The 72,089-nt window shown below is 34.3% G+C and overlaps 1 protein-coding gene across 1 annotated transcript; it reads right to left on the bottom strand.

Annotated features, from left to right (window-relative positions):
• Positions 1–8,590: 8,590 nt before the first annotated feature.
• LOC308439937 (vomeronasal type-2 receptor 116-like) lies at positions 8,591–49,530 on the bottom strand (the record flags this gene model as incomplete). The annotated part of the gene is made up of 6 exons (XM_080941883.1): positions 8,591–9,519; positions 15,971–16,094; positions 24,743–24,958; positions 25,660–26,451; positions 28,385–28,679; positions 49,313–49,530. 6 exons carry the CDS (start codon positions 49,528–49,530, stop codon positions 8,591–8,593), a joined length of 2,574 nt encoding a protein of 857 aa, XP_080798009.1.
• Between the last annotated feature and the right edge of the window lie 22,559 nt (positions 49,531–72,089).

Here is a 72,089-nt window from a genome sequence, read left to right on the forward strand (position 1 = left end):
TCTTATAAGTTTTTATTTTTTTCTCTATTGCTTTTAGTTTATTTTGTTAATAATGGCTGTATCTTATTGATTCTCACAAAGAACTGAACTATTGTTTTGTTGGTTCTTCATATTGTTCTTTTTGTATACATTTTATTTACTTTGTCCCAGATTTTAATTATTTCCTGCAATCTATTTCTCTGAAGATTATTTGCTTTTTTTTTATACTAGAGTGTTTAAGGATACTGTTGAATTGCTGTTATTGAACTGTCAATGTTTTTCTATGAAGTCCATTAATGCTTTGAAGTTTGATTTTATCACTGCTTTCATTATATGCCATGGGATTGGGTACATAGTGCATTCATTTTCATTGTATTTTAAAATATCTATTATTTCTTTCAGCATTTCCCTCTTGATGAAAGCATTGTCCAGTTACAATGTGTAGTTTGAGTTTCTGTTGTTGTTGAAGTACAGCTTTAATCCATGGTTCTCTAGTAAAATACAAGGATTATGCCAAACCTTGTTCTGATTAGAGTTTTGTTGTGGCAGAACACATGGACAGATTTGGAGAAAGTTATTTGAGGTGTTGAGAAGAAAGTATGTGATTTGTGTTTGGGAAAATCTGATAGTGTCAATATGGTCCATTTGATGCAAAAGTTTTGCTTAATAGTCCCATTATTTCATGTGTTGGTTTCTTTCTGTATGAGTTGCCCATTTGTTAATACGAAGAGATTAAGTACTATATTATTAATGTAAAGATGTCGTTGTGTGCTTTAACATTTAATACTGTTTCTTTTTATGATTTTGAATTCTCTTGCATTTGGAACATAGATATTCAGAATGAAGAAATCATCTTGCTGAATAATACATTTGATGAGGTGAAGTGTCTTTTCCCTAACGCTAACCCTAACCCTAACCTTTCTTTCTCCTTTGATTAATTCTGGTGTATGACTATTTTGATAGGAATTAGAATTGCTACACAAACTAGTTTCTTGGGTTCTTTTGCTTGAAAAATCTATTTCAAATATATATTCAGAGGTAATATATTTAATTAATGTAGTGTTTTATCTTGTGTGAAGCAGAAGGATGGATCCTGTTTTCATGTTAATATTTTTAGCCTGTGTAAATAAGTTGAGAATTGAAACTCAGTTGAGATGAATAAGTGAAAAATGGTTAATTCTTGTTATATTGATGGTGGGGGTTGTGGTTGTTCTGTAGATGTTTTTGTTGCTGTTGGTGGTGGTAGTAGTGTTGGTGTTGGTGGTTGTGGTAGTAGTATGTATGTCTATGTGTGTGTGTGTGTGTGTGTGTGTGTGTGTGTGTGTGTGTATGTGTGTGTGTCTGTGTGTGATAGGTGTCTGTCCCTTCATTTGGTTTCACTAGTGAACAATTATTTTTTCCTGTGTTTCTTGATTGTAGTTAATCTCCTTGGTTTGCAATTTTCCTCCTAGTAGCTATTGTACTAGTGAGTTTGTAAACATGTGTTGTGTAAATTTTGTATTTGCATTGAATTCATGATTTCTCAACCTAATCTAATGGAGATGGTTCCTGTGTAAATGAATCATGGCTCATATCTTCATCCTTGTCATACTGAAAGATATCTATAAATACAAATGTCAGTTTTTTTATTTTAGATTCTCTCTTGACAAATCAGTAGTAATTTTAAGAGGTCTGCCTTGATATGCAGTTCAGACGTCTCTGTCTTTATTGTTTAGGATACTTTCTTCTGTATATTTTTTGTTTGATTATTTGTTGTGAATAGAATTTTATTCCTGGTGCAATCTAGTTAATATCTTTTTTTGATTGTATCATTTATAGGAAACATCATCTCTTCAATAACTTATCTTTGGCTGATGAGAATTTTGTCTCATGTTTCTGTATACTTATTTAAGTTTGCCACCTCCTGATTATCAAAATTTACATTTTCTTTATAGTTTCTAATTTTATTGTAATGTATTAAGTAGTTTTCTCATTCCATCCACCTGTTTATTGTGTTTATATGAGTGACTTCTCAAAGCTTTATTCATTTCCTTTCAATTGCCACTATTATCTTCATAGCATTAATTTTAAGGTCATTTCTTTTGCTTTAGCTCTATTGAAATACCCAGGGTTGGGGCCATCAATCTTTCCCCAATGCCCATTTAATATTTAGCTTGAGTTTCAGGACCTGTCTCTTAGCTGCTGGGTGGAAACTCTCAGAGGAAAAATATGCTGAGCAAGAACAAGAGAACCTAATTTTTAGTGTCAGGGACTAGTATTTACCCATGGGACAAGTCTATAGTTGGGCTGTTTATTGCATGGCCATTCCCTCGGTCATTGCTCCCACCTCTATTTCAGAATTTCCTGTAGGCAGGATAATTTTTGTGTCAAATTTTCTGAGTAGGTTGGTATCCCTGTTGCTTCACTGGAACCCTGCCTGTTTGAAAAAGATGACTTCTTCATGGTCCATATCCCTTCTGCTGTGAGTCTCAGGTAATGTCACCCAACTAAATCATGGTAGCCTCTATTATCCCACATTTCTGACACATCCTCTACACTTCCTACTCCCACACCCCAGCAAGTTTTACTTATCCATATCTCCTGTCTCTTCCATTACCTCATCTGGAAGGCAGTAACATTGCAGTTTTTTCTCTTCAACTGCTCAGTTACCTCTAACCATCTGCCTCCTATAACTATTTTATTCCCCTTCCTGGGTGAGTTTTCAAGCAAGCATATTTAGACATCCACTCCTGTTTACCTTTTTTTTGTATGTATGGACAGTCACATCATTATCCTGCATTTTATCCACTATTTGTGAGTATGTACCATGCGAGTCTTTTTGATCTGAGTCTCTTCACTAGGATGATATGAATATTTTCCACTGATTTGGTTGGAAATTTATTGATGTCTTTTGTTTTAATAGCTGAATAGTTTTCCATTCTGTGGATAAATTGTACTTTCTTTATTCATTATTTTTTCTTTTTGTTTTTATTAGATATTTTTATCTACTTACATTTCAATTATTATCTCTTTTCCTGTTTTTCCCCTATCCAATTCTTCTTCCCCCTACTTCCATAAGAGTGCTTCCATACTCACCCACCCCTACCATCTCTCCACCCTGGCACATCCCTGTACTGGGGTATTGATCTCCTAGAGGGCCAAGGACCTCTCTTCCTCCTATGTTGGACAAGGCCATTCTCTGCTACACATGTTGCTGGAACCATTGGTTCCTCCATGTGTACTCCCTGGTTGGTGGTCCAGTCCCAGATATCTCCTGGAATCTGGTTGGCTGGCACTCATACTCATCCTATGTGGTGGCACACCCCCTTAACTCCTTCAGTACTTTCTCTGATGCCCATGATTAAGTTGAAGAATATCTAAGTTGCTTTCATTGTTGTGTAGTAATGTCTATCTTTATTGTTATTGCTTTCTGTTTCTTCTCTAGTTCTCTGGCCTTCATAGCACATTGTTTGGGCAATCAGTGATTCTTTAAGACCAGTTTGATGTCTCTGATAGGTTTGTTTTGTTCTGTTTTAGCCTGAATTTCTTTTGGCATTTTAGTTGCCAATGCTCCCTAGGGAATTTGTAAATTGAGTGTGGCCTCCTGGAATGCAGAATCATCTGAAGAATCTATGGGACAGAGTATGGGTCCTATGTTTCGTAGAGTTTTGTCTTATTGGGTGTACTTTAATAAGTATTATGGCATATATCAGAGCCCTTAATTGGATCTGTTGTGCTTTTAGCATGTTCTATAGCAAACATTGTGATAATTAATATGAAATATTGAGTCCTGATAATAGGTAATAAAAATTTGATTTTTAACACTTTAACAACTTTTTCATTGTTTATATATAAAACAGTTTTTTTATGTATTTACTCAGTTATCAGTACAAGCTTGGGCACTGATTCCTAGCTTTGTGATTATATATACTTTACAAATCCAGAGATAAGTGCATATTCTTAAGTTGGAAGAAGAATATATTGGCTGTGCACCCGGAAATGATAATTTTGTAATATTTTTATGAACTTCCACTCTTGTTTCCATAGTAACTTTGTAGCCAGTAAGTCTATCAGAGCTGGATAAGTATCCTGATATTCCAACAGGTTACTCTCAATGGGTTCTCAATAATGTCTTTAAAGTAGACATTTCTACTGTGATAAGATGGAATATTGAGTATTTATTTAATTTTCTCTGATATTTATTGATGTTGAATAAAGCAAAAAAAGATTTATTGGCCTTTATGTTTCTTCATTTTAGAACTGTCAATTTATTTAATTACAGTACTTATTGATGAGCAAGTTTATGTCAGAAGTACTTGGCTTGGACATTTCATTATATATTCCAAATATAAAACACTGTGACATACACTTTTAAATTATTTTCTCTCATTTTGTAGGATTCTTAGTCTTTATTGGAAGAATTTTTTTTGGCTGGGGATAAAGTCATTTTATTAATTTCGTTTGATGATATTTTGAAGATCATTCACTACTTGTTAAAACCTTTTTCAGAGAGTCTGCATCAGAAACTTCAAGTATATTCCCCTCTTTTCTTATGGAAATTTCAGTGTTTCTGACATGGAGTGAGTGCCTCTGCACTTATTTAAACATATTCATGTACTAAGTGAAAGATACACAGGTATATCATTCTGTAGGCAGGAGAATATTTTTGTCACTAATTATTGAGCAGAGAGTATTATCATGAAGTTATGCTTTTTATTTTTTCAAAACAATTGGAAATTGTAGCTTTTCATGTGAGTTTTGAGAAAGAATCTGTTACTGAACTTTTGTCAAATTAGAATTCTCTGGTGTGTACAAATAGAACTCCAAGAAGTGTGAAATTTTGGCTTTGAAGTGGAGTAACAATTTCCCAGAAGTATAGGAAGCCATATCTCATAAGAATACATCAGACCTGTCTTAGAGCAGAAGCAAATGTTTGTACTAAGCTAGTAATTACTTGGGGGGGACTTGGCTTGAAAGGGACATTTAAAGAGAAGCCATAAATTTCTATTTGGTGCTATAAGGCACATGGAACCTTTAGAAGATGTATTCCAGAAAATAGAAATATTACTGAAGAAGTACTTAAGATATGAGGGACCACATCATTCACAGCAAAATTTATAATTTTTTGAACACTTGATATTTTTAACAAAATCAAAGCTAGAAAATCACTGGAAAATGAGCCGGAGAAAATGAAGATTTTAAGTGAGGCTTAGAGTAGAGTGTGGGAAATCACTAGAAAACAATGGTGTTGGCTTGGCACATAAAGCTTATGTCCAGGTAAAACTTATGCACAGCTACTAAGAAGCAGTTGTCAGATTTGTATGAATTACGAGTAGGAAATATACACTAATTCTCTGGCTGGTTGTAGGCAGACTTTAGGATTTTTTTTTTTAGGCAAAGTAATTTAAGTGATGTCTCCAGCTGCATCACACTTAATATTAGTTACATGTGAGTGTCCACAATAAACTGTGTGGGAGTATGCAAAAGCCACAAACAGAGACCAGTGAACAAATATATATCCAGCATTTGCTCTTTACCTGTTTATATGGATTCTTAGTGTGGAACAAAATTTTCCACGTTTTCAGAGTCAAGACACTTAAAATTTACAGAAGAGACACCTTAGTAACATATTGTTTAATTCTCACTTTTATGAATCAAGAATACAGAGAAGCAAATACAACTAAGTTGTAGGAACAAAGAAAATCCATGAGAAAAGAGATAAGAAATTGGAGAGCTGCAAACAATGTTTCTCCCAAATCATTTATAAATGTGACCTAAATTAATAACATTTAAAAGAAAATTAGTCCGCATTGCTTTTATTTGGATGGATATCTCCTCACCAGAAAGAAAAAGATGTGGCTAATCACACTGCAACTTGATATGCAAAGGTTACTTGGTTTGCATGGAATGCCTCCCCATTCTGAGGACAAGGGCATGTATATTAAATGGTAGAGAGCAGGTAAGAGGGAAGGACTGAGAATAGAGAAGAAAAAGGAAGCTGTAATCAGGATGTAAATGTTATATAATTTAGCCAATATAATATAATAACAAACAAACAAAAAACAGTTCTATATTAAACAATAATATTGATTCACATACAGTTTTCCAAATAAGTATTTTAATAACTTATCTGAAAAGGCATCTCTAATAAAACAAAGTGTACAAACTAAGCAGGAGAGCTATTTCCAGGCTCATGAGAATGTCAGAGTATTGCTTATGGCTCACTGGCTGCAACACTCTGGAGAGAAGAACCTGTATGTCACATGACTAGCACGGTAGAGATGATGCTGTTGGTGTGGAGAAAGTTGTATTCTGTGATGGTGTGATTGTACAATCTCTGGCCATGTAATTTGTTTACTATGCACTGGTGCAGACCATAGAGTGATGCTAATAAGCCCATTCCTTCCCAACACTATGTTATGCAAGAGGACAGGTCTGAGGTAATGAAAGCAAGTAAACTTTCTCAGTCTCTCCCTGGGAACAACACTTGGAAGATCATGCCCAGCATCTCTCCTTGCAAGCACAGTAGAGTTGGTCATGGCTTTACATACTGTGGATCAAATATCCATTAGGACATGAGAATGGGAGTGTTGGCTCTGCCTCTTGATGGTTGCAGCCTTGGGTAATGTAGTCAGGATACAGATGGGGAGCTTTCCTCTGTGTTGTGGGTAAATCTCAGCAACTACCCAGTCATTGGGAGATCCTAAATTTTGATGTGACCTTTCCACACATTTACTTTATGATCTGTTGCAGTACATGAAAGCCCCAGAACTGCAGATCTAAACCTCCAGGATGTCAATTACAAAGCAGGGCAAAAGCACAGAATTGCTGAGCAGTCTTAGTAAATATTCCATAAGAAAAGCATAGTATAAGAACTCAGACAAAATACATCAATCAATTCAATATACATGTACAAATAAAATATATGGGCAATATGGCATGCACTAGATCATACTGACAGACTATTCCTTCCACAATGAGATGATTTTTGGTTGTTTTTTTTTTTTTTTTTTCCATCAAGAGATGATGGTACAAATGGACAAAAGATGAGTGGAGCTTAGGTCCCTAATTTTAAATTTAAAATAAATCAATAAAAAGTTTTTTTAAAAGAGAAGGCAACAGAAGAGAAAACAGGAAGAAACATATCCTCTTTATGTAGCTATCTGACGGTATCTGTAAAATTTACAAATGGTGATTGAAACAAGTAATTAAAAACATTTTGTATATCTGTAAATATTTCAACAACAGAATTCTATACCATCTTAAATTCTATGTTTAAGAGCTGCACATTGTTTTTACAGCTCCTCATTCACGCAGTAGAGTATTAATTCTTTGTAGTTTCAAAAATGTAAGTAATATTTACCAAACACAGAGGACTCTGGATATAGTCTAGGCATAGCCTCTGAAAATAAAACATTTTCATCTTGCAGGGATGTTCTTCATGAATCATAAAGTTCACCTTGAAACATTCTATTACACATAGGTACTTCTTTAGATCTTTATACAGTGCTTTTATATATAAAAAATTACAAGTGTGAATGTAGTTTACACACATGGAAAATAAATGGATTTCATGCTATATCACTATAATAAATTTGGGTAATGAATTGAAACCTGATATTCTTTCATTTATACAGTAATTGTATAACATTTTAGAATGATATATGAATGATCTATTTTAAGAAGTTGTTAACATAAAACCTAAATTTTTCGGCCCCCAAGATTCTCTCTTCCATCTCTTGTAGTCATATTACCTGAAGATCCAGCTATTCCACTTCTGGGCATATAACCCAAAACACTCCAATATAAACAAAGACACATGCACCACAATGTTCATAGCAGCTCTATTTATAATAGCCAGAAGCTGGAAAGAACCCAGATGTCCTTCAGTAGATGACTGGATACAAAAATTGTGGTGCATTTACACAATTGAGTACTACTCAGCTATCAGAAACAATGACTTAACAAAATTCTTAAGAAAATGGCTGCATCTAGAGAATATCATCCTGAGAGTGAGATAACCAAGTCACAAAAAAAAAAAAAAAAAAAAAAAAACAGACATAATATGCAGTCACTGATAATGGGATACTAACCCCAGAAACCTCTGAATACCCCAGAAACAACTCACAGATTGAGTGAAGTTCAAGAAAAAGAAAACATTATGCTCAATCTTTACATACAAAGAAAAGTTTGACTAATTCTGCGTTACAATCTGTTTTACATGTACTTTTGCTCATTGTAACTAGTAAGACCTTAATGCACACTATCAAACCTTTGAAAAAAAGCCAAACATTCATATACATTTATGCAAAAATGCTTAAAATTTGTTCTTTTATTTTTGTTTTTTAAAATAAAGTTGTTAAAAAAATAAAGTGTACATTATCCCTAAATCTTGGATTACCCAAGATACAATCCACAGAGCACAAGAAGCTCAAGAAGTTGGAAGACCATAGAGGAGATGCTTCAGTCCTTAAGAGGGAAAACAAAATATCCATAGAAGGAAATACAGAGACAAAGTTTGGTGCAGAGACTAAAGAAAGGACATTTTTTATCTTCTAAAAGACCCAGGTGCTTGGGGGATTCCAGAATAAAGTTCATTACACTAAAGAAAAAAAAAAACTATTTTTTTACATTATACTTTAAGAAATTTCTTCTGAGTAGAATGTGTCTTTTTCCTGATTTGATTAAGTGAATTCTTGTCTGGTCTCAACAAGATAATGTAACACTTGGGACCAAATATGAAGGCAAGGAGTGCTGTGCTGGAAGCCAAGATAGAGAATACTTCCATAGCCACCATGGTCTTTCCTTTAGTGCTGTGGTAGACAGGGAGAAAAGTCACCCAGACGCAGAAGAATACCAGCATACTGAATGACAAAAATTTGGATTCATTGAAAGTATCAGGCAAATTTCTCGACAAAAAGGCCATGGTGTAACTTCCAAGGGCTAAGAAACAGAGATATCCCAGGACAGAGTGGAAGGCAACAGCTGAGCCCTTGTTACACAAAATAATGATGTGTCCATGTTCAGTCTGGGCATCTTGGTCAATGAATGGTGGGGATGTTGCCATCCAAATTCCACAAAGAATAAGTTGGATCAGAGTGCAGATAGGAATGATGTAGTTTGGACCCCTTGATATCATTAGCCACCTTACCATTCTCCCTGGGAAACTGACCTTAAAGGCAAGCACCACAGTAATACCTTTGGCTAACACAGTGGATAGAGCCATAGTGAAAGCAACCCCAAAGGTGGTCTGCTGAAGGATGCAGGTGGCTGTGTTCGGCTGACCAATGAAGTTCAAAGAACATAGAAAACAGAATTTTAGTGTGATGAGCAAAATGTAAGTGAGAGCTCGATTATTGGCCTTGACAATAGGAGTGTCTCTGTGCTTCACAAAGATGCCAATTATGAAGGCTGTAAGTGCAGATAAGGTAAAAGATATGCTGGCTAATGCCATCCCCAAGGGTTCTTCATAGGCCAGAAAGGTCACAGATTTTTGGTAGCAGTTGGTTTTCTCCTTATTTGAATAATGACTCTCTGAACACTTCACACACTGCTCTGCATCTTATCAGAAAAGTAGGTTATCATGAGATCAGAAATCCAAACTAAGTCAATTCATTTTATTGTGAGACAATTCTAACTATAGACAGTCACAAAAAAAATCACTGTACTGTATTTTCTCAGGAAAAAAGTAATTAGTATTGTTCATACAATTCGATATTTATAGTGTACACCTTGCTCCTTACATAATTATTTATGTATTTATATTCACATATTATAGGATTTGATTCACTTTTTCCTTAATTACCACACTCCTTCATGTCCCACAGTTTTTATTCAGAACTCAATGTGCTCTCTTCTCTACATTTCTCATTTTAATAACCACCCAGTCTATTCAGTAGCAGCAGTATATATACAACTGGGAAAGGCCTCAGTTTGATAATGTGTAGACTTTCAAGCTGGACCTATGTAAAATAGTATTGTATCTTTTCAGGTACCCTTCAACATTCAGTAAATCCTTAACAATATTAATTGTAACTTAACTTGGCTAGCTAAATATCTTCTCTTTTTCTACAGTATTTTTCTGCCTTTAATGACAATGTTATATCTCTTTTGAAAGTAACTGGAATACTAAATTACATTGCAGAAACCTATGATGTCACTGATAATAATAATAATTTACATATTTTTGATTTAAACATGGGATATCTAGTCAGAGGAAGAAATTTTGAAAAATATATAATGTTTTTTATATGTGAATAATAAATTAACTTTTTCCTTAAAATCTCTTTTTTTCAAAATCTATTCATTCTCTCCTGAAGTTTATTGAGTAGACTCTATTACATTATATAGTGCTCAAAAATCACCCAATAATACATTTTTATAACATTTATCCTAGCATCAATAAAATATTCTTAGAAGATGTAAGGCATTTTCAAAAGTTATAATATTCTGCTCAAAAACTTTATTAATTCTTTTTCAGTATTATGACAAACTTAAAATAGATGCTCCAAAATTTTTTAGTTAGGTTACTTGGGTATGGTAGTTAGAATACACATAGCCCAGAGAGGGACACTATTTCAAAGTGTGCATTTGTTGAAGGAATTATGTCACTGTGGTTGTGTGCTTTATGAGCCCCCTTCTAGAAGCCTGAAAGTGAATCTTGTTCTTGAAGGTTTCACCTAAAAATGCAGAAATCTCACCAACTATTGTGCCATCCCTGCTTGGATGCTGTCATATTACATGTTTGAGAATATTTTATAGAACCTCTGAAGATGTAACCCAATCCAGATGAAAAGTTTATCTTATAAAAGTTGACTTGTTAAAGTATTTGTTCACAGCAGTAAAACCATAACTAAGACATGAGTTAGTACCAAAAGTCCAGTTCTACTATGACAGGGTTGGTCAATTCCCTGCTTGGATAATATGGATTTGAGGTTTTTAATTTTTAAAGCACCAGAATGCTGTAAGTGGGACTAAATGCATCATTCTTGTAGGAATATGAAGCTTTTGTTGCTGAGCATGATTTGAAATGTGAAAGCCTGGTTCTACAAGTTTCACAGGAAAAGAAATTTTATTTGGAGATATTCTTGTAGTATTTGGGTGAATTATGTGAATGGCTATTTACCTTGTCTATAAAGCCTAAATAAGACTAAGATAATAAGACTTATGTTAACTGAATTGACAAAGAATGTCTCAAAAAGTTAAACAGAGAATTTCTTCTCTGTTTAAGTATCATAAAGAACGTTTTCATGCAGGCATAGCAAGCTCAGAAAGAAAAAAATATAATACATATTTTTCAAGTAATGTAAAGGGGAATCAGTTAAGGGAAGGAAGTTTAATTCTATGTTCAAGGAGGGAAATAATTAAGAGAGTTGGTGGTAAAATCCCACCCAAATGAATGTTTTGTTTGTATATTCAGTCTAAAAAGGATTACTTTGGAGTTTTAATCTAGAATGAACTACAGTCTAGAAATAGAGAGCACACTAGTGATCCATATTTTGAGGACAAAAAACACAGACTTATACCTGTATCATGAGGAACAGTGGTCATAAACAGCTTAGGGCCAGTTATGGTGGTAAAATCTTTTAATCACAGGAGACAAAAACAAACAGATCTCTGAGTTGAAGGCAAGCATTTGATAGAGCAGGTTTCATGTAGGGAAAAGCATAAACCCAGGTGTAATTGTACATGCATTACATTTCAGCATTCAGGAAACAGAGCCATGCAGATTTTGCATCCATGGTCAATGTACAAAACAAATCCTCTGACAGCCAAGCTTAGGCCAATACAGAGTTGCAAAACCAAAGCCAGAAACAGAATAACAAAAGCCATATTCCAGCCACAGAAAGCCCTGACTCTGGAGTATGAGTCAATAAGAAGAGATGAAGGGAATAATTGATGCTGGTTAGTTGGAGCTAGGAAATTACCAATAATTAAAAATAAACCAGTACCACTGAAATCATTTGGAAAATGTTTTCTGAGAATACAGAGAAACAGTGTTCTAAAGATAGACAAGGTTGTACCTAGTGCTACTGAAGGACTTGGTGTTAGAATCACACAGGTGTTGCTGATTTCGAATGTATGAAGGGTCAGGGAGAATACCTTAGGCTTAGGACTTTAAGAGGCCAGGAAATGTCATTGATGAAGGTAAAGCCTCAGTTGCAGTTGATGTTCCAAGCCTGGAGTGGTCATGTAAAGAAGTAGAGGCATTCATATCACTATGAAGAGAGCCTATGAGGTTATTGGTGAAGCCCAGCTGCAGTTGAAGACTGAAGTGTATTGGAGATCACCAGTACCATGGGATGATCACCAAGGACACCAGAAAAAATAGAGTGGAGTCAACAAGATCCGAGAGTGGTTCATAGGGCAGCTCGAGATGTGATACAAGCCATTCAGAGGAGCCTAGAAGATCATGTGTGGATAGTAGACAATGGGCCAAGAAGATATAATGCTGAAGTTGCCTTGAAAACCCCCAAATTTTTAATATTTTAGAGCCTTGTGTAATCTGCTGAAAAAAGCTGCTATCAAGAATTACAACTGGCCAAGGAGAAACAAGCTTGTTGCTGTCAACAAAGATTAAAAATGAGTAGAGGCCTGAAGACTTCCTTAACAACAGACATACTTATCCAGAGTTTGAAGTTTGACCATATGGTTTGTGTCTTGCTATGGGGATTGCAGTTAAGAGTTTGAATGAATCTCATTAGAAACTTTGATCTTGCATTTTAAACATTGTTTAAATATTTGTAGACTATGTGGATCTTGAAAGTTAGAGAAAAATATATGTTTTTTATACTATAACTTGATTTTACCTCTATAGAATCAAGTGTATAAACAAGCCTATAGCTCACAGGGAGTGAAAAGCTCAAGTTTGATTATGCTTGGCCCAGATAGTGGCATTATTTGTAAGTGTAGAGTCACTGGAGAAAATGTGTCATTGTGGGCATGGGCTTTAAGACTCTTATCCTAACTGCCTAGATGCCAGTCTTTTCCTAGCAGCCTTCAGAAGAAAATGTTGAATTCTTAGCTCTTGCTGTATAATTGCTGACTAGATGATGCTGTGCTTTCAACTTGACGATAATCAACTGGACCTCTGAACTGGTAAAAGGACCCAGGTAAATGTTAGCCCCAAATAAATGTTGTCCTAACAGGAGTATCCTTTGTCATGGTATTTGCTCACATCAGTAAAACCCCAACTAAGACAGTTGAATACATAATATTTCTACATGTCATAAAATTTAATTAATTTTCAGTATCAATATTATTTCACTAATAATATTCAATTGATATTTTGATATATAATAAATATAGAACTACCTAATTGTTCAACTTTCTATAAGCAATATTTGAAATTTACAGTATTTACCATTTTTTAGCTTTATACTGTTGTATAACATAAATAGTAACAGATACTGTCCAGATTTGTTCTTAGTTTATGAACCAGTTATTATGCGTACAGAAGATATATCCAAAAATTCACTTTATATGTCTGTGTGTGAGTATTTGTGTGTGTTTGTGTGTAAGGATTTCTTTTTATTAAAATTTAAAAGTATAATTTATTATATAAAGCTAATATTAAAATAACAGAGTATAGACACTTTATAAGAAATGAACACCTTTCTATGAAGTAGAGAACTGTTTCAAAATCAATAAATAAATTGTGTTAGAATTTGAATAGGGATTACTTTGAATATGGACATTGCTTTTGTTCAGACAGCTACTTCCACTATGTTAATCTACTGATGCACAATCAAGGGAGATCTTTCCATCTTCTGATATTTTCCTCAATTTCTCTCTTCATTGAACTAAAATTAGTTTCATACAGATCTTTCACTTACTTTGTTAGGGCAACATGAGGATGATATCATTTGTGTTTCTTCTAAATGGTATTGTTTCCCTAACTTCCTTCTCAGACATTTTATTGCTTATGTATATGAGATTACTGATTTTTTAGCTAATTTTTATGCAGAAATATTCTTGGATGATTATATCAGCTGAAATAAGTTGTTTATGGAATTTGAGGACACAGAGATGGTTCAATATGCAAAAAACATTAATGTAATCAACCATATAAACAAAATCAATGAAAAAATATGATTATCTCATTCAAAGCCTGAAAAAATTTAAAAACTATAACATTCCTTCATGGTAAAAGTGTTGGAGAGATCAGGAATTTAAGGACTTACACAGCAGAAGTAATATACAGCAAACCATCAGAAAACATCAAATTACATGGAGAGATACTTGAAGTAATTCCACTAAATTAATAATCAAAACAAGTTTGTCTACTCTCTGATTATCTCTTAAATATAGTCCACAAAGTTCTAGATATAACAATAAAGCAACAATAGTAGATAAAGGATACACAAATTTGACAAGAAATAATAAATGTATCAACATTTGTTAATGATATCATATGAAGTTTACATAAGTGACCTCACACAATCTACCAGAGTTCTTCTATAGCTAATAAGTACCTTAATTGGCTGGATATTAAGTCAACTCAATTGAATTAGAAGCCCTCTAACACAGACTTATTGCTGTATAGAAGAACTGCTGAAACAAAAGTGGGGAAAACACCACAGAAAAGCATCCCAGTGGAATACCCAACTGAGTATTCAGCTCATGGGGAGACACCAAGACACCAATAGTTTCTTGAATCTGTGATGTTCTTACATACAGGACACTAGTATATAAGAATGTCCTCTGAGAGGCTCATTCAATAGGTGACTGAGACAGATGCAGCTACTTAAATCCAAACACTGTAATTTAGTTAAGAAACCCTACAAGTGAATAGAGAAAGGAAGGAAGAAGAAGAAAATAAAGGTGACCCCATTTGAAAAGCACAAGTTTCAACTAACAAAGACCTCTGAGAGCTCTCAGACACTGAGTCACCAGCTATACATCACACTGTATAATTTGATTTAGGCACCCAGACTCATATATAGCAGAGGACTGCCTTGTCTGTTCCTAATTCTTTTTATCTAGATACTTGATAGGTCACACTGGAACAGAAGAAGTTGAATGTTTTAATCCTGATTTGATAAAGTAGCAGAAAAAAAATAGAGACTAGATGTCACATGGAATTTTATAACTGAACATCAGCTCCAAGAAGTTCACCTCCTCCTAAAAGATCACAGCACCTAAACTTTTGTAATGTTTCCAGTAACAAAATGCAGAGTTCTGTAACAGAATTTGAGGAAGCCTTCAATGTATAGAAGACTACAAAAAAATTGATTTCTAAACACACAAAAAAATTGCCATGAATTCAAAACACATGAGAAAGTTTATTATATTTATGGAAGCTTAACTCAGTCCAAATTTCAGCATGGATATTGAAGGTAGCAATGAAGATACCCATCCTGCCAATAAAATAAGGTATTTGGGGTTGTTAGCTACTGAATGAAAAACCAGTATTATTTTTCAGGGTGTAGCACAAGGTCCATTAACAATCTTTAAGTGACATGTATACTATGAATTATAAATGACTATCCATAAATGTATTAAATGGTTAAAATACAAATTTTGGCAATTAGGGAAGGGAAAATGAATCTGGGAGGAGTCTGTGTATGTTGAATGCAATGAAAACACATTTTGTGAAATCATTAAACAACTAAAAACGAAAAATGAACTGTTAATAATCCCTGTGAAGAATCAACAAGTCTGAACCTTACATGGTTCTTTAAAAATATTAAAATATATTATTTTAAAAAAATGAAAATTTATCAATATATTCTAAATGGCAGATTAAAATGAAAAACATTGAGAAGTACAGGGGAAATATTAGTGTCTTCCAATATCAATATTGGCATAGGATTAAAGATGTATATGAAGTGTGATTTGTAATGGCTGTGGTGAACTATTTTAGAGGATGATGATGAATCATGACATTTAAATTTTTTAAGGAAAGAAATAGTAAGATTTATATCTGACTTGTAATGGGATCTTTTTCATTTGCAAGCATATTGTGATATCCCATGTAAAAATAGTAAATTAGCGATAAAACAGCATTTACCTGTTTCATTAGAAATCTCATTATCTGCACAAGGAGTGCATTTGTAGCAGCAGATGGCCTGACCCTCCAAGGTTACTTTCCTGAATCCAGGCCCACAACTCTCACTGCACACAGACTGAGGGATCTGTGAAGAATGAAAAGAATGTTATCTAATGGTTAGGTTTTTATGAAAAACCATAAAAACAGATCTTCAGTTTTATGATAGTAAAGGGTGACACATTGTTATTAACACCTAAATTCATTTAAAAATTATAGTTAGTAATGGTGGGGAGACCTGGATATTTTCAACAGAAAGTACCAAATACCAGAACAGCAAAAGAATTCCAGGACCCAACATGGTTACTATTAGCTGAAATACCCAAAACAAGTGATCAAGAATCTGATGAGACCTGCCCGCAAAGCACTTGTGTATCAACCAAATGCTCGGGCCATTTGCTAACAGTAGAGATTTAGAGACACAGGCCTGGTGAGACTGCACCGTGAGTAGCCAAAACACAGAGAGGGCTAGGCAGAGCTTGTGGTAAATGTCGCCCTCAGTTCAGTGGAGTCCAAACCCTGGCATAGGGACTCAGGATCTGCCTGAAAAGCCCTGGCTCTAAGTCTTGACACACAGGCACACAGTAAGGCATAAGCCCTTATCAGTGGGAGCAGGAGGAGTCTGACACAGAGGCCCAGGGAGAGCAAATCAGGAGTCCTCAAAGAGCAGAAAGTACTGTGCTATTGGGAAAATTACTGTGCTATTGCATCCGTTGTGGCCTAGAGAAAAAACGAGGTCTCTGCAAGGTAGGACTCATGACCTTTTGATATAGGGCTGAGCTACCAGAAAATCCTCACAAGAGTTCCCACATCTGAGCCCACAAAAACAGAGTTGAGTCACTGCTACCAGAACTCACTGCTTGCCCACCCAAAGCCAAACACTCAAAATTGGTTTTGTTCTTGAAACCACAGGCCCTCAGGTCAACAAGAGAGACAGGTGCCAATCACTGACAACAAGATAGCAAGAGGAAAATAAAAGAACTTAAGCAATGGAAACTAAAAAAAACTGGAAACATCAGAACCCAGCTCTCCAACCACAACAAGCATGGAATGCCAAACACTTCAGAATAAAAAGAACTCAGACCTGATATCATAGCTCAAAATTATAATGGAGATCTTTGAGAAGAGCATAAATAACTCCCTTAAACAAGTACAGGAGGAAATTCATAAACAAATAGAAGCTTTTAAAGAGGAAACACAAAAAAATCACTCAAAGAAATCAAAGACCTGCTTGAAAACAGAATCAAACAGAGGAAGGAAATGATAATGGAAATAGAAACAATACGGAAAACAAGAAAAGAGATAACCCTGGAGATGGAAAACCTAAAAAAGAATTCGGGAGTCACAGATGCAGGCATCTCCAACAGACTAAAAAAGACGGAAGAGAGAATCTCAGGGCCCAAAGACAGCATTGAAAACATAGACAAAACAGTCAGAGAAGACACAAAAACCAAAAAGCTCCTAACCTAAAATGTCCAGGAGATACAGGACACAGTGAGAAGACTGAACCTAAGGATAATAAGATTAGAAGAGGGCAAAGAATATTAACTAAGAGGCACAGAAAATATATTCAACAGAATCATAGAAGAAAACTTTCCTACCCTTAAGAATGAGATGACCATGAGGACAAAAGAAGCCTACAGAACTCAAAACAGAGTGGACCAGAAACAAAACTCTTCCAGACACATAATAATGAAAATGCCAAGTGTTCAAACAAAGAAAAAATACTAAAAGCAGTAAGGGGAAAGAGGTCATGTAACATATAAAGACAGACCAATCAGAATTACACCCAATTTCTCAAAAGAGACTATGAAAGCTAGAAGATCCTGGACAGACAACATTCACAGCCCCAGAGAACACAAATACCAGCCCAGGCTGCTAAGTACAGCAAAACTCTCAATCACCATAGATGGAGAGACCAAGATATTCTAGGAAAAACCTAAATTTATACAATATCTGAACACAAATCCAGCCTTACAAAAAATAATAGATGTAAAACCCAACACAAGGAGGGAAAGTACATCCTAAAAAAAAAAAAAAAAAAAAAAAAAACCAAGAAAATAACTAAGGAAGAAAATCAAAAGAAGAAAGACACACAGACAAAATTTTACATCTAAAAAAAAATAACAGGAAACAGCAACCACCATTTCTTAATATCTGTTAACATAAATGGATACAATTCCCCAATAAAAAGACATAGGCTTTCAGACTGGATACTTATACAGAATTCAGCATTATGCTGCATATAGTAAAATCATTTCAGGGACAAAGACAGACAACATCTCAGAGTAAAAGGCAGGGGAAGAATATTGTATGCAAACAGCCCCAATAAAAAAGCAATAGTTGAATTTCTAATATTCAATAAAGTAGATTTTCAATGAAAATTTATCAAAAAAGATAAGGAAGGACACTTTTTACTCATTACAGTGAATATATATCAGGAGGAACTCTCAAACCTTAACATATATGTACCAAGTACAAGAACACCCATATTCATAAAAGAAACCCTACTAAAGCTCATAAAATACATTGCACCCCACACAATAATAGTGGCTGAGTTCAACATACCACTCTCATCAAGACAGATCATGTAAGAAGAAACTAATCAAGGACTCAGTGAAACTAACAGAGGTTATGAACCAGTTGGCATTAATAGACATCTACAGAACATTTCATACTAAAACAGAAGAATACATCTTCTTCTTAGCACCTCAGGGTACTTTATCCAAAACTGGTTATATAATCGGTCATAAAACAAGTCTCAATAGATATAAGAAGACTGAAATACTCCCATTCATCCTAACAGATAACATGGACTAAGGTGGATCAGAAAAATCAACAAAGAAACCAAAAAGCCCATATATACATGGAAGGTGAACAATGCTTTACTAAACAATAGTATGGCCAAAGAAGAAATAAAGACAGAAATTGAGGGTATTCTAGAATTTAATGAAAACTAAAATACAACATTCCCAACCCTATGGGATGCAATGAAAGTAGTACTAAGCAGAAAACTCATAGCACTGAGTGCTTCCAGAAATAAACCAGAGAGAGCATACACTAGCAACTTGAATGCACAGTTAAAAGTTCTAGACAGAAGGAATCAGATATACCCAAGAAGAGTAGATGGCAAGAAATAATCAAAGTCAGAGCAGAAATTGACCAAATAGAAACAAAAAGAACAATTCAAGGAATTAACAAAACCAAGAGCTGGTTCTTAGAGAAAATTAACAAGATTGATAAACCTTTAGGCAGACTTACTAGAGGTCAAAGAGAGAGAGTATCCAAATATGCAAAATAAGAAAGGAAAATGGAGACATAACAATTGAAACTGAGGAAATTCAAGAAATCATTGGATCCTATTAAAAAACCTATACTGAACAAAGAGGAAAATCTGGAGGAAAGGAATGAAATCCTAGACAGTTAGCAGATACTAAAGATAAACCAGTACCAGGTAAACTATCTAAATAATCTCATAAAACATACAGAAATAGAAGTCATCAAGTTCCTCCCCACCAAAAAATCCAAGGTCCAGATGGGTTCAGTACAGAATTCTATCAGAAATTTATTGATGACATAATACCAATACTCTGCAAAATATTTCAAAAATAGAGTCAGATAGAACACTACTTAGCTCATATTTTAAGGCCACAGTAACTCTTGTTCCTAAACCACAAAGAGACCCAACAAGAAAATAGAACTTCAGACCAATAACTCTACTGAACATTGATGCAAAAGTACTCACCAAAAACTTTGGAAACCGAATTCAAGAACACATGATAACAATCATTCAACATGATCAATTAGGCTTCATCACTGGGATGCAGGGATAATTTAATATATGAAAATCCACCAACATAATCCACCATATAAACAAACTCAAAGGAAAAAAAAACACAAAGTCATCTCACTAGATGCTGAGAAAGCATTTGACAAAATTCAGCAACCTTTCTTGTTAAATTTCTTGGAAAGAACAGGAATCCAAGACCCAAACTGAAAATAATGAAATCAATATACAATAAACCAACAGCCAACACCAAACTTAACAGTGAGAAACTTAAACAATCCCATTAAATTCAGGGTCTAGACAAGGCTGTCCACTCTCCCCCTACCTATTCAACTTAGTACTGGAAGACCTGGCTGGAGTAATTAGATATAAAAGGAAATCCAAGGGAAACAAAACGGAAAGGAAGAATTAATAATATCATAATTTGCTGATGACATGATAGTATTTGTAAGTGAATCCAAAAATTCCACCAGAGAACTTCTATAGCTGATAAACAAGTTCAGTAAAGTGGCTGGATATAAAATTAACACAAATAAATCAGTAGCCTTCCTCTACTCAAAGGACAAACATGCAGAGAATGAAATTAGGGAAAAAACACCCCTCACAATAGTCATAAACAATATGATATACATTGGTGTGATTATAACTGAGCAAGTAAAAAACCTATATGACAAGAACTTGAAACCTCTAAAGAAGGAAATTGAGGAAGATCTCCAAAGATGGAAAGATCTCTCATACTGATGGATTGGAAGTATCAACATTATAAAAATGGTCATCTTACCAAAAGAAATCCACAGATTCAATGAAATCCTCATCAGAATTCCAACACAATTCTTCATAGTGTTGGAAAGAGCAATATGAAATTTCATCTGGAATGACAAAAAACCTAGAATAGCAAAATCTATCCACAACAACAACAAAAATATCTGTGGGCATCACCATTATTGACTTTAAGCTATGTTACAAGGCAATTGTGTTAAACCCACATGGTACTGGTACAGGGTTAGGCACGTGTATCAATGGAATAGAATAGAAGATCCAGAAATGAACCTTCACACATACAGTCATAGGAGTTGTAAGCATTCAATGGAAAAAAAGACTGCCTTTTCAACAAATGGTTTTGCTTCAATTTATCACTCAGCATGCAGAAGAATGAAAATAGACCCTTTCTTATCTCGTTGTAAAAAGCTCAAGTGCAAGTAGATCAAAGATCTCCACATTAAACCAGGTACACTGAAACTATTAGAAGAGAAATTAGGGAAAACCTTAGAAAACATACACACAGGAGAAAATTTTCTGCACAAAACACCAATGGCTTGTGCTCTAAAGTCAAAGATCAACAAATGGGACTTAATGAGATTGCAACGTTTCTGTAAGGCTAAGGACACTATCAAGAAAATAAAATGGCAGCTAACAGATTGGGAAAATAACATTATCAACTCCACATCTGATTGAGGCCTAATATCCAATGTATACAAGATCTCAAGAAGTTAGACACCAGAGAATAAAACAATCCTATTAAAAAATGAGGTACAGAGCTAAACAAAAAATTCTCAGTTGAGGAATATGGAATGGTGGGGAAGCACCTAAGAAATGCTTGACATCCTTAGTCATCAGGGAAACGTAAATCAAAACAACCCTTACATTCCACTTCAAACCAGTCAGAATGGCTAAGATCAAAAACTTAGATGTAAGCAGATGCTGGAGAGGGTGTGGAGAAAGAGGAACACTACTCCACTATTGCTGGGGTTGTAAACAGATACAACCACTCTGAAAATCAGTCTGGCAGTTCCTCAGAAAATTGGACATTGTCCTACGTGAACACCCAGTTATTTCACTTCTGGGCATATACCCCAGAGAAGCTCCAACATACAACAAAGACAAATGCACCACAATGTTCATAGCAGCCCTATTTATAACAACAAGAAGCTGGAAAGAACCCAGATGTCCTTCTGTAGATGAATGGATACAAAAATTGTGGTATATTTACACAATGTAGTACTACTCAGCTATCAAAAACAATGACCTATAAAATTCCTAAGATTTTCAATCTATCTAGACAATATCATCCTGAGCGATGTAAACCAGTCACAAAAGAACGGACATAATATACAGTCACTGATAAATGGATAGTAACCCCAGAAAGTTCTGAAAACCCCAGAAACAACTCATAGGCTATATGAAACTCAAAACAAACACAGGTCAGAAAATAAAAGCTTCAGTCCTTCTTAGGAAAAAAATAAATGTAAAGCATCCTCTCAGAGTGTGGTACACCTGGACCTTAAATTATTAATAACACAAGAGCTAAGATTATAGCCTTGGGGCAAATTTTGGTATTCAAAGATCATTATGCTTAACCTATACTCACCAAGAAATCTCTTTCCATGTTCTGTTCTGTTCTACATGTACTTTATGCTTATAATAACTATTGGGTTTTCAATGCATGCTATCAAATGTCTAAAAGAATTAAGTACTGGCAAAATTTTAATCTTACAGTGTTAAGCCAAAATGACTTTTTAAAAACCTGTATATGTATCCCTCTTTTTAAAAGTAAAGTTGTAAGAAAAAAAGATTAATAACTCAAAGATCTAGGTCTATCGACCATCAGATTGTCATCATTACAGTTCTGAAATATCAAATTAAAAGAATGCAATATATTGTAAAATAATTTAGGTTGATATTTACTTTAAATAAACACCTCAAATCCATTTGTAAAGATATAATGTGCAATATCAAAAATACTTTTTGAAGAGACCTTATTCAGAGTTTAGGCAGGGTTCCCAGATTAAGGATAGGGTCACCCACCCATTTCAAATGTATCAAGCTAGAATTGCTCCTGTCTATGGGAAATATAGGAATGGAAAATGGAGCAGACACTGAAGGAAAGGGCAACCCATCCCATACTGAAGCAAGCAAATGCAGGCACTATTGCTGTTGCCAGGATGTGCTTGCTGACAGGAGCCTGATATATCTGTCTCCTGAGAGGCAGGGTCTAGGAGCACACTTTCATGCATGCAGGGGGAGGGACATGTCACAGGGAGGTTGCAGAGAATAAATCAGGAAGGGGAATAACATTTAAATGTAAATAAAATAATCAATAAACATTAAAAAATAAATATTAAAAATTAAAGGAAATGCCATGAAAGGGCAAATGTGTTTTAATTTTGGTGTGTGAATTATCATAGACTCACAATTTTGGAATTTTAGTCAGTTAAGAACAAATTTGTGAAGTATTGGTGATCAGGAACATGATAGAGAAGGCCACTCGGTCCATACAGTTGAACACTTTACTTTCTGATATTTGGGTTGAACATCTTAACTTCCACCATTATTGTGAATCTTGACAGTCAGTTCAAGAGGACTTATAATTGTCATGGAAGCAAATAAATACACCCTTAAATTTAAAAATCATGAATTTTCAAATATGATACCCTATAACATCAAACTGTTATTTGAAGTTTTTATTAAACATTGGATGAGATAGGACATATTAAGAATCGAACGACAGTTATTCATGCTAATAAAGTTATTATGTGGTATTTTGAACTAAAATGTTTAATGTAGTCTATTTTTTTGCTTTATTGTGACATATTATGGGATGCTATTGAATTTTTAGGTCTCAGACTTGCTGATAGAATTACTAAACTGTGGTAGAGAAATGAAACATTATAATTTTTCCTCAATTCCAAGTTTCTAATATTATTTATGGTTAGTATGTATATACAGAAACATTTTCTTTCTGTTTCCTATGCTGTCTCTAGTATAACCACTTGCCATGCCTCTGTCTTTGGTAGACTCTGGCACTTCAGGAAGCATAGACCAAAATATAATCTTTCTTCCAAAACTCGATTTTTGTCATAGTATTTGAACATAAAATAAAAAATAAATTTCAATATTGTTTTATGATATTATTCACAAATGACTGATTCCACTCTAGTGCAGTCATACATTAGTCATTTGGAGATGTAAAATTCCTCTGTTAACCTGTTTGATTTTTTTTTACACATCGATTTTTTTATTATTTTTTAACTTTATTTTAAAAGACAAAGATAAAAGAAAAAAATTTGAACATTTTTGAATAAATGTATACAAATACATTTTTGTAAGTGCTTGGCTTTTTTTTTAAGGTTTGATACTCTGCATTAAGGTCTTACTAGTTACAATGAGCAAAAAGTACATGTAAAACAGGATGTAACACGGAATTACATTTTCTTGGTGTGTAAGGATTGAGCATAATGGTTATTTTTTTGTTTTCTAGTTTTTTTGTTTTGTTTTCATTTTTCTTGAACTTCACATAGTCTGTAGGTTGTTTCTGGGGAAGTCCGAGCCTCTGGGGTTAGCATCCCACTATCAGTGACTGCATATTATGTCTGTTCTTTTGTGACTGGGTTATCTCACTCAGGATGATAGTCTCTAGATGCAACCATTTTCTTAAGAATTTGGTTAAGACATTGTTTCTGATAGCTGAGTAGTACTCCATTGTGTAAATGTACCACAATTTTTGTATCCATTCATCTACTGAAGGGCATCTTGTTTCTTTCCAGCTTCTGGCTATTATAAATAGAACAGCCTCTGGAAATCAGTCTGGCGATTCCTCAGAAAATTGGACATAGTACTACCTGAAGATCCAGCTATTCCACTTCTTGGCATATACCCCACAGACACTCCAATATAGAACAAAGATACATGTACCACAGTGTTTGATTTTGAATTAGAGACATATTGGGAAATATAAGCCACATATAAGTTAATACTTGGGGACTTATTGAACACTATATACTTTCATTGACCTGAATCAAGGAAACTGAATAGTAATGATACTATTATCACTTCATGGTATTTTGTACTGTTACTAGAACTGTAATGAAACGTGAGTCAAGCAGCATTATTACAAAAAAATAATTGGGTTCATTATACTAGATCAAAGCATTTAATAATTCATAACCTACCTCTGAAAATGTTTCTGGCCATTGAATCATCTTTTCAGACAAAGACAACTGTTGATCCTGTGGAGCCTTTGCAGAAAAAGATCCTATTTTTACTTTTAGTCCAAGACCCTTTGGTAAATTCCAAAGGTTAATAATATCATATTCTGCATCTACTGTCTGTTTCCAATCTAAATTCTTGTTGTCTCTCACCTCAATGTCCTTCAGGAAAGTGTTAAGCTGAAAACAGGAAAATATTTTTATTAAACTGTACCCAAGGGACAGAACAATATGTGAGTTTAGAAATGTGTCTTATCATTCTTAATTTCTGACGTGAACATCAACATGAGTGAAAAATCCCGTTATAATAAGTGAAAACCTGAGCATTCAGAATATCATTCTGCCACTTAATTATCATTTTTCATTAAATGAAAACTAAGAACCAAGGCTAAGCCAGCAATCAATGACTACTGATCTATAAAAAGATTAACTTTTTTTGAAACCTAGCTAGATCCACTCATTCCAGGATATTTTTAGAGGCTCAGAGACTCAAAGGAGGATGAGATTCTGATGTCTAGAAATTCATTGAAAGGCACCATTTTTATATAAACCAACCATCATTGTTTTATTAAATGTCCCTGTGCTATCTTCTCTTGTAACAAATATATGAAGAATTGATTTTTTAAATTCCTACCATTAAATGAGAAGAATTTTCCAAAACATATTGAAGATATAATCTTGAGGTTGACTAACCATATGTGAAACTGGTATCCTGCACACAATTTTACATCATACATGTGAAAATACCATGACTCAAAGTAAGTTTACAAACACAAAAATTTCATGATTGTGAACAAGATAAGCTGATTTTTACAATACCTAATTTATTATATTCTCATATGTCATAGTACTGACAATAAATACAGTAAAATGCTTATTACCTGCCTTGGAAAGAACACCAGTCCTTCACCACTTTCATAATTCTGCATTTGAAGTTGCTGAACTCTCATCTCATGGAAGCTGTGAGCCACAGCATACACAGCATTGTAAATGCTAATGCTCTCTTCACTCATGGACACATCAAATATATAACTAGGTAATACATCCAAAGAGGCATTGGTTTGACAGTTTTCCAAAACTTGACAATTGAGATCAGAAAAGGAGCACTTGAAGAAAAAATTCCACATCTTAGGAAGATAAATGTCTTCTGGGTATTTATTGGGATTTACTGTTTGAATGAATTTGGTAAACTCAACATTCTCTCTATAATTGTGCTTAAAAATTAGGCTTCCATGGAATGAGTCTAAGAGGAAATAATCAGCCATATCTGTAACATGGTGATCAGTGTTCATGACCCAGACATTCCATGTCAATCGCCTTTGCCCAATATTTCTCATGACACCTTCTAGAGAATCAATGTCACCATAAATAATTATTACATTTGTGTCATCCACATTTTCCCAAAAGTTGGTAAAATATAAAGTCCACGCAGCTGGGATCATTTTAATAAAAGCTATGCAAATACCATTTTTCTCCATCTCCTGTCTAAAATCTGATAGAATTTTAATTCCTTTGTGGTCATCAGGGAGAATGAGACCAACCCATGTCCACCTAAAATGAACCATCAAAGAAACCATGGCAAGTGAAAGAGATGTGTCTTTGGGGGCCATCTGGTATAGAGAAGAATACTGACCACGGTCACTCAGCAGGGGATCATAAGGTCCAAAAGTAATCTGAGGCAAATTGTAAAAAGAAGAATATTAACATCAGACAAAATTACATTGCTAAAGCAATAGATTTTAACAGGAGAATATTTTAAGGGAACATTCAATTCACTACATTCTACAAAAATCTCTGTTAAGCCTATAAGTTTCAAGGACTTACATGGTTTTATTTACTACACCATCCTTCCTCTTACAAGAAAGAAAAATCTGAATGGAACTCCATTTATCATGGCATTGCTGTGATGTTTGGATAATTGCATATTCACTCTTTCAGTTTAAAGACAACTATACCCCAAGTGTTATTTTTATTTTAGATACATTAGTGTTTTGCTTACATTCCTGACTGGTGAGGGTGTGTTAGATCCCCTAGAACTGGAGTTACAGTTACTTGTTAGCTGGCTTGTGTGTGCTGGGAATTGAATCTGGATTCTCTTGAAGAGCAGTCAGTGCTCTTAATCTGAGGCATCTCTCCAGCCCCTCTGAGGGTGATTTTCAAGCTGAAGAGTATTATAATCTTTTAACCAGATTGACTACAATCTGCACTAGTTATTTCTTGACTACTATGATCGAGCATTTGACAAGTATATGAATGAATGGGTTGATTTTTTTTAAGTTGGTAGGTGGTACCTCCTCATGCTGGGGAAGGCATAGCAGCAAGAGTGTGGGACAGTTGGCCACATTTCCTCCAGGATCAGGAAGCAGAGAAATGAGGCTAGATAAGAAACCTGAAGGCCCACACTTAGAAAATTCTTAAGGAGTGCATGATGTCGGTCCAGGCTCTTCTAGCTTTCATAGTCTCTGTTGAGAAATCGGGTGTGAGTCTGATTGGTCTACATTTATATGTTACCTGACCTTTTTCCCTTACTGCTTTTAGTATTCTTTCTTTACTTTGGACACTTGATGTTTTTACTATTATGTGTCGGGAGGTATTTCTTTTCTGGTCCAACCTATTTGGAGTTCTGAAGGCGAGGCTGCGGTGAAAGAAGAACACTTCTCCACTGTTGGTGGGGTTGCAAGCTAATACAACCACTCTGGAAATCTGTCTGGCGATACCTCAGAAAATTGGATATAGTACTACCTGAAGACCCAGCTATTCCACTTCTGGGCATATACCCCAGAGACACGTTAATACACAACAAAGATATATGCACCACAATGTTCATAGCAGCTCTATTTATAATAGCCAGAAGCTGGAAGGAACCCAGATGTCCTTCAGAAGACGAATGGATACAAAAATTGTGGTACATATACACAATGGAATACTACTCAGCCACCAGAAACAATGACTTAACCAAATTCTTAAGAAAATGGCTGCATCTAGAGAAGATCATCCTGAGTGAGATAACCCAGTCACAAAAGAACAGACATAATATGCAGTCACTGATAGTGGGATGCTAACCCCAGAGGCTTGCACTCCCCCAGAAACAACTCACAGACTGTATGAAGTCCAAGAAATAAAGAAAACAAAAAATATACATATATTTACAAAACAAGAAGACTTTGACTATTTCCATGTTGCGTTTTGTTTTGCATGTACTTTACGCTTATTGCAACTAGTAGGTTTTCAATGCATACTGTCAAGCCCTTGAAAAACATCAAGTACTGACTAAAAAATATATTCACATGGTTTTATGTAAAAATTATTTTAATGTCTGAAAAAACAGTACTGACAAAAATGTATAATTTTAAGCAAAAAATGTTTAAAATCTTTACATTTATCTTTGTTTTGTAAAATAAAGTCATTTAAAAAAAAAAAAAAGAAAGAAAACCATTTCTCCCAGTAGGCCAAATTAGCTGGTAATCACTTGTTCAAATGCATAACTTAGGGTTCTTTCCATATTCATATAACAATAAAAGGCTTCTTTCTAAAAAAAAAAAAAAGACAACTATAATATGAAAAAAGAGGATTTCCTTTCAGTTCCCACAAACCAAATTTTCTCACCTGTGGAAATTTAAAGAGTTGAAAGAATGTCCCAAGTTGAGCAGATGTTATCCATGATGTTCCTGTGAGTGCAGCAGTTAAATTTCTCCTTTTACAATTATAATTAGGTAAATCATCTCTCTGCCCATGAGCAGTGAGCCAAATAATAGCATTACTAAGTGTTTGTTTCTCAATGAATCTGACATTGTAGAAATCAAATCCAAGGGATATGTTGGGTAAAAGGTTTGGGTTCTCATTGATCTCCTCAATAGCAAATAGCAGAGCCAGAATATACTGGTAGTTCTTAAAGTTATATCTGGGTTAATGACATAAAAACACAAAAGAGGGTAGTATATATATCGTTCACATCCACATTTTAGTACAGAAAATTTTATAGCTCAATTTTGATTCAATATAATGTGTAATTTAATTTCTTTAATATGAATAGATGAATTAGATTAGAAAATGTATTAGTATTAGGCAAGATCTTTTACCACTACAACTCATTAATTATACTTTTTCAAACCACATACTATTTATATTTTAATGTTTGATTCTTTCCACACTCTTTTTACAAATAAAAAAACATTTACACCAACAGAAGTTCTATTAGAATCCAGATATTCACCTTTTGTGCTTCAATTATCAAAACCCATTATTTTATTATCAACCCAAACACATTTTAAAAACAACATGTTAATTAAATAATATTTTGAAGTTAATTTTATATTATATGTGGGCAATGTAGCTATTTTTCTGATATAAATGTTTAGTATGGCAGCATGGATTTGCCAGTATCAGAGAATAAGCTAGGAAAAGTCTGCTTTAGTAACTGAATAGATGATTTTAAAAAAAATACAACACATTCACTTTCATTTTAATCATTATGTATATCTATGGTGTTTGTGCATGTGGCTGTGTGCATGTGTGTCTCTTAGGATGTACATATGTATGGCGTTCAGGAACTATGAATTTAAGACACTGGGTTGATTCTTAGCAATATACTTTATTTATGAAGAGTTTATTTGTTTATGTATTTATGCATTTATACATTTATATTTCTCTTCATTTAGTGCTCAGCTGTTTGATTGTTTATTTAATAGCATAGGATTTATTACTTGATTATTATTTGTTGTGTATATCAGGCTACTCTTGAACTCAGAAATATCTACCTGTTCCTTTCGGTAGACTACTGGGATAAAGACTTGCTAGAATTATTTATTTTCTTACCAAATATGCCTAGATTTCTACAGAGCAAATTTATAGAAATTTACTTGTGACCCTCTCCTATCCTTTATATGATCAGTGGATTATTGGTATGAACTCATACTTTTTCGGGAGTTATAAACTCAGATTCCCATATTTGGGGTGTTCTACTCTCTGAAAAATCTGCTCATCTGTTTAATAACTTTTGTTGGAAAACACATTTTGTTCTGAAATGTTTCAAATCCACACTCACAAAAGAGTATCACTTCATCTCTCTGTTAAAGTGAGTTGATCAGAGGGAAAAAAAAGGCCTTTACTAAAGATTTAAAAAAAAAAAAAAAAACCTTATTTTAAAAAACATAGAAAAAAGAAAAAAATTAAACATTTTTGCATAAGTGTATACAAATACATATTTGTCACTGCTTGACTTTCTTTTTCTTTTTTTTTAAGGTTTGATACTCTGCATTAAGGTCTTACTAGTTACAATGAGCAAAAAGTAAATGTAAAACAGGATGTAACCCGGAATTAGTCGACATTTTCTTGGTGTGTAAGGATTGAGCATGTTTTTTTTTTTTTCTTTTTGTTTTGTTTTGTTTTTTTCTTGAACTTCACACAGTCTGTGAGTTGTTTCTGGGACAGTCTGAGGCTCTGGGGTTAGCATCCCACTATGTGACTCCATATTATGTCTGTTCTTTTGTGACTGGGTTATCTCAATCAGGATGAAATTCTCTAGATGCAACTATTTTCTTGAGAATTTGGTTAAGTCATTGTTTCTGATAGATGAGTAGTACTACGTTGGGAAATGTACCACAATTTTTGTATCCATTCATCGACTGAAGAACATCTTGGTTCTTTCCAGGTTCTGGCTATTATAAATAGAGCTGCTATGAACATTGTGGTGCATGTATATTTGTTGTATATTGGAGTGTCTCTGCGATATATGCCCAGAAGTGGAATAGCTGGATATTCAGGTAGTACTATGTCCAATTTTCTGAGAAATTGCAAGACTGATTTCCAGAGTGGTTGTATCAGTTTACAACCCCACCAACAGTGGAAAAGTGTTCCACTTTCTCCACAACCTCGCCAGCATCGGCTGTCATCTGAGTTTTGGATCTTGGCCAATCTGACTGGTGTGAGGTGGAATCTCAGTGTTGTTTTGATTTGCATTTCCCTGATGGCTAAGGATGTCAAGTATTTCCTTAGATATCTCTCAGCCATTCGATATTACTCAATTGAGAACATTTTGTTTAGCTCTGTACCCCATTTTAATAGGGTTGTTTGATTCTCTGGTGTCTAGGTTTCTGAGTTCTTCATATACCTTGGATGTTAGGCCTCTATCTGATGTGGAGTTGGTAAAGATCTTTTCCCATTCTGTTGGCTGCCATTTTGTTTTCTTGACAAGGTCCTTAGCCTTACAGAAAGTTTGCAATCTCATTAAGTCCCATTTGTTAATCTTTGACCTTAGAGCTTGAGCCATTGGTGTTTTGTTCAGAAAATTTGCTCCTGTGACTATGTGTTCTAAGGTTTTCCCTACTTTCTCATATAATAGTTTCAGTGTATCTGGTTTAATGTGGAGATCTTTGATCCACTTACACTTGAGTTTTGTACAAGGAGATAAGAAAGGGTCTATTTTCATTTTTCTGAATGCTGAGTGACAGTTGGACCAAAACCATTTGTTGAATAGGCTGTTTTTTTTTTCCATTGAATGTTTACAGCTTCTTTGTCAAAAATCAGGTGACCATATACGTGAGGGCTCATTTCTGAATCTTCTACTCTATTCCATTGATTCATTTGCCTATTTCTGTACCAGTACCATGCATTTTCAGCACAGTTGCCTTGTAATATAGCTTGAGGTCAGGGATAGTGATTCCAGCAGATGTTTTCTTGTTGATGAAAATGGATTTTTCTATTTTAGGTCTTTTGTTATTCCAGATAAAATTGCACATTGATCTTTCCAACTGAATGAAGAACTGGGTTGGAATTTTGATGGGGATTGCATTGAATCTGTAGATTGCTTTTGTTAGGATGGCCATTTTTAAAATGTTGATACTTACAATCCATGAGCATGGGGGATCTTTCCATTTTCTGAGATCTTCCTAGATTTACTTTTTTAGAGGTTTGAAGTTGTTGTCATACAGGTCCTTCACTTGCTTAGTTAGAGTCACACCAAGGTATTTCAAAGTTTTTGTGACTATTGTGAAGGGTATCTTTTCCCTAATTTCTTTCTCCACATGTCTGTCCTTTGCATATTGGAAGGCTACTGATTTTTTTTGAGTTAATTTTGTATCCAACCACATTGCTGAACTTGTTTATCAGCTTTAGGTGTTCTTTGGTGGAATTTTTCGGGTCACTTAACTACACTATCATGTCATCTCCATAGAGTGATGTTTTTACTTCTTTCTTTCTGATTTGTATCCCTTTGATTTTCTTTTGTTGTCTAATAGCTCCAGCCAGGACTTCCAGTACTATGTTGAATAGGTAGGGGGAGAGTGGGCAGCCTTGTTGAGTCCCTGCTATTAGTGGGATTGCTTTAAGTTTCCCACCGTTAAGTTTGATGTTGGCTGTTGGTTTGCTGTATATTGCTTTTATTATGTTTAGGTATGAACTTTGGATTCTTGTTTTTTTCAAGTCTTTTAACATAAAGGGGTTTTGAATTTTTTCAAATGCTTTGTCAGTATCTAGTGAGATGAACATGTGATTTTGTTCTTTGAGTTTGTTTATATGGTGGATTACATTGATGGATTTTTTTATATTAAACCATTCCTGTATCCCAGGGATGAAGTCTACTTGGCCATGGTGAATAATTGTTTTGATTTTTTCTTGGATTCAGTTTGCAAGGATTTTGTTGAGTATTTTTGCATCAATGTTCATCAGTGGCATTGGTCTGAAGTTCTTTTTCCTTGTTAGATCTTTGTGTGGTTTAGGAATGATAGTTATTGTAGCCTCAAGAAATGAGTTAGGTTGCATTCCATCTAATTCTATCTTGTGGAACAGTTTGGAGAGTATTGGTGTTATGTCCGCAATAAATGTCTGATAGAATTGTGCACTGAACCCGTCTGGACCTGGGCTTTTTTTGGTTGGGAGGCTTTTGATGAATTCTTCTATTTATCTAGGTGTTATGGGATTATTTATATGGTTTATATGGTCCTAGTTTAACTTTAGGATCTTGTATCTATGTAGGAATTCATCCATTTCCTCCATATTTTCCAACTTTGTGGAGTATATGCTTTTATAGTAAGATTTGATGATTTCCTGAATTTCCTCAGTTTCAGTTGTTAAGGTTTAATTGTATACTTTTTCTTATTTCTTATGCTTAAAAGTTTAACACAAATGCAATAGAGTTGAACTAAGAACAATAGATTATAAATAACTCACGGAACAATAAATTCTCAAGAGAAGAGGGAAGTTATATTTATTACCTTACATAAAATATAATAACATAAAATGACATTTGAATGATCAAGTAAATCAACGCTCCAGCAAGGAAAATGTATGTCAGCATGAAGTCCTACCCCTATCTAAAGAAGAAGCTCTTCTTAGGAAGCATTTTATTGCTGTGAAGAGATACAAGGAGCATGGCTATTGCCATTAAGGTGAACATTAAATAAGGTTAGCTAACAATTTTTGTGTTTTAGTCTATTATTTTGTGGAAGGCGCCATGATGGTCTTCAAAATTTATCTGAGCATTTTGATGCAGTATCAGGAAAAGTACAAATGAGAACACACTGGTTAGACTGGTTCTACTTATGTAACCCCACCACCAAAATAATATACTTTCTTGAACAAGTCCATGCCTACTCAAACAAAGCCATGCATCCTAATAGTGCCACTAAGTATGGTAAAAAATTCTAAACAAATTAGTCTATGGAGACAATTTTGTACAAAAAACTACATTCCATTCTTGTATCTGATGGGGATGTAGCCATTAAATAGTGCAAAATGCATATACTCCAAATTAAAATGCCAAAATCTAGAACAGCCTCAGGCTTGTTAGATATCCAAAGTTCAGAAGTCTCTTATCAAATTTAGGCAACCTCCCATTGTAGTCTTTTGAAAAATAAAAATTAAAAAGTAGATCACATAGATAATAGCAGATGATTTCCAATACCATTTATAATTTATAAAAAAAAAACATAGTAAGAACATAGTAGGCCTAAGGAAGATCAAAAACAAGCTGAGCAATCTAACACTCTGTAGCTCAATATCTGATTTCAAAATGTTCATCACATCTCCAATTCCTTGAATTTTTGTTCACTTCAAAACAATTCTCCCTCTCAGGCTTTTTTGATTCCATATGAGCAGTGCTTTTTGGCAGATCATCCACAGATCTGTCATCTTAACATCATTGAGTTTTCTTGGCAATCTTTTGGACTTTGCAATAAAGTGACCTCTAAGTCTCTTTGCATAGGCATCCCTGAAATAATCTTGTCCTTAAAAGATGTCTTTAGTTATACAGAAAGATACCATACAAAATTTGATTTTATTTATTTTCAAAATTTGAATATCCTAAAACTCAATTTGTAGTTGAGGCTGGACATCAACTCCTTTTCACAAATTATAAGCATAGATGGCTTAAATTTTCCCCAGAGATTTTCACTCCCTTTATTATATTAGCATTAAATATTCCCTTCATCTCTATATGTATTTATGCATAGGAATTACACCAATACTAGTTCTTAATATTTCTTTTCTCCTCAATCTGTAAATGGGGCATTCTTAGCTTCATACTTTTCTTCTATGTCTTTATATGCTTAAACACTATTAACCAATTGTTGGTGTCAATAAGAGGATGTATTGAGATGTCCATGGGCATGGGAATAAATCTATTTACTCTGAGTGCAGAGGTGATTTAATGATGTTCTAAAATTTGGTTAAGTTATCATCCTAGGAAAAGCAACAATTTTTTCAATTAATTAAATTTATTCTTACCTTCATACACAGGACCATAAAGAATAGAATAAACTGAACATGTCCAATAAAGAAAAGGCAATTTCTAAATTGAAGCAAGATGTGTAGTTCTTAATTTTGTGCATTCACTTGTAAAATAAAAAGAAAACAGAGACATGGCTTTTTAAAAATAGGGTCTTCTCCTTACTATTAGAAAGACAACAAATATTGTCATTAGAAGGGGTAACACAATTCTCACAGGAGGAAATACAGGCACAAAGAGAGGAGCGGTAACTATGAAAATCTCATCCAGAGTCTGCCTCAAATGGGGATCCAGCCCATATATAAGCACCAAACCCAAACACTATTGCTGATGCAAAGAAGTATTTACTGTTAGAAACATAATATGACTGCCTCCTCAGAGGCTCTACCAGAGCCAAACTGATACAGATGATGACTCTTTTATCAGACTGGGTATGAGAACCCCAATGAAGGAGCTAAAAAAAGAGATGAAGAAACTGAAAGAATTTGCAACCCGATGAGAAGAACCATGTCAACCAACCAAATCCTACAGAGTTCACAGTGACTATAACACCAACCTATGAGTACATATGGAGTGACATATCGTTCCAGTCACATATGTAGCAAAGTATAGCATTGGCTTTTGGTACTGCGAAGGCTAATTTCCCAATTGTAAATGAATGCAATGGTGATGATGTAGGAGATTGATTTTTTTGGAGTCTACTTCTTTTACTTTTTTTTTATATATTGAATACTAGCCCTCTAACAGATATAAGATTTGTAAAGAACTTTGTCTGTTTGATAGTGTCCTCTCACTGACAGAAGCTTTGCTATTTTATGAAGTCCCATTAAATATTTCTTGATCTTAGATCATAACTAATTGATATTCTGTTCAGGAAATTTTCCCATTGCCTATGTGTTCTAAGCTCTGCCCCACTTTCTGTTCTATTAGCTTCACTTTACTTGATTTTATGTGAAGGATATTGATGCACATGTACTTGAGCTTTGTACAAGGATATAAGAATGGATAGGGTTGCATTCCTCTTTGTGCTGACTGCCTATTGAAAAAGTCCAATTTGTAAAAATTGCCATCATTTTTCCATTGAATGTTTTTAGCTTCTTTGTGAAAGATCAAGTGACCATTGTTGTGCCAGTTCATTTGTGGATCTTCAATTCTGTTCTATTGATCTACCTGCCTGTAACTGTTAAATAACAATGCAGTTTTTATAACTATTCCTCTGTAATACAGCTTGAGGTAAGGAATTTCCAGGAATTATTTTATTGTTGAAAATGGTTTTTGCTATCCTGAGTTTTTGTTATTTCAATTAAATTTAAAAATTGCTTTCTAACTCTATGAATAATTAAGTTGAAATTTGATGGGAATTTCATTGAATCTGTAGATTGTCTTAGGCACGATGACTATATTTACTATTTTGAACCTTTCAATCCATGAGCATGGAAGATCTTTTCATCTTCTGAAATATTCTTCAATGCACTTCTTCAGAGATTTGAAGGTCTTTCTCTTGTTTGGGTTCACACCAAGGTATTTTGCATTATTGAGGACTACTGTGAAGGATATCATTTCTCTACCTTCTTTCTCAGCATGTTTATACTTTGAGTAGAAGAAGGCTACAGATTTGTTTGGGATAATTTTATATCCAGCCATGTTCCTGAAATTTTAGTCAGCTGGAGGGGTACTCTGGTGGAATTTTTTGGGTCCTAAAAGTATGTTATTATACTATCTGCATATATGAATAGTTTGACTTATACTTTTCAAATAGGTATCCCTTTGACATTTTTTTTTTTTTTTTTTTTTTTTTTTGCTGTCTATGTGTACTGGTCAGGACTTCTAGTACTAGGTTGAATAGTTAAATGGAGAGTGAGAAGCTTTGTCTAGTCCCTGATTTTTGTGGGATTACTTTAAGTTTCACACCATTGAGTTTAATTCCTTTTACTATGTTTTAGAATGGGCCTTGAATTTCTAATCTTTCACAGACTTTTAATAGGAAGAGATGGTAAGTTTTGTCAAATGGTTTCTCAGCATCTAATGAGATAATCATGTGATTTTCTTTTTCCTTTGAGTTTGTTTATATTGGATGACAGTCATGAATTTCTATATAATAAACTATCCCTGCATCCCTGGGATGAAGCCTACCTGATCATGATAAATAATCATTTTGATATGTTCTTGGATTTGGTTTACAAGAATTTTTTTTGAGTATTTTTGCATTGATGTTTCTGAAGAAATTTGGTCTAAAGATCTCTTTCTTTGTAGGTTCCTTTTATGGTTAGCAATTTTCTTCCTAAGCCCATGGTCCCTCAGTTCCACAGAAGAGGAAGGCACCAGTCGGTGACAACAATATTACCTATGATCATAGATAACAAGATGGCAAGTGGAAAGCAAAAGAACTAAAGCAATGAAAACCAAGACAACCTGGCAACATCAGAACAAAGATATCCAACCACAGCAAGTAATGGATTGCCAAACACTCTGGGAAAAAAAAAAACCTTAAAATTGAAATCATACTTCATGATAATGATGAAGATCTTCAAGAAGCATTTGAATAAATTTTTTAAACAATTACAAGAGAACCAGAAGAAATCATTCAAAAAAGTACAGGAAAATGCAAACAAACAGATGATGGAATTGAATACGGAAATAGAAATAATAAAGAAAAACACAAAAACAGACAACCCTAAAGAAAAAAAAACTAAAAAATAGGAGTCACAGATGCAAGCATCAGAAACAAACCACAAGTGATGGAAGAGAGGCTCTCAGGGGCTGAAGACAACATAGAAAACACAGAAAAATGATCAGAGATGATAGAAAGCCCAAAAAGCTTCTAACCCAAAATGTCAAGGAGATCCGGGACACAATGTGAACACCAAACCTAAGGATAGTAGACACAGAAGAGGGCTAGAATATCAAGTAAAAGGCACAATAAATATCTTCAACAAAATTATAGAAGAAAACTTCCCTGCCCTTAAGTATAAGGTAACCATGAACATACAGTAAGACTACAAACTGCAAAAAGATTGGTCCAGAAAAAAAAATCTTCCTGACACGCAAGAGTCAAAATACCAACTGTTCAAAATAAAGAAAAAAAAAAAATAAAAACAGTTAGAGAAAAAGGACATGTAAAATATAAAGGCTAAACTATCAGAATTACATGTGACTTCTCAACATCAACTATGAAAGCTAGAAGATCCTGGACAGACATCATACAGACATTAAAAGAAAAGAATACCAGCCTATGTTACTATATCCAGTAAAACTCTCAGTTACTGTAGATGGAGATACCAAGATACTCCAGGATAAAACCTAATTTACACAATAATTGACCAAAAATTCAGTACTACAAAGAAAATTGATGAAAACCTCAACACAAAACAAACTACAAACTAGGAAAACAAGAAAATAACTGAAAAAGAAAACAACAACAAAAATATGGACACAAAATATAATTCTACCTCTAACCACAAAAATAATAGGAATCAGAAATCACTATTCCTTAATATCGCTCAACATCAATAAACTCAGTTCCCCAATACAAAGACATAGACTGTCAGATTGGATATGTAAACAGAATACAAGGAGCTCATCTCAGAGACAAAGACAGACATTACCTCAGAATAAAAGACTAAGCAAAACCTTTCAAGTAAAGGGCCCCAAGAAACAAGCTGAGGTAGCCATTATAATTTCAAATAAAATAGATTTTCAACCAAAAGTTATTAAAAGAGATATAGAAGGACACTTTTTACTCATTACATAAATAATCTATCAAGAGCAATTCTCAATCTTAAACATCTATGCTCCAAATACAAAACCACCTACATTCATAAACGAAACCATACTAAAGCTCAAAACATACATTGCACCACACACAATAATATTGGGAGACATAAACACTCCACTCTTATCAATGGACAGACCATGAAAGCAGAAACTGAACAGAAGAAATAGCAAAATTAGCATATATGTTAAATACAAGAGTACCCTACTAAAAGAAACCCTACTAAAGCCCAACAATTATATTGCTTGACACACAATAAGATTTGAAGTCTTTATCACCCTCTTCTATAAATGGACAGATCCTGGAAGCAGAAACTAAACAGAGACACAGTGAAACTAGCAGAGGTTATAAACCTACTGGAATTAACAATCATCTACAAAACATATCAACCATAAACAACAAAAAAATGATACACCTTCTTCTCAGCACCTCACGGCACCTTTTCCAAAATTGACCGTATAGTCAGTCACAAAACAAACCTGAATAGCTATAAGACGATTGAAATGCTTCCATGTATCCTATCAGAACACCACAGACTAAGGCTGGTCTTTAATAACAAAAAAGACGACAAACAACCCATATATATATATGCTGAACAGTGTTCTACAAAATGATAACAAGGACAAAGATGAAATCAAGAACAAAAAAGAACATTTTAGAATTTAACGAAAATGAAAGCACAGCATAACGAAACCTATGGGATGCAGTGAAAGCAGTAATAAGAGGAACTCACATAGCTCTGAATGCCTCTCAAAAAATAAAACTGGAGAGAGCATACATTAGCATCTTTAAAGCACAGCTGAAAGCTCTAGAACAAAAGCAACAAATGCACCCAAGAAAAGTAGACAGTAGAAAATAATCAAACTCAAAGCAGAAATCAACCAAGTAAAACCAAAAAGAATCATACAAAGAATTAAAAATACAAGAAGCTTGTTTTTTGAGAAAATCAACTAAATTGATAAACCCTTAGCCAGACTAACTATAGGACACAGAGAGAATATCCAAATTAACAAAATTAGAAATGAAAGAGGAGACATAATAACGGAAACAGAAAATTCAATAATTCACAGATCCTACTACAAACGACTATACAAAAAAAGAAAAATCCTGGGAAACCTAATGAAAATTGATACCTTTCTAGACAGATACCAGAAAACAAAGTTTAATCAGGACTATATAAACCATCTAAAAAATCCCATAACTCCCATAATACCTAAAGAAATAGAAACAGTCATTAAAAACCTTAAAAACAAAATAAGCTTAGGACCAGATTTATTAATGACCTAATAAGAGCACAGTCCAAACTATTCCACAAAATATCATCAGATAGAACACCACCAAACTCATTTTTCAAAGCCACAAAAATGATCATTTCTAAACAACACAAAGACACTATAAGGAAAGAGAACTTCAGAACAATATCCCTTATAAATTGATGAAAAATACTCGATAAAATTCTTGCAAACCGAATCCAAGAACCCATCAAAATGATCACTAACCGTAATCCAGAAGGCATCATTCATGGGATGCAGAGATGGTTTAATATATGAAAATCCATCAAAAACGGATTCTGACTAACCAGGGGGCAGAGAGAGCTCAGCTGAGCACACTGAAAGTGTGCGCCCGCCCGGATTGATCCAGGGATCCAGGAACCCAGCAGCAGCAGCATTGGGCCCTCTGTTCCCAGCTTCCAGGATGCACAACATCCACTCAGAACATCCGCCAACAGGAAAAGTGGAGATCCAGGGACACAAGCCAAGTAAAATGGAAAGGTGAGAACTAATCACTGACAACAAGATGGAAAGAGGAAAGCGAAAGAATGTACCCCAGGGAAACCAAGACAACCTGGCAACACTAGAACCCAGTTCTCCCATCACAGCAAACAGCGGAATGACAAACACTCCAGAAAAAGAAGACTCAGATAGGAAATCCTACCTCAAGTTGATGATAGAGATACTTAAACAAGAACAGGAGGAAAGGCAAAAAGAATTAGAAGCTTTTAAAGAAGAAACAAGGAAAACACTCAAAGAATTAGTAGAAAACAGAACCAAAGTGATGAAGGAATGGAAGAAGGAATTTAAAATGGAAATGGACACAATATAGAGAACACTAAAAGAGAAAACCCTAAAGGTAAAAATCCTAAAAAAGATATCAGGAGACACAGATGCAAGAATTTCCAACAGACTACAAGAGATGGAAGAGAGAATCTTTGGGGCCGAAGACAACATTGAAAACATAGACAAAACAGTCAGAGAAGATGCAAAAACCAAAAAGGACCTAACCCACAATGTGCAGGAGATCCAGGACACAATAGAAGACTGAACCTAAGGATAATAGGAATAGAAGAGGGAGAAGAATGTCAACTAAGAGGTACAGTAAATATCTTCAACAAAATCCTGGAAGAAAACTTCCCTACCCTTAAAAATGAGATGACCATGAGAATAAAAGAAGTCTACAAAACTCCAAATAGTTTGGACCAGAAAAGAAATTCCTCCCGACACATAATAGTTAAAACACCAAGTGCCCAAAGCAAAGAAAGAATACTAAAAGAAGTAAGGGAAAAAGATCAAGTAACATATAAAGGCAGACCAATCAGAATCACACCCGATTTCTCAACAGAGACTAGGAAAGCTAGAAGAACCTGGACGGACATCATGCAGACCCTAAGAGAGCACAAGTTCCAGCCCAAGCTGCTATACCCAGGAAAACTATCAATCACCATAGATGGCGAGACAAAGATATTCCAAGGCAAAACTAAATTCACTCAATATATGACCACAACCCAGCACTACAATGAATTATAGGTGGAAAACCTAATAGAATGAGGGGAACCATATCATAATAAAAACAAGAAAACTTCTAAGCAAGAAAACCAAAAGAAGAAACAAACACAGGCACAATTCAACCTCCAAAAGCAACAATAGCAGGAAAGAGCAACCACTATTCCTTGATATCTATTAACATAAATGGACTAAACCCCCCAATAAAAAGACAAAGGCTATCAGACTGGATAAATAAACAAAATCCAGCATTTTGCTGCATACAGGAAACTCATCTCAGAGACAAAGACAGACACTATCTCCAAATAAAATGTTGGGAAGAAGCATCCAAGCAAATGGGCACCAAGAAGCAAGCTGGAGTGGCCATTCTAATATCGAATAAAGTAGATTTTCAAACAAAAGTTATCAAAAAGGTTAAGGAAGGTCACTTTTTACTCATTACAGGGGAAATCTAAAAGGAGGAACTCTCAATCCTTAACATATATGCTCCAAACACAAAAGCCCCATATTCATAAAATAAACCCTTCTAAAGCTCAAAAAATACATTTTACCCCACACAATAATAGTGGGAGACTTTAATACCCCACTCTCACCAATGGACAGATCATGGAAACAGAAACTGAACAAGGACACTGTAAAACTAGCAGACACTAAGAACCAACTGGAATTAATAGATATCTATAGAACATATCATCCTAAAACAAAAGAATACACCTTCTTCTCAACACCTCATGGCACATTCTAAAAAAACTGACCACATAATTGGTCACAAAAAAAAAGCCTCAACTGATATAAGAAGATTGAAATTCTCATGCATCCTTTCAGATCACCATGGTCTAAGGCTGGTCTTTAACAACAACAAAGACAAGAAAAAGCCCATGTACACATAGAAGCTAAACAAAGCTATATTAAATGACAGCAGGGTCAAAGAAGAAATAATGAAAGGAATTAAGGATTTTCTAGAATTGAATGAAAATGAAAACAGGACATACCCAAACCTATGGAATGCAATGAAAGCAGTACTGAGAGGAAAACTCATAGCTCTGAGTGCTTCCAAAAAGAAACTGAAGAGAGCATACACTAGCAACCTGACAGCACAGTTGAAATCTCTAGAACAAAAGAAAGGAGATAGTCCCAAGAGGAGTAGAGGGCAAAAAGTAATCAAACTTAGGGCAGAAAGAGACCAAATAGAAACAAAAAGAAACACTGAAAGAAAAAACAAAACCAAGAGTTGTTTGTTTTGAGAAAATTAACAACATCGAAAAACCCTTAGCCAGACTAATGAGAGGGCAAAGAGAGAGTATCCAAATTAACAAAATCAGAAAGGAAAGTGAATAAATAACAACTGAAACTGAGGAAATTCAAAAAATCATCAGATCCTACTACAGAAACCTATACTCAACAATCTGAAAAAAGTGAAGGAAAAGAATGAATTCCTAAATAGATACAAGATACCAAAGTTAAACTAGGACCAAGTAAACCATCTAAATAATACCATAACACCCACAGAAAGAGAAGCAGTCATCAAAAGCCTCCCAACCAAAAAAAGCCCAGGTACAGATGGGTTCAGTGCAGAGTTTTATCAGACATTTATTGAGGACATAATGCCAATATTCTCCAAACTATTCCACAAAACAGAATCCGAAGGAACACTACCTAACTCATTTTTTGAGGATACAATAACCCTCATTACTAATCCACACAAAGACCTTACAAAAAATGAGAATTTCAGCCCAATCTCACTTATGAACATTGATGCAAAAATACTCCACAAATTTCTTGAAAATCAAATTTAAGAACACATCAAAATAGTCATTCACCATGATCAAGTAGGCTTCATCCCTGGCATGCAGGGATGGTTTAATATTAGAAAATTCATCAATGTAATCCACCATAGAAACAAACTCAAAGAAAAAAGCCACATGGTTTTTTTCACTAGATGCTGAGAAATCATTTGACAAAATTCAACATCACTTCATGTTAAAAGACTAGGAAAGAAAAAAAAAAAAAAAAAAAAAAAAAAAAAAAAAAAAAAAAAAAAAACGAAGGCCCATACCTAAACAAAATAAAAGAGATATACAGCAAACCAACAGCCAACATCAAACTTAACAGTGGGAAACTTGAAACAATCCCACTAAAATCAGGGACTCAACAAGGCTGCCCACTCTCCCCCTACCTATTCAACATAGTACTGGAAGTCCTAGCCAGAGTATTTAGACAGCAAAAGGAAATCAAAGAGATACAAATTGGAAAGGAAGAAGTAAAAACACCACGATTTGCAGATGACATGATATTGTACTTAAGCAACCCAAAACTTCTACCAGAGAACTCCTACAAATTATAAACAAGTCCAGCAACATGGCCAGATATAAAATTAACTCAAACAAATCAGTAGCCTTCCTATATTCAAAAGACAACATGTGGAGAAAGAAATTAGGGAAAAATATACCCTTGACAATAGTCACAAATGCTATGAAATATCTTGGTGTGACCCTAACTTAGCAAGTGAAGGACCTGTATGACAAGAACTTCAAACCTCTTAAGATGGAAATTGAGAAAGAACTCAGAAAATAAAAAGATCTCCCATGCTCTTGGAATGGAAGAATCAACATTTTAACAATGGCCATCTTACCAAAAGTAATCTACAGATTCAATACAATCCCCATCAAAATTCCAACCCAGTTCTTCATTGAGTTGGAAAGAGCAATGTGAAAATTCATCTGGAATAACAAAAGACCTAGAGTAGTGAAATCCATCCACAACAACAAGAAAACACTGCAGGAATCACTATCCCTGACCTCAAGCTATATTACAAGTCTACTGTGCTGAAAGGTACATGGTACTGGTACAGAAATAGGCATGTGGATCAATGGAATAGAATAGAAGACCCAGACAAAAGCCCTCACGTATATGGTCATCTGATTTTTGACAAAGGATTTCTAAACATTCAATGGAAAAAGGACGGCCTATTCAACAAATAGTGTTTTGCCAACTGGCACTCAGAATGCAGAAGATTGAAAATATACCCTTTTTTATCTCCTTGTACAAAGCTCAAGAGTAAGTGTATCAAAGATCTCCACATTAAACCAGGTACACTGAAACTACTAGATGAGAAAATAGGGAAAATCTTAGAACTGATAGGCACAGGAGAAAATTTCCTTAACAGAAAACCAATGGCTTGAGCTCTAAGGTCAAAGACTGACAAATGGATCTTAATGGCATTTCAAAGTTTCTGTAAGGCTAAGGACACTGTCAAGAAAATAAAACAACAGCCAACAGAGAGTGAAAAGATCTTTACCAACCCCACATCAGATAGAGGCATAATATCCAAGGTATACAAAGAACTCAGTAAGCTAGACACCAGAGAATTAAACAACCCTATTAAAAATGGGGTACAGACTTAAACTAAAAGTTCTCAGTCAAGGAATATCCAATGGCTGAAAAACATCTAAGGAAGTCCTCAACATTCTTAGCCATCAGTGAAATGTAAATCAAAACAACCCTGAGATTCCACCTCACACCAGTCAGTTTGGCCAAGATCCAAAGCTCAGATGACAACAGATGCTGGCGAAGATTTGGAGAAAGAAGAACACTTCTCCACTGATAGTGGGGTTGTAAACTTTTACAACCACTCTGGAAATTAAGCTGGCGGTTCCTCAGAAAAATAGACATAGTACTACTACCTGAAAATCCAGTTATTCCACTTCTGGGCATTTACCCCAGAGATGCTCCAACCTACAACAATGATACAGGCACCACAATGTTCATTGCAGCTCTATTTATAATAGCCAGATTCTGAAAAGAACTCAGAATTCCTTCAGTAGATGAATTGATACAAAAATTGTGGTACATTTACACAATGGATTACTACTTAGCTGTCAGAAACAATGACTTAATCAAATTCTTAAGAAAATGGCTGAATCTAGAGAATATCATCCTGAGTGAGATAACCCAGTCACAAAAGAACAGACATAATATGCAGTCACTGATAATGGGATACTAATTCCAGTAAGCTCTGAACACCCCAGAAAAAACTCAGATACTGTGTGAAGTTCAACAACAACAACATCAAAAAAGAATATATTTTAATTAAAATAGAACTGTAGCACATCCCCCTTTCCTCCCTACAGCCCCTCCTAGTCTCTCTCCTTTCCACTCAAATTAATAGCCTCTTTTCCTATATTTTTGTTATATATACATATGTGTATGTATATATACCCACAAATACTTAATTACAACCTTAAAGATGTATTTGTATACTTTTATGCAAAAATGCTGAAACTTTGTACATTTATATTTGTCTTTTAGAATAAAGTGAAAAAATATATTAAAATTGAAAAAAAATACAAAACACATGATAACCTCACTAGATGTTGAGAAAGCATTTGGCATAATTCAAAACCATTTTATGTTAGAAGTCTTGTAAGAGCAGGAATCCAAATCCCATACCTAAATATAAAAAGCAATATACAGCAAACCAATAACCAACATCAAAATAATGGAGAGAAATTTGAAGCAATCCCATTAACATCAGGGACTACATAGGGCTACTTACTATCCCCCTACCTATTCAATATATTACTTGAATTCCTGATCTGAGCAATTTGACAGCAAAAGGAAATCAAGGGGATATAAATCAGAAAGCAAGAATTCAAAATATCACTATTTGCAAATGACATGATAGTATATTTAAGTGTCCCCAAAAATTCCACCAGAGAATAATCACAGCTGATAAACATCTTTAGCAAAGGGGCCGGATACAAATTAACTCAAACAAATTAGTAGTCTTCTTTGACACAGAGGACAACATGCTGAGAAAGAAATTAGGGAAAAGATACCCTTCACAATAGTCTAAAACAATATGAGTTACCTTATTGTGATCCTTACTAAGTAAGTGAAAGACCTGTATGATAAGATGTTAAAATCTATGAAGAAGAAAATTAAACAAGATCTCAGAAGATGAAAAGATCTCCCATGAAAATGGATTGGAAGGATCAACCATGTAAAACTGGAAATCTTACCAAAAGCAATCTACAGATTCAATGCAATCTCTATCAAAATTCTAACACATTTATTAATAGGGTTATATTGATCAATTTGCCAATTCATCTGAAATAAGCTAGAATATCTAAATCTATTCTCAACAACAAGAAAACTTGTGTGGAAATCACAATCCTTTACCTTAATCTATATTATAAATGTATTGTGTTAAAAACCGCATGGTACTAGTACAGAGATATGCCAGTAGCTCAATGAAACAGAATAGAAGATCCGGAAATAAACTCTCAAACATAAGGAGCTGAAAATATTTAATGGAAAAAGAATAGTCACTTCAACAAATAGTTTGGCTCAAATGGCAGACAGCATGCAGAAGGATGAAAATAGATGTATTCTTATCTCATTGTAGAAAAGCTCAAGTGCAAGTGGATCAAAGATTTTAACATAAAACCCGGTACACTCAAACTATTAGTAGAGAAAGTGGGGAAAATCTTAGAACACATAGGCAAAAAGAATATTTTACTGAACAGAACAAGAATGGATTATGCTCTAAGATTAAGAATTATTAAATGGGACTTAATGAGATTGCAAAGTTTCTGTAAGGCTAACGACAATATAAAAAAATGATGTCCAACAGCTTGGGAAAAGATCTTTACCGATCCCACATCTCATAGAGGTGTAATACCCAATAAATGCAAAAATCCAAAAAGTTAGACTCCAGAGAATCAAATAATCTATTTAAAAATGAGGTACAGGGCTATATAAAAAATTCTCAATTATGGAATATAGAATGACTGAGCAGCACCACTGGCAAAGCTTGATAACCCTAGTTGTCAGGGAAATGCAAATCATACACCCCTGAGATTCCACCTCAAACTCGACAGAATGACTAAGACCAAAAACTCAAATGTACAGCAAATGTTGTCATGGATGCAGAAAAAAAAAGGAAACATTTCTCTGCTTTTCGTGGGGCTGTGAGCTGGTACAACCAGTCTGGAAATCCTTCTGGCACATCCTCAGAAAATTAGACATAGTACTAACTAAGACCCAAGTATTCCATTTTTGGGCATGTACCCTAAAGCTGCTCCAAAATACAATAAAGACTCATGCTTTAACATGTTCATAGCCACCTTATTTATAATATAAAGAAACTGAAAAGAACCAAGATGTCCTACAGTAGACAAATAGATACAGAAATTGTGGTATGTTTCCACAATGAAATACTACTCAGCTATTAGAAAAATGGCTTTCTTAAATTCCTAGGAAAATGGATTGATATAGAAAATATCATCCTGACTGAGGTAACCCAGTCACAAAAGAACAGACATAATATACAGTCACTGATAAATGTAATCTAGCCTCAAAAATCTCTGAATTCCCCAAAAACAAGTCACAGACTACATGAAACCTCAAAAGAAAGAAAAAAGAATGAATGAAAGAAAGGACAAAAGTTAGTGGTCTCAGCCCTTCTTAAAAAAATAGGTGTATAACACCCTCTCAGAGTGTGATTCTCCTTGACCTTAAGTAATTAATAATTTGAGAGCTAAGAATATACCATTTTGGTAATTCTTGGTATTTAAAATCATTATGCTTAATCATTATGCTTGGTATTTAAAATCATTATGCACACCAATAAAATTTTGATTATTTCCCTGTTACCTTTTGTTTTACATGTACTTTATGCTTATGGTAACTAGTAAGACTAATGACTGCATTTTGTTATTAATTTAGCTTATGTTTTTCTGATATTATGCAAGTTCAATATTTTTCTCAGGAATCAGTTCTCTTGTTTATAATGATTAAAGCAGACATGAATTGCTCACATATCTGGAAATAAAGTCTTTGCAGTGAATGGCTCTCTCTGGCACAAAATAAAAAAAAAAAAAACAATTACACATACACATTGGCACTTGAACTGCTAAAAAAAAAAAGGGACACCAGAAAAGTGTATTTTAAGAAGCGTTAATTGTAATGAAATAGAAGAGGCAACACACAACAGCCAAAGTTACTCCATAAACTCTGCATATGGGAAAATATTATTAACTTGGGGTGAAAATATTATTTTCTAAAAAATTAGAATTACTACGAAATATTTTAGCTAAATAACCAAATTATATACCAATATTTGATATATATTTAATATTTAAAATAAATTAGTAAATGTAAAAATTATTTAGTTTTAATTAATATCTAAATATTTCTTCATGCACATTTTTTGTTTAAATGCCTTAGTGCCTCAAAAGATTTTACCAAACCCAGAGCATCGTATTTTTCATCATAATTTACTTTCACATCTTCTTTGCTTTTTTCTGAAATTATTATTTTGACAAAATTACTTATATAGATTCTAAATTCTTCATGTATCTTTTTTCATTTTCTTCTTGTTAATTTCCAGTAAATTTTTCATGTATTCATAGGGAATTACAAATATTATTTTTCTATTAAACAGACATAAAAAGGCCTTTAGGGAAACACACATCTGATTGGGATAAACCCTTCTTACATACTTTATTTAAAATTACACATGAATATTTCGATTAACTCAGCAATACCTGTCTGACACTATCCATAGACATAGAGTATTTAACTCAAGCTAAGAATCAGCACCATAATGAAACTCTCATGGTCACTAGAGCTTGGTAGACACACAGATAAAAACAAGAATAAATAATGTAGACTAATGGAATAAATCAGTATATACAAAAAAAGTTGTCTGAGAATAAAACTTAATTAGTAAACTACCACAATAAAACAGGTGATAGATGAAACATCTGTGGAGCACAGAAGTGTTCACAACTTCTAACTGTGACCTTCTCAACTCTGGAATCAGCTGCTGTAACACCCATTGCCTCTTTACTCAAGCATCACAACATTCAGAGCCGATTGCATTTAGTACCACCATCTAATATCACAGGCACAAGCAGTATTTCTAAAATGCTAACACCAACAAGGTCAGGTTTGTAATAAATCATCCTTGAAATCCTAACACTGAAAACAATTCAGACATTGTGGTATAACAAGAATGGCAATAAGAGATTATATTATCAATCAAATGATGAAACTACAAGGAACACAGTAAAAGTTACCAAATCATTTCCTCCTGAGTGATGAAAATAATCTAAAAGAAATGAAATTGGTGAAAAGATTTTCAAATCCCTAAAATTAAATTTGTCAAAATAAAATATAAACAATGAGTAAATTTTAATGACTACACATCCTGTGTCATAAAAATTCTGAACTAGGAAAAAACCAATTGTGCTTACTGTATGAAATTGTCCAAATATTGATATGGTACAATTGAATGTGGTATTTTTTTTCCAGTGTAGAAAGTATGAAGAGGGAAAAATGCACCAATCAAAATATCTCCTTCATGGTGAAATTCTTCACTGATCATGTAATAACATCTACTGATATTAAAGACAATAGCAGAGATAAATTTGAGAGTCTGAAAGGTCCAGAAGATAAGAATCCAGGAGAACATCCTATTAGTACTCGGATTTCCTTGATACAGGATATACAGTGTTCGGTACATATATGCTTCACTCATGTTTTTGTGACTATGAATGTTTTGATTTTCTTGATGACTCAGTCTGTCACACTAATTATTCCAAGTGATTGGTAAAACTATTTGGGAATTTTGAAACTATTTTTCCCCTTGGACACGGCTGCTGAGGCCTTCGATACAAGTGAAAAACAATTTGGGAGACATGTTTGTTCATATTCTTCACTAGCCCAAGGCTCTGTGACTTCAGCAAACACAACAAACAGTAGGAGCTCAGGGCTGTTCTTCTGGGATGATCTGGCTAAACATATGAAGCAAGAAACTTTTAATATGAAAAACAATTTAGGCTGATCCTTACAGGTTACATTAGATGTGTACACCTATGTGAAAAAGAAAAATGCTAAAAAAATATTGCAGGTATAACCACACAAATTACTACACTGCAGACCTTTTGGTGGGAACTAACAATCCTAAGTTATGTAAAACAACATCCAAACCAATTTACACAACAGGGAACAGTGTAGGTTATCCCAATACTTTTAATTATAGTTCAAGAAAGGGGTTTTATCTCTAATATCTGCAAACTTTATGCAATAAAAAATATTATGGGACCTCTCAGATTAAGAATTACTATTACAATGTCGAGTTCATTTGTATATAATAACTTCCAACAAAGTACTTCAATACTCTTTCCTATCTTGTTGAATCCAAAGGTCTGTAGAGGATTTGTTTCACAGGAACCCAATGAAAATTATTTTAAGATTTATACTTAGAAGGCAACCAAAAAATATTTTAGTTTTAAGGCCTGAAACTGTGTTTAAATTATCAGAACTTCACTGATTAATGTTGAGCTTTGGACTTATGAACTTTATCATTAGTGTAACTTTCAAAGCCATAAAAGACCTGAGAGAGATACATTTAAACTGAGTATCAAGATGTACAGACCAAGAGCTTCTGTGATGTATAAAAAGACAGAGATTTACTGGTTACTTAGAGAGTCAACCAAAGTTTATCTATAGTAGTGGGGACATTCATCTTCGGCCACCAGGAGAAATATTTCTGAGAGTCCTGACTTGGAAGAAGAAAGTTTGGAGGAATGTCTTACCTTGTATAGGAAACCCAGGGCATTTGACTACTCAGACACTTACCTGTCAAATATTTGGACTCTGTACTGTCCTCAGTAGAAGTAAAGGGCACTTTATAACCTACTGGGCCATTTTACATATTTAAACTCAAAGTGAAGACTTATTTTTGCCCATCATTTTATTTGGAGGAGATTCAGGGTACTGTCCTCACTTGATGCATCTCTGTTTCAGAAAAAGATTTTTTTATTAAAATATCTTAAATGTTAATTCTGAAGATCTTTAAAGTATGAGAGAACTACCTATTTATCCAAAGTCTATCAACATAGAAAAACTACACTTATTTCTACTTAATTGTTCTAAGCTTATGCTGTAACACAAATACAGCAAACATAGGTTTATTCATGCAACTAAGAACATCAATTCTGAGCATAACTAAAATGTTAGGTCTGAGTGCATTGAAGGCTTTCATCATTTGCATAATTCCTGATTTCCAACATGAAGTTCTCAATTATTTCTTACTAATAGTTGGCAACGGTAGCTTTTCTATGTCTAAAAATTTTAAATAAGGATTATTTTTTTTTTTGCTGGATATCTTCTTTGTTTGCATTTCAGATATCATCCCATTTCCCTGTTTCTCTTCCAGAAACCCCCTATCCCATGCCTCTTGCCTCTATGAGGGTAATCCCCAACCCACCCAGCCACTCCCTCCTGCCTCCCAACTCTGGCATTTTTCAGCAGTGTGGCATTGAGCCTTCCCAGACTTAAAGGCCGTTCCTCCAGTTGATGCCCTACAAAGCTATCCTCTGCTCCAATTGCAGACAGAGCTCTGAGTCACTGCAAGCATACTCTGGCAGGCTCTGTAGGCTCTGGTTAATTGATACTGTTATTTTTCCTATGGGGTTGAATAAATAGCATATCCAATAAAAAGAATAAAAAGAAAGAAAATCATGGAGAAATCCTAGTAGACATCATTAACCTTCCCATGAATATATGTACCAATCCTATATTAATGGAGGGACATGAGTTCCTCTTCCTAAAGATAAGGATAATTATTTCCATTTTAGGAAACAGGAACCATCTTCAACATTCTGATAGAATGAGGCTTTTGTCTAAATCACTGACCTTGTGAAAGTTTGTTTTGGAGGGGACTAACAAACATATGTTGTTACTTATCTAAATCATTTAAAACTTGGTAATGAGCCATTAGCAAGAAACACTTATCCAGACATATTCAGTAAATTAATTATTGTTAAGCTAATTAGATCTTTATAACATTACATTTTCATTGATCTTCCAGGAATCCTTACCAATCTAAGATATTATAGACTTGTCAGTTTCTTAATTGTTTTGTCTTTTTTATTTATTGGATATTTTAATTATTTGCATTTCACATGTTATCCACTTTCCCCTTCTCTTATACATTCTCCCCTCTCCTGTCTCTTCCATGATGATGCTCCCTTTCCCAACCATCTACTCCTACTTTATTGCCCTGGCATTCTATTACACTGAGGAAATGAGGCTTTAATGGAACAATGGCCTCTCTTCCCATTGATGCCAGACAATACCATTTTCTGCTACATATGCAGATAAAGCAATGGCTCACACCATGTATATGCATTAGTTATGTTTTAATTCATGGAAGCTCTGGGGGATTTTGTTGCTTGATATGGCTGTTCTTCTCATGGAATTGAAAACCTTTTAAGCTCCTTCAATCCTTTTCCTAGCTTCTTCATTGGTTTCCCAGTGATTAGTATGATGGTTAGCTGCAAGCATCCTCATCTCTTTCAGTATGATTCTTGCATAGCCTCTGAGGAGACATCCATATTAGGCTCTTGTCAGTTAGCACTTCTTGGCATCAGCAATAGGAATTGAGTTTGTTGAATGCATATGGTATGGATCCCCAGATAAAGCAGTCTCTGGATGACAACTGCAACCATCCAGAGCAACTCTCTAAGGAGAGTGAGAACTGTTCTCTATACCAAGCTTCCTTTTGAGTGGTGGCAACATGGTGATTAGAAAGACAGTGACAATTGGGATGTTGGTCATATCTTGGGAGAGCTGGATCTTCCATTTACTATAGAAGCTCTTTAAGAATATCTGTAAGTAGAAGATTTCAGGTCTACCAGATGCAATCTCTGAGGCTAAACACATAGGGCTAGCTATTTTGATCCCACCTGGATGAAGAATTTGAGGAAATACCTGTACCAGGCAAGAATTTGGAAGAGATGTTGATCTTATAATCTTCAAGGTGAACTTGTCAGGATTATATTAACTTTGTTGGTTTCTGGTTGTTTTTGCTTGAAAATGCACAAGTTTTAAAACTACCATTCTGGGAATATGTTTCTATTAAGGCATATTATATATACACATATACATATATACGTAATAAATGTTTGTTTTGTACCAAGCAGCTAATCTTGGCTCTGCTCGATACATGAGCAGGTGAATGGCTTCGGTCCAATTCTGTAAGCACTTTTGAACTGTATAAAGAAATTGTAATAGTAGGTCATAGTCCCAATGAATAGATAACATTTGAGCTTTGTACAAGGAGATAAGAAAGGGTCTAGTCTCATTCTTCTGCATGCTGACTCTCAGTTGAGCCAAACCATTTGTTGAGGAGGCTGTCCTTTTTCTATTTAATGTTTTCAGCGCCTTTGTCTAAAATCAAGTGACCATAGGTGTGAGAGTTCATTTGTACATCTTCAGTTTTTTTCCAATGATCTACATGCCTATTCCTGTACCAGTACCATGTGGTTTTTAACAAAATTGCCTTGTAATATAGATTGAGGTTAGGGATGGTGATTTGCACTGAAGTTTTCTTGTTGTTGAGAATAGATTTCACTATTTTAGGTTTTTTGTTATTACAGATAAAATTTCAAACTGTGTTTTCCAACTCCATTAAAAGTTGAGTTGTAATTTTGATGGAAATTGCATTGACTCTGCACCTTGCTTTTAGTAAGATGGCCATTTTTACAATGTTGATCCTTCCAATCCATGTGCATGGGAGATCTTTCCATCTCCTGAGATCTTCAATTTCATTCTTCAGTGATTTGAAGTTCTTGTTATACAGGTCTTTCACTTGCTTTGTTAGGGTCACACCAAAGTATTTCATATTCTTTGTGACTATTATGAAGACTATTTTTTCCAAAATTTTTCTCAGCATATTTTTCTCTTGAATAGAAAGATTTGTTGGAGTTAGTTTTATATCCATCCACTTAGCTTAAGTTGTTTATTAGCTGTAAATGTTCTCTGGTGGAATTTTTGGGGTCACTTAAGCACACTATCATGTCATCTGCAAATCATGATATTTTGACTTTTTCCTTCCTGATTTGTGTCCCTTGATTTCCTTTTGCTGTCTAAATACTCTGTCTAGGACTTTCAGTACTATGTTGAATAGGTAGAAGAAGAGTGGGCAGCCTTGTCTGGCCCCTGATTCTAGTGAGATTGCTTCTAGTTTCTCACTGCTTAGTTTAATATTGGCTATTGCTTTGCTGTATATTGCTTTTACTATGTTTTGTTATGTGCCTTGGGATTTCTACTCTTTCCATGACATTTAACATAAAGGGGTATTAAATTTTGTCAATTGCTTTTTTAACATCTTGTGAGATGATCATGTGTTCTTTTTATTTAGTGTGTTTATATGGTAGACTATGTTGATGAATTTCCAAAACTTGCATTTTAACATTGTTGAAACTTTTATACACTATGTGAATGCTGTAACTTGGAGAAAATATACTTTATATGTACTATTATGCCTATGTATTTTCACCATAGACTCAAGTGTTTAAAGAAGTCTAAGGAGCACAGGGAGTAGAAAATCTTAGTTTTACTATGCTTGGCTGAGGGAGTGGTAATATTCTTGAATGTGTGACCTCATTGAAAGTATTGTGTCATTTTGGGTATGGGCATTTAGACCCTGTTCTACCTGCTTAGAAATCAGTGTTTTTCTAGCAGACTTCAGAAGGAAATGTAGAATTCTCCACTGGTACTTCATCATGTCTGAATCTATGATGCCATGATTCCACCTTGATGATAATTGACTTGACCTCCAAACTGGTGAGCCAACTGCAATGAAATGTGCCCTTACAGGAGTTGCCTTTGTTATGGGTTTTTTTTTTTTTTCATAGTAGTAAAACATTAACTAGAAGGTGAGTTACACAATATCTCCTAATTTCTCAAAATGTGATTGACTTTCTGAGTGTCAATTTCATTTTATTAATAATATTGAACTGAAATTATAACATGTAAAAATATACTGTCTTAATGTTAAACTTTCTATCAACAACACTTTCAAATTTGCAGTATTTTGTATTTATCTTACTTATGTACTGCTGTGCAATATAATTAATTAACAGATACTGGCCATATTTATTCTTAGTTTTTGAACCACTGTTATGCATACAAAGGATAAATTCCAAATTTCAGTTTATATATTCATTTGTCTGTGTGTGTGTTTGTGTTTGTGTGTGTGTGTTTGTGTGTGTGTATATGTGTGTGTGTGTGTGTGTGTCTGTGTGTGTGTGTGTGTGTGTGTGTGTGTGTGTGTGTGTGCAAGGATTTCTTTTGGGTAAGTTTGGTAAAGTAAGATAATTATTATATTAAGCAAATATTGAAAGAATGTGATATGTACACTTAATAAGATACAAAATAAATAAGAATTATTGTTTGAAAATGCATGAAGAACTGTGTTGGAATGCTGATGGGAATTGTCTTGAATCTGAACATTACTTTTGGTTAGATTGCCATTTCCACTATATTAATTCTACTTATCAACAAGTAAGAGATATCTTTCTTCTGATATCTTCTTCAATTTCTCACTTCACTAACCTGAAGTCTCTGTCACACAGATCTTTCACTTACTTGGTTATTGTTACATGATGTTGATGTTATTTATGTTTCTTGTGAATTGTATTATCTCTCTAATTTCTGTCTCAAACATTTTATTGCTTATGTATATGAGGATACTGATTTCTTTGAGTGAACTTTGTATGCATACCCAATTGAGAAATGTTATATCAGTGGTTAGAATTCCTTTTTTGAATTTTGGGGTTTCAGAGATGGTTTAATATGCAAAAAAATCATTAATGAAATCAACTATATAAAAATCTCAATTAAAAAATCACATGATCTCTCATTAGAAGCTAACAATGCATTAAACAAAATACAACATCCTTTCATATTAAAATATTGGGGAGTGTAGGAATTCACAGCACATAACTAAACATAATAAAAAATATAAAGCAAACCATCAGAGGACAAGAAATTAAATGTAGAGATACTTGAAGCAAACCCACTAAATTAAGGGACAAGGAAGTTAACTCTCCAAATATCTATTAAATTTATTACTTGGTGTTCTATATATAACAGTTATATATATAACAATAAGAAAACAGTAGTAGATCAAGGGGACACAAATTTAACAAGGACTAATCAAATGATCACTATTTGTAAATGATATGGTAGTTTATATAATTAACCTCCAACAATCTATCAGAGTCTTTATACAGCTAATAAACAACTTAAACAAAATAGCTTGATAATAAATTAACCTAAAGAAACTAGTACCATTTTTTTAAAATGAAAGATAAATGCTATGAGAAAAAATTAGAGAACCAAAACCCTTCACAATAGCCACAAATAATATAAACTATGTTGGTGTAACTCTGACTGAGCAACTAAGTGAAAAAAAATGTGTATAAAAGGAACTTAATGTATTTCATGATGGAAATTGAAGAAGACCTCAAGAAATGAAAAGTAAAAATCCCCATGCTCATGGATTTAAAGAATTAACACAGAAAATATATTAACTCTACCAAAAACAATGCACAGATTCAGTACAATCTCCAACAAGATTCTATAACAGTTATTTACAAAAATTCAAAGAGCAATTTTAAATTTCATATGGAAAAACAAAAAGGCCAAGATTGAAAAACCAATTCTAGGGTTGGTTGAGAATATTTTTTTCTGACATAGATCTATGATCCTTTTCTTACTCTGTTTCTATTGCTCTCAGGTTGTATCTTTTTATAGTGTCTCAGGTTTCCTTAAGGTTTTTCTTTTCATTCAAAAATGTTTTACATTTATCTTTTTCATTGACCAGAGTGTCAATTTCTTCTATTACATCATTTACACATGAAATTATCTCTTCCATAGCTTATATTTAACTGAAGAGGACTTTGTTTTGCATTCTTGTATAGTTACTTAAATTTTCCACCATCAGATATTACATTTTTATTCATAGTTTCTATTTTTATTTTTATTTCCCTAGTAATTTTAGTCATTCTCTTCACAATTTTGTTGGTGGCTAAGAGTCACACTTAAAATTTTTTCCATGTAAGTGTCTACAATAAATTGTGTGGGGCTATACACAAATCACAACTAGAGGCCAGCGAAGAAATATGTAGCCACCATTTGGTCCTAACATGCTTATATGTGTTTTTTAAATGGAACACAATTTTCCAGGCTTTCATAGAGTCTGGAGATCATCTAATGAAACATCCATGGCTTTCCTATTACATCTTGACATAGGTTTCATTGCATTCTCTTTTGTTTTCTAGTAAACTTAGTGTCATTGAACTTAAAACACATAAACAAAAAATTTACAGAACAGGCACCTTAATCAGGAAACACTTGCATTTCATTGATATGTTTCAAGACTACAGAAAAAGCAAAGTAGTTATCATATATTGTGAGAATACAGAAAGTCAATGAGTAAGAAGATTAAGAAATTTAAGAGCTTCATACAATGTTTCTCACAACTCGTTTACAATATTCCCAAAATTAATAACATTAAAAAACATTAGTCTACATTCCCTTTATTTGGATAGGCTTCCCCTAGCTAGAGAGATGTTTCTCACAATAGAAAAAGATGTGTCTAGTCATACTACAAATGGACATGCAAAGGCTAGTTGAGGTGCATGGTAGGCCTACCCATTCTGAGAAAAAGGGTAGATATGGTCAAGGGAGGAAAAGAGGTAAAAGAAAGAAACAAGAATACAAGATGCAGGGATAGCTGTATCAGAATGTAAATGCTACATAATTTTACTAATGAAATATAATGTTAAATAGAAAGATAATATCTTCCTATTTATAAAAATATCATTGCTTCAAGTATTGTTTTCTTTTTTTAACAGCTTTATTTTACAAAACAAAGATAAATGTACAAATTTTAAGCATTTTTTGCATAAAATTATAAAATACATTTTTGTCAGTACTTTTTTTTCAGATTTTAAAATAATTTTTACATAAACCTGTATGAATATATTTTTTAGTCAGTACTTGATTTTTTAAAGGTTTGATAGTATGCATTGAAAACTCAATAGTTACAATGAGCACAAAATACATGTAAAACAAAATTCAACATGAAAATAGTCAAAGTTTTCTTGTTGTATAAAGATTTTTTTGTTTTGTTTTGTTTTGTTTCCTTTATTTCTTGGACTTCATACAGTCTGTGAGTTGTTGCTAGGGCAGTGCGAGCCTCTGGGGTTAGCATCCCATTATCAGTGAGTGCATATTATGTCTGTTCTTTTGTGACTGGGTTATCTCACTCAGAATGATATTCTCTAGATGCAGCTATTTTCTTAAGAATTTGGTCAAATAATTGTTTCTGGTGGCTGAGTAGTATTTCATTGTGTAAATGTACCACAATTTTTGTATCCATTCATCTTCTGAAAGACATCTGGGTTCTTTCCAGCTTCTGGCTATTATAAATAGAGCTTCTATGAACAGTGTGGTGCATATATCTTTGTTGTGTACTAAGGTGTCTCTGGGGTATATGCCCAGAAGTGGAATAGCTGGGTCTTCAGGTAGTATTATGTCCAATTTTCTGAGGTATCACCAGACTGATTTCCAGAGTGGTTGTATTAGTTTGCAATCCCACCAACAGTGGAGAAGTGTTCCTCTTTCTTCGCAACCTCACCAGCATCTGTTGTCATCTGAGTTTTGGATCTTGGGCAATCTGACTGGTGTGAGGTGGAATCTCAGGGTTGTTTTGATTTGCATTTCCCTGATGGCTAAAGATGTTGAGTGCTTCCTCGAATATTTCTCAGTCATTCGATATTCCTCAACAGAGAATGTTTTGTTTAGCTCTGTACACCATTTTCTAATATGGTTTTTTGATTCTCTGGTTTCTAGCTCTTTGAGTTCTTTGTATACCTTAGATATTAGGCCTCTATCTGATGTGGAGTTGGTAAAAATCGTTTCCCATTCTGTTGGCTGCCATTTTGTTTTATAGACAATGTCCTTAGCCTAACAGAAACTTTGAAATCTCACTAAGTCCCATTTGTTAATCATTGACCTTAGAGCTAGAGCCATTGGTGTTTTGTTCAAAAAATTTTCTCCTGTGCCTATATATTCTAAATTTTCCCTATTTTCTCATCTAATAGTTTCAGTTTATCTGGTTTAATGTGGAGACCTTTATCCACTTACACTTGAGTTGTGTACAAGGAGATAAGAAAGGGTCTATTTTCATTTTTTTTGCATATTGAATGCCAGTTGAACCAGCACCACTTGTTGAATAGGTTGTCCTTTTTCCATTGAATGTTTACAGCCTCTTTGTCAAAAATCAGGTGACCATATATGTGAGGGCTCATTTCTGGATCTTCTATTCTATTCCATTGATCAACATGACGATTTCTGTACCAGTACCATGCAATTTTCAGCACAATTGCCTTGTAATATAGCTTGAGGTCAGGAATAGTGATTCCCGCAGATGTTTTCTTGTTGTTGAGGATGGATTTTGCAATTCTAGGTCTTCTGTTGTTACATATAAAATTGCACATTGATCTTTTTAATTCCATGAAGAACTGTGTTGGATTTTGATGGGGATTGCATTGAATCTGTAGATTGCTTTTGGTAAGACAGCCATTTTTAAAATGTTGATCTTTTCAATCCATGAGCATGGGAGATCTTTCCATTATCAGAGATCATCCTCAATTTCCTTCTTTAGAGGTTTGAAGTTCTTGTAGTACAGGTCGTTCACTTGCTTAGTTAGAGTCACACCAAGGTATTTCATAGTTTTTGTGACAATTGTGAAGGGTACCTTTTCCCTAATTTCTTTTTCCACATGTTTGTCCTTTCAGTATAGGAAGGCTACTGATTTGTTTGAGTTGATTTTGTATCCAGCCACATTGCTGAACTTGTTTCTTAGTTGTAGGAGTTCTCTGGTGGAGTTTTGGGGGTCACTTAAGTTCACTATCTTGTTATCGGCAAAGAATGATTTTTTTATCTCTTCTTTTCCGATTTGTATCCCCTTGATCTCCTTTTGCTGTCTAATTGCTCCAGCGAGGACTTCCAGTACTATGTTGAATAGGTAGGGGGAGAATGGGCAGCCTTGTCGAGTCCCTGATTTTAGTGGGATTGCTTCAAGTTTCCCGCCATTAAGTTTGATGTTGGCTGTTGGTTTGCTGTATATTGCTTTTATTATGTTTAAGTATGGACCTTGAATTCCTGTTCTTTCCAGGACTTTTAACATGAAGGGGTGTTGGATTTTGTCAAATGCTTTCTCTGCGTCTAGTGAGACGACCATGTGATTTTGATCTTTGAGTTTGTTTATATGGTGGATTACATTGATGGATTTCCTTATGTTAAACCATCCCTGCATCGCAGAGATGAAGCCTATTGGTCATGATGAATGATCTTTTTGATGTGTTCTTGGATTCGGTTTGCAAGGATTTTGTTGATCATTTTTGCATCAATGTTCGTAAGTGAGATTGGTCTAAAGTTCTCTTTCCTTGAAGAGTCTTTGTGTAGTTTAGGTACGAGGGTCATTGTAGTCTCACAAAATGAGTTGTGTAGTATTCCATCTGATTCTATCTTTTGGAATAGTTTCGAGAGTATTGGTATTATATCCGCAATAATGTCTGATAAAATTCTGCACTGAACCAGTCTGGACCTGGGCTTTTTTTGGTTGGGAGGCTTTGATGACTTCTATTTCTTTAGGTGATTTTTTGAATTTTTTCAGTTTCAGTTGTCATGTCTCCACTTTCCTTTCTGATTTTGTTAATTTGTATACTCTCTCTTTGCCCTCTAATTAGTCTGGCAAGGGGTTTATCAACTTGTTGATTTTCTCAAAGAACCAACTCTTGGTTTTGTTGATTTTTTCAATGGGTCTTTTTGTTTCTATTTGGTCTATTTCTGCCCTAATTTTGAATGTTTCTTGTCATCTACTCTTCTTGGGTATATCTGCTTTCTTTTGTTCTAGGGCTTTTAGCTGTGCTGTCAGGTTGCTGATGTAAGCTCTCTCCAGTTTCTTTTTGGAAGCACTTAGGGCTATGAGTTTTCCTCTCAGTACTGCTTTCATTGCATCCCGTAGGTTTGGGTATGTTGTGTTTTCCTTTTTGTTGAATTCTAGAAAGTCCTTAATTTCTTTCTTTATTTCTTCTTTGACCCTGCTATCATTTAACAGATTGTTGTTTAGTTTCCATGTGTATGTGGAATTTTTGTTGTCTTTGTTGTTGTTAAAGACCAGCTGTAGACCATGGTGATCTGAGAAGATGCATGGGAGTATTTCAATCTTCTTATATCGATTGAGGCTCCTTTTGTGTCCAATTATGTGGTCAATTTTCTAGAAGGTGCCATGGAGTGCTGAGAAGAAGGTGTATTCTTTTACTTTAGGATGATATGTTCTGTATATATCTATTAATTCTAGTTGGTTCAAAGTCTCTGCTAGTTTTGCAGTGTCCTTGTTCAGTTTCTGTTTCCATGATCTGTCCTTTGGTAAGAGTGGGGTATTAAAGTCTCCCACTATTATTGTGTGGGGTGAAATGTATGTTTTGAGATTTAGTAGGGTTTCTTTTATGATGTTGGTTAATTTTTTTATTTGGAGCATATATGTTAAGAATTGAGAGTTCCTCCTGACAGATTTCCCTGGTAATGAGTAGAAACTCTCCTTCCTTATCTTTTTTGATAAGTTTTGGTTGGAGATTTACTTTGTTCGATATTAAACTAGCCACTCCAGCTTGCTTCTTGGGGATGTTAGCTTGAAAGTTTTTTTCCCACCCTTTTACTCTGAGATAGTGTCTGTTTTTGTCTCTGAAATGAGTTTCCTGTATGCAGCAAAAGGCTAGATTTTGTTTATGTATCTAGTCTGATAGCCTATGTCTCTTTATTTGGGAGTTGAGTCCATTTATGTCAATAGATATCAAGGAATAGTTTCTGTTTACTGCCATTATTGATTTTGTGCTTTGAGTTGTGTCTGTGTCTTTTTCTTCTTTTAGTTTTCTTGTTAAGAGTTATCTTGTTTTTACTAGGCTGTATTTTCTCTCATTGTATTGGGTTTTCCACCTATAATTTGTTGTAGTGCTGAGTTTGTGGTCAGATATTGTGTAAATTTTGATTTGTATTGAAATATCTTCTACTCTCCATCTATGGTGATTGATAGTTTTGCTGGGTATAGCCCCTTGGGCTGGCATTTGTGCTCTTTAGGGTGTGCATGATGTCGGTCCAGGCTCTTATAGATTTCATAGTCTCTGTTGAGAAATCGGGTGTGATTCTGATTGGCCTGCCTTTATATGTTACCTGACCTTTTTACCTTACTGCTTTTAGTATTCTTTCTTTGCTTTGCGCACATGGTGTTTTGACTATTATGTGTCGGGAGGTATTTCTTTTCTGGTCCAACCTATTTGGAGTTCTGAAGGCTTCTTTTATGCTCGTGGTCATCTCATTCTTGAGGGTAGGGAAGTTTTCTTTTATGATTTTGTTGAAGATATTTACTGTGCCTCTTAGTTGATATTCTTCTCCCTCTTCTATTCCTATTATCCTTAGGTTTGGTCTTATCATTGTGTCCCGGATCTCCTGGACATTTTGGGTTAGGAGCTTTTGTTTTTTGCATCTTCTCTGGCTGTTTTGTCTATGTTTACAATGTTGTCTTCTGCCCCCGAGATTCTCTCTTTCATCTCTTGTAATCTATTGGAAATGTTTGCTTCTGTGACTCCTGATTTCTTTTTTTGGTGTTCTACCTCTAGGGTTATCTCTTTTAGTGTTTTCTTTATTGTATCAATTTCTGTTTTAAATTCCCTCTTCCATTCCTTTATCTCTTTGATTCTGTTTTCCTCTAGTTCTTTGAGTGTTTTTCTTGTTTCCTCTATAAAAGCTTCTGAAACTTTTTGCTTTTCCTCCTGTTCTTGTTTAAGTATCTCTATCAGCATCTTGAGGTATGATTTAAGTTCTGTGTCTTGTTTTTCTGGAGTGTTTGGAATTCCGATGTTTGCTGTTATGGGAGAGCTGGGTTCTGGTATTGCCAGGTTTTCTTTGTTTCCTTGAGATATACTCTTTCGCTTTCCTCTTGCCATTTTGTCATCAGTGATGTGTTCTCGCCTTTCCCTTGTATCTGGTCTGTGTCCCTGGGTCTCCACTGGTCCAGGTGGCAGATGGGCCCAGCCATGTTCTATGCCTCGGGGTCACTGGGTGGAAACAGAAGTTCCAAAGTTCTGTTCCTGGTCCCTGGATCAAGCAGGTCGGAGGGCGGGCTCCGCGTGCGCACTCCGCAGAGATCTCTCTGCTCCCTCTCCGCCCAGATCTCCCACTCACCAGTTTCTCAACCCCTAGGGGCTGGAGGTCCTCGTGGCAGAATGGCCGGGCTCTGTTCTGTGCTCTCAAGTCCAAGAATTGTTTTCAAAATCTTTGTTTTAATAAGTTATGTAATAAGGCATCTATAGAAAACAAACAAAAAATACGAAAGAAGAGAACAGTTATTCACTACTTTCAGTAAGCTTGAAAGCTATTTCAGGACCCATGAGAATATCAGAACATTCTCTACTCCTCACTGACTGCAGTACTCTGGAAAATAAGAGGCTGTATATCACATGAGTAGCACAGTTAGATTTAAAAAATAAATCTTAAAAGTTAAGATTATTCCATTAAAGGCAAATGTGTTTAAATTTGGACTGGGAATTATCATAATGTTAAAAATATTTAGAATCTTGATGAGTTAAGGACAAGTTTCTGAAACATTGTTGATTAGGAACATGATAAAGGAGGCCATGGGTTCTATCTAGTCACTGTACTTCTTGACATCCGGATTGATCTTCTTAACTTCAACAATTATTGTGAATTTTGGCTGCCAATTTGAGAGTATTTACTATTATCTTGGAAGCAAATACATGTATCTTTGTAGGATTAAATATATAGACATATAGGTATTATATGGTATTTTGAAATAAAAAATGTTCCACATAGGTTAAAGCAATTGAAGCTTGTTCCTTTTAATGACTTCTTTTGTTTTCTCTTTCTATTTTACTTTTTAAAAAGAGTTACCTGTACCAATTTTTAAAGACATTTTGGCATAACACTCTTTTGATAACATTTTATGGGAAGTACTTAACACTATAATGACCTGGATTTGCTGATGAAAATATTGCATAATAGTTGAAATTAAAAAATTATAATATTTCTTCAATTTCACCTTTTTAATTTTATATACTGTTAGTATATGTGGATAGAAAAACTTTTCTTTCTGTTTCCTGTGCTATTCTCAATTATGACCACATGGTTTCATGCTTATATCATTGGTAGACACTGATACTTCAGGAAGCATAAAGCAAAATACAATCTTTCTTCCAGAAGTCAATTTTGGTCTTGGTATTTGAACATACAGTTAAAAATAAATTTTAATATTGTTTCATGATATTAATCCAACATGAGTGATTTCTATCTAGCAAATTAACACATGAGTCATTTGGAGATTAAAACTTCCTCTTGTCAGGTATCCCATCCCTAATTTAATACTAAATGGGAAACCTAAGCCTCATAGGAATTAACAATGAGAAACATATTGAACAAAATATATTTCCACTGATCAAAATCAAGGAAATAGAATAGCAACTATGCTAACATCACTTTATAATATTTTATACTGAGACTGTAAGTATAATGGAACTTGATTCATGCATAATTATTACAGAAAAATAATTAGGTTAAAATGTAAGCACAAAATATTTATAAAATATAACCAAACTCTGAAAACATTTCTGGCCACTGAATCATCTCTTCAGATAAAGACAACTGCTGACCCTGTGGAGCATTTTCAGAAAAAGATTCTATTTTTACTTTTGGTCCAAGACCCTTTGGGAAATTCCAAACGTAAAAAATATCATATTCTGCATCTACCGGCTGCGTCCAATATAAATTCCTGTTTTCTCCAGTCTCAATGTCCTTCAATAAAGTGTTAAGCTGAAAGGGAAAAATACCTTTATATTGCACTGTGTCCAAGGAGCAGAACAAATCATGGGTTTTAGAATGTGTGTTATTGTCCTTAATTACAGATCTGAACATCAATATGAATAAAGATTCCATTAATAATTAGTAAGTCAAAACCTTAGTGTTCAGAATACCATTATACTTCTGAAATATTATTGTTCTTCTAATGCAAACTTTGAACCAAGATAAGGTACTCAATCTAAGACTACTGCTATGTGAAAAGATCAACTTATTAGCTTTCAGAATTTCTTCAGAGACTAAGTGTCTACAAGAAGGGTGCTAATGTCTAAAAATTTTTTAAAAAGGAATCAGTTTAAGGTAGCAATTAGAAATGCCAGTTTTAAATAGAAGCTCTTTAAAAGCTCTTCAAAATCACTAAAGAACTACAGCAAAACACAAGCAAACAGGTGAAGTAATTGAAAACGGAAATAGTATCAATAAAAAAACACACAAAAAACACTAGAAATAGAAAACCTCAAAGAGAAATCAGGATTCAAAGATGCAAGCATCACCAACACACTACAAGAGATGACAGAGAATCACAATGGCCAAGGATAACATAGAAAAAAATAGAAAAAACCATCAGAGAGGATGCAAAAACCAAAAAGCCCCTAACCCAAAATGTCCAGGAGACCTAGGACACGATGAGAAGACCAATACTAAGGATAATAGGAATAGGGGAGGCTGAAGAATATCTCCTCAAACACATAGCAAATATTTTCTACAAAAGCATAGAAGAAAACATACTTAGCCTTAAGAATGAAATTACCATGAGCATAAAAGAACAGAACCCCAAATAGACTGGACAAGAAAAGTGATTCTTTCCCAAACATAATAGTCAAAACACCAAGTGTTCCAAACAAAGAAAGAATACCAACAGCAGTAAAGGAAAAGGGACATGTAACATATAAAGGAAAACTAATCAGAATTACAACCTACTTCACAACAGAAATTATGAAAGCTAGAAGATACTGAACAGACATAATACAGACTCAAAGAGAATCCAAATGTCAGTCCAGGTTACTTTATCCACCAAAACCTTCAACAACCATAGATTGAGAGAGCATGATATTCCAGAGAAAACTAAACTAACACAATATCTGAACACAAATCTAACCCTGCAAAGGATAATTGATGGAAAATCCAACAGAAGGAGGGAAACTGCACCTTAGAAAAAGCAAGAAAATAACTAAGCAAGAAAACTGAAAAAAGAAAGGCACACAGACAAATTCTACCTCTAACAGCAAAAATAGCAGGAAGCAATAATCACTATTCCTTAATATCTGTTATTATAAATGGACTCAATTCCCCAATGAAGAGACATAGACTATAAGACTCATTACATAAACAGAATCCAGAATTTTACTACATACAGGAAACTTATTTCAGAGACAAAGACAGACATTCTTTCAGAGTAAAAGCCTGGGAAAAAAAACTTCCAAGCAAACAACCCAAAGAAACAAGCTGGTGTAGACATTCTAATATTGAATAACATAGATATTCAACCAAAATTTAACAAAAAAGATAAGGAAAGATAAATTTTACACATTACTGGGAAAATTTATTAGGAGGAATTTTCAATCCTTAATATATATGCTCCAAGTACAAGAGCACCCATATTCATAAAAGAAACCACACTGAGGCTCAAAACATACACTGCACCACACACCATAATAGTGGGAGACTTCAATATCCCACTCCCATAAATGAACAGATCATGGAAGCAGAAACTGAACAAGGAAACAGTGAAACTAACAGGTTATAAACCAATTGGAATTAATAGACATCTACAGAACATTTTACCCTAAAAAAATACACCTTCATCTTAGCACTTCATGGCACCTTTTCCAAAACTGACTATATAGTCAGTCAGAAAACAAGCCTCAATAGATACAAGAAGATTGAAATACTCCCATGCATCCTATCAGATCACCATAAACTATGGCTGGTCTTTAACAACAACAACAACAAAAACAACAAAGCACATATATACATGGAAGCTGAAAAATGTGCTACACAACAATAGCATGGTAAAAAAAAGTAAGGAAGAAAAGGATTTTCTAGAATTTAATGAAAATGATAGCACAACATGCAGAAACCTATAGGATTCACTGAAAGAAGTACTAAGAAGAAAACTCATAGTTCTTAGTGCTTACAAAAAGAAACTAGAGAGAGCATAAACTAGCAACTTGACATCACAGTTGAAAGCTCTAGAAATAAAAGAGGAGTAGGTGGCAGGAAATAATCAAACACACAGCAGAAACTAACCAAATAGAATCATAAAGACCCATTTAAAGAATCAACAAAACCAAGAGCTGGATTGTGGAGAAAATTGACAAGATTAATAAACACTTAGCCAGATTAACAGGATGGCAAAGAGAGAGTATCCAAATTAACAAAATCAGAAAGGAAAGTGGAAACACAACAACTGAAACTGAGACAATTCAAGAAATCATCAGATCCTACTACAAAAGTCTAAACTCAACAAACGTGGAAAATTTGGAGGAAATGGATGAATTTCTACAAAAATATCAGATACCAAAGTGAAACAATGACCAGGTAAACCACCTTAACAATCCCATAACACCTAAAAAATAGAAGCACTCATCAAAAGCTTAAAAAAAAAAAAAAAAAAAAAAAAAAAAAAAAAAAAAAAAAAAAAAAAACTCAAGGAACATGAGGGTTCACTGCAGAATTCTATCAAACATTTATTGATGACCTAATACCAATACTCTCCAAAATATTCCAGGAAATATATTCAAATAGAACATGACCAAACTCATTTTTAAAAGCCACAATAACTCTATCCTAAATCACACAATAACCCTACAGAAAAAAAGAACTTCAGAAAAATCTCCCTTATGAACATTGATGAAAAAATACTCAACAAATGGGACTTAATTGAGATTGCAAAGTTTCTGTAAGGCTAAGGACATTGTCAAGAAAACAAAACGGCAGCCAACAGAGTGGAAAAAGAACTTTACCAACTCCATATCAGATAGAGGCCTAATATCCAAGGTATACAAAGTACTCAAAAAAGCTAGACACCAGAGAATCAAACAACCCTATTAAAAATGGGGTACAGAGCTAAACAAAACTTTCTCAGTTGAGGAATATTGAATGGTTGAAAAATATCTGAGGAAGTGCTCGACATCCTTAGCCATCAGGGAAATGCAAATCAAAAAACCCTGAGATTTCACCTCACACCAGGCATATTGGCCAAAATCTAAAACTCAGATGACAGCAGATGCTGGCGAGGTTGTGGAAAAAGAGGAACACTTCTCCACTGTTGGTGGGGTTGTAAACTGATGCAACCACTCTGGAAATCAGTCTGGTGATTCCTCAGAAAATTGGACATAGTACTGTAACCTGAAAATCCATCTATTCCACTTCTTGGCATATACCCCAGAGACACTCCAATATACAACAAAGATATGTGCACCACAATATTCATTGCAGCTTTATTTATAATAGCCAGAAGCTGGAAAGAACCCAGATGTCCTTCAGTAGATGAATGGATACAAAAATTGTGGTACATTTACACGATGGAATATTACTCAGCCACCAGAAAAAAAGACTTAACCTAATTCTTAAGAAAATTGTTGCATCTAGAGAATATCATTCTGAGTGAGATAACCCAGTCACAAAAGAACAGACATAATATGTAGTCATTGATAGTGGGATGCTAACTCCAGAGGCTCGGACTGCCCCAGAAACAACTCGCAGACTTTTGAAGTTCAAGAAAAAAAGAAAGGAAAACAAAACAAACAAACAAACAAACAAACAAAAACAAAAAACGTCATGCTCAATCCTTACACACCAAGAAAATGTTGACTAATTCTGGGTTACATTCTGTTTTACATGTACTTTTTGCCCATTGTAACTAGTAAGACCTTAATGCAGAGTATCAAACCTTAAAAAAAAGGAAAAAAAATCCAAGCACTGACACAATTGTATTTGTATACTTTTATGCAAAAATGTTTAAAATTTTTTTTCTTTTATTTTTGTTTTTTAAAATAAAGTTTAAAAAAAAGAAAAGAAAAAAATGAAGTTAAAGACATAAGAATGTAAAGAAAATGAAGGCATAACATACCCCAACTTATGGGACACAAAGAAAGCAGTGCTAAGATGAAAACTCATAGCTGTCAGTACCTCCAAAAATTGACTGGATAGAGCATACACTGCCAGCTTGACAGTTCAACTAAATCTCTAGAAGAAAAAGAAGCAAATGAATGTAAGAGTGATAGACAAGAGGAAATAATCAACTCAGGCCTGAAATTAACCAATAGAAACAAAAAGAATTATAAAAAGGATTCACAGACCCAGGAGTTGGTTCTCTGAAAAAATCAACAATATAGAGCAACTCTTTGGCAGACTAACTGGAGAGGACAGAGACAGTATTCAAATGAGCAAAATCAGAAATAAAAGGAAGACATAATAATGAAAAAGAGGATATTAAAAAAAGATTACATACTACTACAAAAGCCTATAATAAAAAAGAAAATAAAAATCTGGAAGAAATGGACAATTTCTAGACAGATACCAGGTCCTAAAGTTAAATTGGGAAGAGGTAATTTTAACAGTCCTATAATTTCTATAGAAACCGAAGCATCATCAAAAGTCTCCCAAAATAACAATAAAAGGCCAGGACCAGATGGATTTAGTGCAGAATTCTATCAAATCTTTTTAGAAGACCTAAGACCATCACTTTCAAAATTATTCCACAGAATCAATACAGAAGGAATACTATCCAATTCATTCTTTGAAGCCAAAGTATGCTTATAACTAAACTAAAAAAGACCCTACAAAACAACCAAACGTCAGACAAATGTCCCACTAGAATATCAATGCAAAAGTACTCAATAAATTTTTCACAAATGGAATGTAAGAACATAACAAGATTATCCATCATGATCAAGTTGTCTTCATTCCAGGGATGCAGAGATGGTACAATATACAGGAATAAATCAACATAATCAACTTTATAAGCAAACTAAAAAAAAAATCCACATGAATATCTCATTAGATACTGAGAAAGAGTTTGAGAAAATTCAACACCCCTTCATACTGAAAATCTTGGAAAATCAGGAATTCAAGGCACATACCTAACATAGTAAAAGCAATATAGAGCAAACCAGTAGCCAACATCAAACTAAGTGGAGAGAAACTTTAAGCAATCCCACTAAAAGCAGGGACTACACAAGAATGCTCTCTCTCCTTCCAATCTCCTTGATATAGTAATCAAAGTCCTATCAAGAGCAATTGGATAACAAAGAAGGTTAAAGTCATTGAAACTGGTAATAAAGGAGTCAAAATATTACTATTTAGATATTAAAATAGTATAATTAAGTGACTCCAAAAATTTCATCAGGAAACATCTACAGCTGACAAACAATTTCAGCAAAGTGACTGGATATAAAGTTAATCAAAACTAATCTGTAGCTTTTCTCTAGTCAAATAATAAATGGAATGAAAAAGAAATTAAGAAAAGGACACCCTTCACAATAGTGACAAATAATATAAAATCTTTTGATGTAACTCTAACCAAGCAAGTCAAAGTTCTTTATGACAAGAACTTCAAGTCTCTGAAGAAACAAATTAAAGAAGATCTCAGAAGATGGAAAATTCTCTCATGCTCATGTATTTGCAGGATTAATATATTAAAAATAGCCATCTTATCAAAAGCAATTGACAGATTCAATACAACCCCTATCAAAACTAAAGTTCAATTTTTGTTAGAGTTAGAATGAGAAATTTTCAAATTCATTTGCAATAACAAAAAAAAAAAAAAAATCAGGATAGCTAACACTATTCCCAACAATAAAAGATCTTGGGGAATCACCTACCCAGACCTCAAGCTGTATTACAGAACAAAAGGTTTAAAAACTATTGTATGGTATTGGTACATAAACAGGAAAGTAGATCAATGGAATATAATTGAAATCTCAGAAATGAACCCTTACATCTATGGTTATGTGTCCTTTAACAAAGGAGCTAAAACAATCCAGTGGCAAAAAGATAACATTTTCAACAAATGATGCTGGACCAACTGGCAACCAGCATGATGAAGAATACAAGTTGATCCATTTGTACTGCCCTGTACAAAGCTCAAGTCCAAGTGGATCAAGGATTTCCACATACAATCTGATACACTCAACCTTATAGAAGAGAAAGTGAAAAGGTCTGCAAACACATGGGCACTAGAGAAATTTTCCTGAACCAATGGCTTGTGCTCTATGATCAAGAAGAGACAAATAGAACCTTATAAAATTGCAAAGCTCTTGTAAAGCAAAGGACACTGTCATTAGGACAAAACAACAGCCATCAGAATAGGAAAGGATCTTTGCCAATTCTATGCCCAGGAAAGGAAAATATCCAATAAATACAAAAAAACTCAAGAAGTTTGGCTCTAGTAAATGAAATAAGCCTATAAAAATGGGGTACAGAGCTAAACAAAGAATTCTCAACTGAGAAATATGGAATCACTGAGAAGTACCTGAAGAAATGTTCAAGATCCTTAGTCATGAGGAAAATGAAAATCAAAATAATCCTGAGCCTCACACCAGACGGAATGGTTAAGGTCTAAACTCAGATGTTGGATAGGATATGGTATAAGAGAAACATTTCTCGATTTTTGGTGGACTGCAAGTTGGTACAACTACTCTGGAAAAAAGTCTGAAGATTTCTCAGAAAATTGGCCACAATACTACCTGACGACAAAGCCATACCTCTCCTGGGCATATGCACAAAGTATTTCCTAACATACAACAAGGATACATGTCAGACTATGTTAATATAAGCCCTTATATATCATAGTCAGGATCTGTAAAGAACCCCAATATCCTTCAACAATTGAATGGATACAGAAAATGTTCATTTACTCAATGAAGTACTGCTCAGATATTTAAAACAATGACTTTATGAAACTCTTAGGCAAATAAAAAGAACCAACAAAACACCCGTAGTATGAACCCACTAATAAGTATATGTTAGCCCAAAAGCTCAGAATACCTAAAATACAACTTACAAACCACATAAAGTTTGAGAAGGATGACCTAAGTGTGGATTCTTCAGTTTTTCTTAGAAGAGGGAACAAAAATATTTTTATGAGGAAATATGGAGACAAAGTTTGAAGAAGTGACTGAAGTAATGGTTATTCAGAGACTGCCCCACCTGGTTATCCAGCCCATATACAACAAACAAATCCAGAAATTATTGCTGTTACCAAGAAGCACATGCTGACAGGAGCCTGATACA

Source organism: Micromys minutus (assembly GCF_963924665.1).
Source record: "Micromys minutus genome assembly, chromosome: 30".
Taxonomy (NCBI): Eukaryota; Metazoa; Chordata; class Mammalia; order Rodentia; family Muridae; genus Micromys; species Micromys minutus.